This window comes from Musca autumnalis, unplaced genomic scaffold (genome assembly GCF_047663935.1).
Source record: "Musca autumnalis isolate F117 unplaced genomic scaffold, ASM4766393v1 scaffold_2, whole genome shotgun sequence".
NCBI classification, from domain to species: domain Eukaryota; kingdom Metazoa; phylum Arthropoda; class Insecta; order Diptera; family Muscidae; genus Musca; species Musca autumnalis.
This window is the reverse complement of record NW_027411755.1, coordinates 220,782,463-220,854,551: the sequence shown is the minus strand read 5'-3', so window position 1 is coordinate 220,854,551 and position 72,089 is coordinate 220,782,463.

The following is a 72,089-nucleotide window of genomic DNA, read 5'->3' as shown; positions in this document are numbered from 1 at the left end:
CTTTTTTGTTTCGTTTTTCTTTTCAATGCTTTTTACCAATTGTATTTTGCATAAAATCTCTTAAGATGTAAAACAGTATTGTGAAAATGAAAATAGATCGCATATCCCAAAATGTTAACAAAGCTTTACTTTGCTTAAGTTTTATATTATCTAAGGATGAAATTGCTAATGCTATTTTGTTTGGCGAAAAAAAAATCTTAAAATGATACAATCAAGATAAACATTATTAGCTAAAGACATTAGCATAGCAAGACATTTCGCTTCGTGGCCTTATTTCCTTTATGTTTTCACAAAAAAAAAAAACAAGTAAGAAAAGCGTTAAGTTCGGTCGGGCCGAACTTTTTATACCCTCCACCACAAATTTCAGCCATTTCGGTGGATTAATGTGGCCACAACCTTCAAAATACCGAAATTCGGAAGGTACCGTTCTATGGGGGCTATATGATGGCGTGGACCTATACCTACAAATTTCTGGGGGAAAGTTTTATACGCCTAAAGATGACTAAATACCAAATTTCAGCCATCTCGGTGATAATGAGGCTAAAACGTTCAAAATATCGAAAATCGGGAGATATTGTATTATGGGGGCTATATCAACACGGGGACCTATATAAACATTTTATGGTCGAAATGTTTCTTAGCCTCTGGAAACACAAAAAATAATATTACAACCGATTCTTTGGTCAAATGGGTCTGATACATTCACAATATATTAAAATGACGCGTACTTTATAAGGGGCCTTATGTGGGGGCTATACCAAAACGTGGACCTATATAACCCAACTTTGGTAGGAATGTTTTCTGGTCTCTGAAGACACAAAATGCCAAATAACAACCAATTCTGTGGTCAAATGGGTCTAATACATTCAAAATATATTAAAATGACGCGTACTTTATATGGGGCCTTATATGGGGGTTACACCAAAACGTGGACCTATATAACCCAACTTTGGTAGGAATATTTTTTGGCCTCTGGAGACACAAAGTACCAAAGTACAACCAATTCGGTGGTAAAATGGACCAAATATCTTAAAAATTCCTTAAAACGACGACGCGTCACGCGTCATTTTGTATGGGGGCTATACGAAAGCGTGGACCTACATACCCCGCTTTTAATACCAAAAGTCCTACGTAAATGTAACATATTTTCCCAAAATTTCATCAACCTACGTCAATCCGTTCGGACGCTAGAGTGATTTCCACAGACGGACAGACGGACGGACATGGCTATATCGATGTAGAATTGCACGCTGATCAAGAATATATATACTTTGTGGGGTCTACAATGATTATTTCGAGTAGTTACAAACGTAGTGACAAACTTAATATACCCCCATCCTATGGTGGAGGGTATAAAAAAAAAAAAAAAACTAAGGACCTAAAAGGAGGTAAGACCATCTACATACAACACAGCCAATGATTCCACATTACAAATGATGTGGAAATTTGTATGCTCGTTGGATTATTTGTCAAATACATATGTATGTAAATTTCATTGACCTTGTTGTTAAGCTGAGAAAAGAATGCTAATGTTTAAACTATATATTGAAAAGTAACATGAAAGCCTTTTGTGACTAACTAAATTTAATTAAATGTAAAGCTATGACTACTTTCGCATGAATGTTTGGGTTCAAGGAATTTTCTTGGCTTATAAAGTTCAATTTCGGAGCTTTTTAGTTGGCTTAGTGAAAAATAGTAAAGATTTCAGCATTTATTTTATTTTTAACATTACTCAAGTCAATCAAAGATAACTTTAAAGATAAAAGTAAATAATTTCGAAAGAAAGAAATGTTGTTTGTAAAACTCTATAGGGAAATTGATTGTGGATTTGTGGATAACAAAAAATCAATTTATGATGTACGCGGAAGAGATAAGACTTTAGGTGAGTAAAGAAGTCTGCATTTTAGATGGTGATTGGAATATATTAAGCGATTGAAATTAATCAGATGTTTTTGCGAAAAATGTTCACATATTTAAGTTAACACACTACAGTCTTCCCAAACCACTGTACTAAGCTATTTCTCTATTACACGTGCCGCTTAATCAGCATTTACCATACATTGCGCAACTGCAATACGATATGTTCTCATGGACACTGAACCTGCATTTAGCATTTTCAATATATTGCGAAATTGGAATATGATACCTTCCCACAGACACTCAACCTCAACACGAGTGGCACCGTCAACATATTGCATTTACGGGAAACATATTTGGCAGCATAATTACTACGTCGCTGCAAACAACTGGATTCTTGAAGCCAAGAATAGCAAAACACAGAATTCAGTTGGAGTTCGGGAGTGAATCGCGATAGTGTTAATTTTAAATTAGTATCATTAAAGTGAATAAGTGTTAAATTTGTGTCATTAAAATAAACTAGTGCTAAATGAGAAAAACTCTTAAAGTGTTAATTTCTTTCCGTCTCTTGACGGTGTGTTTTTTTATCTTACAAGGACGAGAGTCCTTAACTTTTATTTTATGATCTTATATTGGAAAACACGATCCGTCGAAGTAACATACATGTACCTTAGGCTTATGACTTTTATGCAATCGCGTATGCCTGTATCATATTTTGATAAGTTTTTACCTTATTACATAAAATCTTAATTATTAGTTGATTCGATAAAAAAGCTCACACACAAACTCATTTGAAAATTTTTCTATATGAGTTTTTGCTAAACTTACGACCTAATATGTGCCTAATCGAAATATAGATTTTAAACCCCAAGTATATTTGCAGAAAATTCGTGTCAGACAATTTGGAGTAGATTTAGCTCTGTCCGTATGTCTGGTTGGCAGGTGCGCACGATGACTCTCGAAGGGTTCAACAGATTCGAATAAATTTTGAACTTCGTAATATTTTGCCCAATCTTAGTGTAAGTTTCAGAATGGGCCATATCGGACCATCTATATATATAAAATTGAAATTTGTTTGTCTGTTTGTTTGTTTGTGCCTTATAGACTCGAAAACCGCTGAACAGATATTACTGAAATGTTAAGGGCACATTGCTACATGGCCTGGAATGAAAATAGGCTATATCATTTTTTGAAATTTCGCGTTGATCTGGAGATATAGCATCAAAACCGGAGGTACCTCCAAAAAATTTAGATTTTGTATGCAAATATCTTTAGAACTATTACAGATACAATCTCCAAATTTTGTATGTGTGACGGAATTTGGTGTAGAAATAAATTTACTAAATTTTATTCAAATCGGTTCAGATTTGGATATAGCTCCCACATACATATATTTTCGGCCGATTTCCTTATTTTATGTACCAAACATGCTATTTATGTCCAATTTCAATGAAATTTGAAATGTGTGGCCGAATTTGCTTTAGAAATAAATGTGTCAAATTATATCGAGTTTGGTTCAGATTTGGATATAGCTCCCATCTACATATATTTTCGGCCGATTTCCTTATTTTATGCACCAAACACGCTATATATGTCCAATTTCGCTGAAATTTAGAATGTGTGATGTATATTGGCCTAGAAATATATGTGCAAATTTATTTTGAAATCGGTTCAGATTTGGATATAGCTCCTATATATATTTTTTGCCGATTTCATGTATTTGATGCACCAAACACACTATATATGTCCAAATTCACTGAAATTTGGAATGTGTTACAGAACTTGGTCTAGAAATAAATGTGCCAAATTATATCGAAATCGGTTCAGATATGGATATAGCTTCCACATATATTTTCGGCCGATTTTCCACATTTGATGCACCAAACACGCAATATACATATGTACAATTTCGCTGAAATTTGGAATGTGTTTTAGAACTTGGTCTAGAAATAAATGTGCCAAATTATATCGAAATCGGTTAAGATTTGGATATAGCTCCTTTATATATTTTCGGCCGATTTCCTGTATTTTATGCACCAAACTCGCTATATATGTCCAATTTCGCTGAAATTTGGAATGCGTAACGGGGTTTGGTCTAAACCTAAATGTGCCAAATTATATCGAGATCGGTTCAGATTTGAATATAGCTCCCATATATATTATCGGCCGATTTCCTGTATTTTATGCACCAAACACGCTATTATGTCGTTGAAATTTGGAATATGTGACGGATAATGGCCTAAAAATAGATGTTCCAAATTATATCGAAATCGGTTCAGATTTGGATATAGCGCTCATATATATTTTCGGCCGATTTCATGTATTTGATGCTCCAAACACGCTATATATGTCTGATTTCAATGAAATTTTTAACGTGTGACGGATATTAGCCTAGAAATATATGTGCCAAATGATATCGAAATCGGTTTAGATTTAGGTATAGCTCCCATATATATTTTCGTCCGATTTTATGACGAATATTGGCCTGGAAATAGATGTTCAAAATTATATCGAAATCGGTTCAGATTTGGATATAGCGCCCATATATATTTTCGGCCGATTTCATTTATTTGATGCACCAATCACGCTGTATATGTCCGATTTCAATGACATTCGTAATGTGCGACGGAATTTGGCCTAGAAATAATTGTGCCAAAATATTTCGAAATCGGTTCAGATTTAGATATAGCTCCCATGTATATTTTCGGCCGATTTCATGTATTTGATTTGATATATACGTCCCATTTCAATAAATTTTGTATCATTATTGACATATCTATATCAATATTGGAGTAAAAATTATCAAAACAGAAACAGTTATCCTAAGAGTAATTTAAGATGTCCCAATAGGCTGAATAAATTACAAGTATCCTCAAACTTAAGGTACTCAATTTTAGTGTTGTTCCTAATTTAATTATCTTCTTTAAAGGAGAGAGTGGACTCAGGAGTGTTAGAGTATATAAAATTTGTAAATGTGACCTACGTAGGACTCATTCATTTATTTTTCACTTAATCGGGGTAGCGAAGCGCACCGGGTTAAGCTAGTGTTCTATAAAATGGTGTGAAAGATAACTATCGAATGTAGCGACCAATTTGGTCCCAAATAAACACGTCATATTATTCCTTCTAGATACATATCGAGTCCGAGTATGGACTATATCGATCCACTCCTTCGAGTACCTTCCACACAAAATTTGGAGAAAGTGGCCAGATGCTGATGGTATATATACGTCAATTCGGTAAATAGCGCCTAAAGTTTTTTAAATGCTTTTTCTTTAATTTTTATTTTTCTTAATGTAAATTTTAAAATAACATATAACGTGTCGCAATAAAATAAAATAAATTCCATTAATAACTAAGGTCGGTCCCGTCCGAATATAGCCCTCTTACTTGTTTTTTTCTTTTAATGCTTTGTACATGACCTTTCTCAATACTTAAACCAACATCCTTGAAAACACAAGAAAAAAGGTGTTATCACGGCGTGTTAGCGTTCAGAGCAAAACTCATTACTTGCAAAGGCAGCGCGTTTGTCATGAAAGCCAAACTAAATTGGCAAATACCCATTGTTGTTGTAAAAAAATTGCATTTGAAAAAAGGAAAGTTCGATGGCAGAGAAGCCACTCCACAGCCGATATGTCTGACGAACCGCTCTACCAACGGCGAAACATGCATGCCACATAGTGATGGTTGTGTGGGTTCGAATATTCGTCTTCGCTTTTTTTACTAGCGAAAATAAACGGTCATTAAGCTCGATTCCAGCGAGAAATTATTTAAATAGAATAAATGTTATTTTAGTCATTAACAGGCAAAAGTTCATTCATTCTTGCTACAGAAAATCATTTTTGAGAAAAAATTTAAAAAATTCATAACCCTAATGTACATATTTGGAAACGAAATTATTGGACTTTCTATTAATGCCAAATACGCAGATATAGATTGGCCATATTGGCTATGATCCTATTTTTTTCCTAAAATACCATCGGAAGTAGGAAATACTTCAGGGCAGGGCATAAATAACTCAATACGTGAAGGGATTAGCCTACCTGAAAGTAAAAGCAACTGTCAGAGATAGAATGATGCAACTTCAAGAAGAACCAGGATATACTAAACAAAACGAAGCAACATGATGTTCCTAAGGAGATCAATAACAATCTCTTCCCCTTTCCTTAAGAGGTAGAGGGTAACATATTTCCCGTGAACAGAACTCTGCGAAGCTATCGAAGAAGAAAAAAGCTTAGCAAGACCCATGCAAAGTAGTCTCTTCCAAAAATACTTTGGCAGAGGCCTACCCAGTGATCTCGGGTATGGAGAAGGTGAGCCCGACCACCGAATATACTGAAAATCCATCTTCCAACTTAATCTTAAATTCACAGAAATATTACGACATGCTATGTTTGGGCCAACGCAGTTAAAAAGTTGTCGTGTGCATCAGCAACTACGTTTTGGATATGGCCAAATTGTATCTAAGTTATCTGGAACGGGTTTCTTCCAAACATACTTGGAGTCTAGATCCATTATTTTGATGAGGCCTATTGAAGTCGCATGAAGCCTAACGGATGATAAACCAATTTGTACAAAACGAACAAAACTTCGGGAAGAGTACGAGGAGTAACAGAATGATGGTTCATTGAAAAAATTGTTCGACATCGTCAAGGTAAAGGTGTGTGGAATCCATAGACCCAAGCGTAACAGGACAATAGACTCTATTGTATCCACGCTTACCAGTATAGGTATGCCTGATTGTTACGAAATTAGCACGGACTCCTCCGAAAATGATAGGAGGACTTTAGATGTGTTAGATTCTAAATATATTTGGACGATTTTTGCAAACAAGTTTTTTGTTTCTACTCCCAATAGTTTAGCAGGTGCTGGCCAGAATTCCAGAAATTATGTTACATTTTCTTGGGTGCCACCTTGGTTAAATGGTATGCACACCCGCCTTGCACGATGAAGGTCGTGGGTTCGATTCCCCGCCCAGGCAACATCAAACACTTTTCAACGGTGGCAAAATACCCCTCAGTAACGTTGGCGACATTTCCTGAGCATTGCAGCCACGTAAAACTTTCTACAAGTGGTGTCTTAGACACGCGGTTCGGACTCGGCGATAAACAGTATGTCCCACATCATTCAGCTAAATATGAATCGGAGTGCACTCATTGATATGAGAGAAGTCTCCCTTGTCCCGTATGGTATGTCGTGGAACATTTTTTTTTTTGTTTTTTTATAAGGACTCCAGTAAAGAAATCATCACATCATAAGTCAGTCGTACGACTCACAGCGGATTTGACTTTTGGGGTTCCGTATATTCTAATCAAGGGACCTTGTGCTAAATTCTGTTGCACAGCGTTTAAAAAAATATTTTATTGGTACCAGTCGCACTTTTTTCGTTACTCTCCTCGTATTCATCCTATGCCAATGCACAGTGCACAGTGGTGGCACTTACATGGGAAGGTGTGACAAAAATACTTATAGATGATATATTGATCTGAAATATTTATCAATTGGTCTTCGGGGGCTAAAAACACTTTAAGAAAAATATTGGAGGCCTAGGTCCAAAATTTCGCAACGAATCATTCTGAATTGACGTATTTTATTGTTGCCAACATATTGTTTAACTGAATTCGCTGTAATACGGTACTAGGAGTTGTTATTGCATAGTAAACCTCCTCGCGAGAAACTGTCCACATTGGTCCATGATTTACTATACTTCCATACATGATTTCTATTTTGATTTAATGTATTTTACAGATATTTAACAAATTCTAAACGGAAACGGAACTCAGAGTTTAGAACAGGATTTTATAAATAAATGTGATATTGGTCCACTTTTGGCCACAGTCTCTATATACTCGTATGGTTACCATCTACTTTCTGCACTTTATAGGATTTAACCAAGTTTTTCAACAGAATTGTCTGTAACAATGTGTTTCTGGTTCTCAGTGTAGGAAATCCCTCCTTAAATTGTTCAATGTAGACGAACATTTCGGCGTGGTCTAACATTAGGGTGTCCCGAACAAATCTTTTTTAAAGTGAAAACCCCCAAAATATTCTCAAAGAAACGCCTTCAGCAGAAAACTACTCTACGACAAAACTATAAAATTGTAAAGCATGTTTTAATATAGGCCCACTAAATAGTAATTGTTATTATCAATATGTACTGCCTTGTATTATATTGATTTTTGGTCAATTAAACAATTGTTTGTAACAATGTCTCTTGATACATATATTCAACGTGTAAAATTAAATAATTAATTACGGGAATTTCAATGAATATATGATGAAGAAATATTCTTTGACAAGTCAAATTTATTTTTCGTGGGATCTTCATATACGAAACTTAATCCTATCGATTTCAAATTTGTAGATTGCTTAAGTTAAATCTCTAATAGCATCAATAATAGTCTTATTACAATATATAAGCACAAAAAAACATTTCATTGAACATATCTTCTTTTTTTTTATTATATAAAACTCAAATGACGTTCGTACGTGAATCAAAGACTCGACCAATTTACAACCGATTTGTTTCGCGTTTGTCTTAAAATGTTCGTATTTATCCAATGAAGGATCTGACGTATTTTATTTTTGAGATATCGCGAAGAATCCGCGAAAATTTGCAAAAATATATTTTGAAGAAAGTTAATTGTCGACTTGCTTATTTCCACCTTTTTTTAAATTTTTTAGGGCGAAAAATCCGCTAAAATTTGCAAAAATATATTTTGAAGAAAGTTAATTGTTTCCTCACATTTCGTTGCAGGCTTTTGTTGTCGACTTGCTTATTTCCATCTTTTTTCAAATTTTCAGCGAAAAGTGTATATGACGAAAAGTCAAAAAAATTTAACATTGATTAAGCCAAGATTTGCAGTGTTATAATTCGCGAAATATTACAGTGTACCATGAAATATGACCATACTTGCATCAAGCAAGGTGTTTTTAATCAACGCTCAAAAATGTGGCTAAAAAGTTAATTTTCGCGGAAGCTAGACCGCGTAAATTAATAAAAAACACGTAAAACGTTTAAATAACGGATATCTGTCCAAAGTAAAAGTAGAAGAATAAAAATGAAGATTACACTTCTAATGTATCGCATTTCAAAATTACCACTGCAACCCACTTACGCATAATTTGATATGTATATTGACCATGTAGCCCAGATAGCATCAAAGTAATCCACTGCCAAAGGCCAAAATTTAGTGCGATATTTTTTCGAAAAACCCTATTTTTGGGGTACAGTATTTACAATATCCGTTTGATTGTGCTGGATTGTGCCCAAGATATTTTAGTTTTTAGACGGTCCGGATCATATAAATCATAAATCGTTAAAATTTATCCCAAAAATAATGTGTGATGCTATATCCACGGCTCTTGATGGATTTTATCGAAATAGGTTTAGATCGATGTATTTTTTCTTGGATGATAGTGACATCAGATGCGCATAAAAAGTCTATGCACTTTGTGCAAATTATAAGCGTTATACCGTCGACGCTGCGGTCGATGCTACATCTTAGCGGCTAAAGTAAATACTGGCAAATGTTTACAAATTAAAAGAGAAGAATTTGTGTATCGGTAAACCACATGCGCATCAAGCTATTTTGAGGATTTCGCGATTCACACGCATTTCAAAATGAACAACACCCGATAGAGTTTTATTTCAAGATTATACCCCATTTAAAGGAACCCAAAATCTATTTGAACTTGATCTTCCGTATTGAGAAATCAGGCAAAACCTAATTTCAAGGATGGTTAAATAACTAGAACATCTAAAAAAATGTGCAAAGGTCACTAAAACGACGGGCCAACAATGCACAGTGGTGCCGCTTCTTTGTAAACGTGGACAAAAATAGAGGGAGTTTATCTAGATTGATGAATTTTTGTACAATTACTTTTGACGGCATAGGAATGAAAAATTCCAACTTTGGATTTGGATATAGCCCCCATATATATCTTTTTCCGGTCAATTTTTATTGAATGGCCTTCAAATTTAATATGCGATATTTTCTTAGACCATTCTAACAATTCTACCGATTCTAACAAAAATCGGTTCAGATTTGGATATAGCCGCCATATATATCTTTCCCCGATTTTGCTATAACTCTAACTTTTTATTGAATAGCCTTTAAATTTAGTGTGCGATATTTTCATAGACCACTGATTAGTTTTACCGATTTAAGCAAAAATAATTTTGCATTTTGACTTCCCAGTGGACCAACTACCTCCTTGCAAAAAGTGTTCAATATAGATCCACGTTTAGCTCTAGACCCCATATAAACGTACCGTCCGATTTTCGGTATTTTGAACTATTTAAGCCAAATTTTCGAACCGATTTGTCTGTAATTCTGTATTTTAACTTCTTAGTGAACAAAATACCTCCTTGCAAATAATTTTCGATATAGATCCACACTTTGTTATAGTCCCCCTCTCTATAATGATATATTCAAGTTTTAGACTTTTTGTCGATTAAAGAAAAATATCCATATCAAAAAAATATCTCTTACCGAGATACTAAACTTTTAATTTCAGTTATATAAAAAATAAACGTATGATGTGAAATAAACTAAATCCGTTAATTTAGAATTTTGTTATTTGCTGAGAACAATGTTCGTACTCGTACATTCCATTTTTACATAAAGAGGTGCGTGCTTTTACAGGCGGGGCGTGCGTGTTATAATGGGAATAACTTACAGTGTGGCAGGTAGGGGCAGCTGGATTTCTTTTTATCGTAAACTAGAGACTTTCTCCTGTATTCTTAAAAAAATGCTTGCTTGCCCTTACGGGGCCTTCATTAGTAAAACTCAACATAAATTTATAGTAATGATAATAAAAATAGCACAAAAAGTGATTTACAAAGAATTTATTTTTAAGGAAGTTAGAAAACGAATTATGAATTTGTTTCTTCGTAAGAATATTGTCAATGCCATCAAATATAAGTGTGATTTTGAAAATTGTACATTTACCTCTCCAATTTTTTATAATTTCACTTATAAGCTTCGAATGCTTTGCAGATCTATTTTACATTTTTAAAGTACCACATACAAATCTCAACTTCTTCGACCTAACTTGGCATATTACCGCTGTAAATTGGGAAAAATAATACTGGATATTAACTATTTAATATGTTTAGAGAATATTTATTTCAATTGCAATCAAATTTGACGCCATACGTTTTTCGATTTTTGTCCACGGGCGGAACCACAGTGCAATGCGGTGTATCTATAATCTATCTAAATGTATATAAAGTTTTTTATGAATGACATGATGTTCTAAATTAAACTTTCGAGTCGCTTAGTAAGTGGGACAGCAAAATCGCCATGAACACTGATATCAGTGTTTTTTAATAAAGCAAAGTCTAGATAAATCTAGCATTTTGAAGTCATTTTTTATGAATTACTGATGTTTTCATGTTTAGGAGTGTAAAATAATAACGTGTTCAATGAAACAGGACTTTGTTAACTACAAGTAAAAACGATGTCTATACCCACCGTCCTATTGTAGCTGTATAAGAACGTTGACCTATGCCGATAATTCTCTGCAGAAATGTTTTATACCCCCAAGGGAGACTAAGTACCAATTATAGCCATTTCGTTTGAATAATGTGGCTATAAACTTGAAAATACCGAAGACCAAGAGTTATGAAGACCATTTACAAAACCTGGACCTATAGCGTATGTTCTATGTTGTATACCCTCACTGAAGACTAAATAACAAATTGTAGGCATTTCATGAGAATAATGAGAGTAAAACATCCAAAAAATCGAAACTCGGGAGGTACCGTTCTAGGGTAGCTCTTTCATTTCGGTAGGATAATAACCTTGAAAATACCGAAAATCAGGCGGTCAGTTCTGTGGGGACTATATCAAAATGTAGACTGATACAACCAATTTTCAATACCAAACATTCTACTTTTTAGAAACTTCTGTATGTAACATATCGCGAGCTGTGTCTTGATTTCAACAGATAGACGACATAGTTATATCGACTTATTTATGTTGATCACGAATATATGCTTAATAGGTTCTCCGAAGAATATTCCGATGTGTTACAAACAGAATAATAAAATTGATTATATCCTTGATCCTTAAAGTAATTTTCTATTTTACATCTGGAGGTACCATTGCATGAGGGTTATACAAAAACTTCGATTTATCATCAATTCGGTTCGAAAATCTAGAGGTATCAGTATTAAAAGATAAATTGTAGATAGATTACTAAGGCTTACACGGAAATCCAAAACGACGGGCCAGCAACGCGGAACCGGGTCACCTAGTGTACATATAATAAAGGATAATAAAAATAATTTTAAAAATTCCAAAAATATAAATTCAGCAACTAAAAAGGGAGTTAAACTTTTGGTCATAACCGCCAAAACCGCAAATTTCCGCAAAAAATCTAGGCTTCAATTTGGTACTAGTGGCCATTTTTGCGTATTTTTAGAAAGTGACTAAAACTTTAAGGAAATCTATACATCTATATTAAATAATTTATTTTTTACCAATATTATAACCAAAATATTTGGCAACCCTTGCAAATTTAGAGGAATTTTCATAAGTAGGAAAATGAAGCTAAGGCAATTAACTAAATGATTCAACTTAAGTTAAGCGTTAAAAATAGTCCTTTGTTTCATAAATTCGCTTAGAACATAACCATTTTTTCTCATTTTTAAATACAATTTTTTCTTTAAAATTAGTCATGTTTGTGAGGCTTTTTCTACTTAAGACCCGCGAAAAATGGAATGAAACGATGTCATTAATTTTTTATTTTTCTCGTTGGGAATTTAGTTATTTACTCCTACACACTATACCATACCAGTTTTGCCGATTGATCAATTTCAAGTGCTACAGAATTATAATAATTGTTCCACAAACATCCCATAAGGGACAAGGGAGACTTCTCTCGTATCAATGAGTGCACCCCGATTCACATTAGCTCAATGATATGGGACCTACAGTTTATCGCCGAGTCCGAACGGCGTGTCTAAGACACCACTTTTGTAGAGAAGTTTTACATGGCTGAAATACTCAGGAAATGTCGCCAACATTACTGAGGGATATTTTGCCACCGTTGAAAAGTGTTTGATGTTGCCTGGCCGGGGAATCGAACCCATGTGTGCAAGGCGGTTGTGCATACCATTGCACCACGGTGGCACCCAGTGCTACAGAATTATTTTCTAAAAAGTCGTACATCTTATTTCATTGCTAGCTATTAACGATAACTAAATGTGGAGTGGTACTAATTCCCCAAAATTATTTCGTATCGGTCTTCCTACATGCAAAGTTCAAGCTCAATATAATATTGTACATCATTTGCTCTTTAATGTACTTAACAGGCAGGTCATTACAATATTAATTTAAAATCAACTTCTGGATGTTTCAAAGAAAGTTATCTTCATTTCAAACTATTTATAAATGGCTAATGTACACGTGTACTTCAGTAGATTATTTTATGTGCACATCATGGAGTACTTAAATATTAGTTTTGAAATTTGCTGTTGTTACATTATTCTTGAGATCAAACTTTATTTGATGATGTCAACTTAAATCCCCATACAAGGTTCATCTGAAGACATAGCAAACGACTAATGCCAACATAAATATACACAGGAAGATTTAATAAACACAAGCTGCCATCAAATATGTCATTTCTGTGGTTGGAGGTGTCTGCTTTTATTTATAAATTATTTCTATCTGTGGCTTCGCACGGGATGCTGTGGTATCAGGCAAACCAACAAAAAATTTTTGCTTTCTATTTTCTGTACATTCCATTCATGGCTGCTAACAGTACTCGTAAATGCAGCCAGCAATATAGGAAACTGATATAAGTCAAACTAAGTGTGTTTATTTATTTTCTTCTAAAGCAAAGAAGCAAACGCGTTTATAAAATAAAGAAGAAAAACAAAGTTAAAAGAAATAAAAATGAAACCAAAGTAACCAATCCAACCCTCCCCGAAAAAAACTAAGGACAATGTCCTCTGTACTGTACTCGCATAACAAGTTCATACTTGGCTTTAGTGGCTCCTAGTCATTTTCTGGATGGTGCATTAAAAAACAAAACGACTTATCCTCTGTGCAATGTTCACAGTGCAACAAAAAACACATTTTTTTCATCCAATATAAATCTTTTGCTAATCTATTTAAGGCATCAGACATTTTAAGAGGACTTTCAGTCCTTGATGGTCTGGGTGCTTGATGGTTTGTTACTCCGGTCTGTTCTGTGGCACTGAAATCCAGCATTAAAGAGGACAATGTTTATGCAACATCAGCAACAAAAATATGCACATCGAGAATGACAAAAGTTATGTGTGTATTTTGTCTGGTATGCGTATGTAGTGTTAAGTTTTCCTTATTGCGTTAAACTTATTTCGAAAACAAATTTTTTCCAAAAAAGTTTTTTTTTTCATCCTCTTCGTTTCATTATATTCTCGTTTAGTTAAGAAAGCTGTTTTAATGACACGTTTTGTTTTTCTCTCTGTGTTCGTGTGTGCGTTTCGTTATCCTTTCGTTTTATCCTAAAGATTTGGAATACTTTGGTCGTGGACGGTATTGAAATCAAAACATGCTCTTTCAACAATGCTACGCAAGTTGTGCTCCAACGACTTTTAGTATCAGCACTTGAAACCTAATAAAGAAAGGTTGACAACAAAAATTGAAACATGTGTATGCTGTTGTGCCGATAAAACTTTAAATTTTAACAATTGTGATAACCACAAAAATAATATTTGTATCTTGTTCGTTGTGGGAAATAAGATATTTGAAAGAACTTGCACATAAAGAGTTGGGTTTTGGGACGCTTCATGGTCAGCCGGAAAGTGTATAAGACCCGGTAGTTGAAGAGCAAAATATGGAAAATTATTTTTGTGTAAGCACAAAGCCACATGGGAAGATATGATATGGGTTACTATTTTTTATTTATCATGTCAAAAATTACTCAATTTCAAATTCGCATATCATGGCTTTGTTTGCTTAGTACAATGTTTGTTAGAGAGGTGGATTACGACAGATGACCCATTCATTCCACGCTTTGTCAAAAATGCGCTACTTTGAATCGATGTGTGAAAGCTCGCATTACCATGGTGCCAATGATTCGTCTTCTTTTATTATTTGTTTTTCGAATTTCTCAGGAGACTTCAGGCAAATAAATTGTAGTGTGCCACTCAGACTTAACCGTCCTATGTTCCTCAAGCCTTATAGTAGCATGGTCAGTTTATATTCGAAGTTCTTCTTCCATGAACAACTTTCTTTGGATTTGTTTCGCTTTCGAAGACCCCCATAGTTTAAACACGGTGCTCTTGAAGCAAATTTAAATGGAAGGTGCTTACACCTCGGAAGTTTTTGCGGATTCTGAAACTACAATGTTCAAATATGAGAAAAATCAAGAAAAAAAAAATAAAAAAATCCCCGGAACGCTTTCTAAATAAAACGCGATTCGAGTTGGTATTTTTAAGGCTTGTTTAGGTTTTCATGATGTTGCTTGGAAACCACAGATCTTATTGAAATCGGACTAAAGAAGATGTTGTAGCCAAGAAAATTCTCTACAAGATTGACCTTTTTGGTATTTTCGTAGGTTTAACCGTTAAGTTCAAATTGGGTCAATTTATTGACTCTATCGCTTCCTTATAAAACAATGTCATACATGGTGCGCCTTAACTAACTTTAAGTGAAAACCGCATACACCTGGGAAGTTTTTGCTGATTTTGAAACAGCAATGTTCATAGGTGAGAAAAATCCAAAAACAAAAAAAATCGTTGGAGAGATTTTTAAATATATAGCGATCAAAATTCACATTTTTAGGGTTTCTTAGGTTTTCGCGATTTTGCTTGGAAACCGCAAGTCCTATCGAAATGAGGCTAAAAAAAGTGTTGTAGCAGTGACAATTTGCTACAAGATTGGCTGATTAATATTTTCTAAGTTTTACCATTTTTGAGATATAGAAGTGCAGATCAAACTTTCCGATTTTTTCTTAGGTCTTCAGGATTTAGCTTGAAAACTGCAAATGCTATCAAAATGGAAATATTGTAGCAGAGACAATTTTCTACAAGACTGGCTTTTGTAATTTTTTCCTAGGATGTACCAATTTTGACATATATAAGTTCAATATGAGAATTTGCCGTCATTACATTGTTTTATAAGGAGGCGATACAGTCAATACATTGTCCCAATTTGAACTTATATATCTCAATTAAGGTAAAATCTACGAAAATTCCATAAAGGTCAATCTTGTAGAGAATTTGCATAGCTACAACATCTGTCTTAGTCCGATTTAGATAGGATTTGCGGTTTTCAAGCAAAACCTTTAAAACCTTCTTCTTCTTTTTTTACTCATCCGTTATTCGGATATTGGTGATCGTACAATAATATTTCAATGATACATATATGATACTAAGTATATATTTATAATTATTTGTTGTTACACAATGATGTTCAGCTCCCTGTTCTTAGCAGCTTGTAAAAGTGTGTATTCATCATTATAGCCGGTCCATGTCTGGATATTTTAGAGCCAAGTTGTTTCTTTTCTACCTCTTCCGCGCTTTCCGTCGATTTTTGCCTTAAGGATTGTTTGTAGAATCTTGTATTTGTTATTTCTAAGTATGTGTCCAAGGTATGAGACTTTACGCTTTTTTATTGTTGAGATTAACTGTCGGTTCACATTCATCCTTCTAAGTACTTCGTCATTTGATATTTTTGAAGTCCAGGGTATTTTCAGTACTCGTCGGAATGTCCACATTTCAAAAGCTGCCAATTTTCTTTCATCGGACATTTTAAGTGTCCAGACTTCGGAAGCATATAAGAGGACTGACCAAACATAGCACTTGATAAATCTTATTTTTGTTGTCACATTTATGTCGTGACTTGTTAATACTTTTTTGTGTTTAAAAAGGCATTTAAACCCTAAACAACCCTTAAAAATTCCATCTTGAATCGCGATTCATTTATAAAGCGCTCCAGCGATTTTTTTAGTTTTTTGATTTTTCTCATATATGAACATTGTAGTTTTAGAATCCGCAAAAACCTCCGAGGTGTAAGCACCTTCCATTTAAATTTGCTTCAAGAGCACCGTGTAAAGCGATCGTATTTATTCACAATTTCTTTGCACAAATCCACAACAGCCTTTTTATTGTAATTTTCAAATTGTGCTGGATCTAACGAGAAAACCCCTTTTTGCGGTAAGGGGTTCATGCTAGGGTGTCCAAAACCGAAACCGGTTAACCGGTTAACCGGTTTTGAGTTACAAAACCGAAACCGGTTTTCGCCAAAAACATCATTTTCGGTTAACCGAAAAAACCGGTTATTTGTGTCGGTTAACCGGTTTTAAAAAAGTAGTAATATTTTTAAAATTTCATTACAATTGTATTCTTGAAAGTAAAATAAATTTAACTGACAAAAGGTACGGAAAAATTATACATGTCACATACATTTAAACTTCAAAAATATTTTGTGTAAAATGGCACAACTCCAATATAGTTCAATTGAACGATCTATGAAAAAACTGCGTATACGTAACAAATCACGGTTGTTTGAATGACGTTATTCATACGTTTTTGAATTAGTACAGTAAACTTAGAACTTGTCGAATTTAAGGTTGTAAAGGGTAACGATAACAAAATGCATTTTGATTCTGGCACTATAATTTGAGGTTCTCAACGCAAGAAGGAGAATCCAGACTTAATAAAATGTAAATTTAATTCCTTTGGTACACAATCTTATATTTGTAAGGGCTTTTACTATTCTTAGAGCACAATTTCTGTCTTATCTTTGCTGTCTCCACTTTAAGGTTGAATGTTAAATAACAAGGATATTATCAGATAATTATATAATAACGAATTAGTTATACTTAATTTACCCCTTGCCGTACATTTTTAATCAAATATTTATAAATTATGAGCAATTTTGTACCTATTTTACAAAACCGGTTTAAACCGGTTAACCGGTTTTGAAAATTTTTGAAAACCGAAAACCGGTTTTTGAAAAAACTGAAAATTTCGGTTAACCGAAAACCGTTTTGTTTGGAAAAACCGGTTTTTTGGACACCCTAGTTCATGCAATATCAAAACTTAGTTGGTGCAAGAAATGTCCATGGACTCATCTATCTCACGGTATATAACATGGCGAACTTGCATCGATTACGCACGGCTTAATTTTTTTCGGCAAAAACACCGTTTTTGCACGACCCTCACGACCTTTATTTATATATATATACACTTCCATACGGGCAAAATGTGCCTCATCGACATAATGGCTTTAGACCCCAAGTATGTTTGGACGAAATGTACTCGATTTAGTAATGTCCGTCCGTCTGTCTGGCTGTCGATTTTGCGATTTTGTCCAAATTTAGTTTAAGGAAATTTTTTTGCGCACGATAACTCTTAAAGGGAGTAACCGAATTGGTCCATACTTTGCACATCGTGAAATTCTACCAAACTTAGATGAGGTTCCAATATGGACTTAAGCGGTCCACGCCTTCGGAAACATCCCACACAAAATTTTGGAAGAGTTCAGTTTAGGACCTGCTCTCGAATCATTTTGATTTTTGTTGTAACAACTTGTATTCACGGCCCCCCATACGGCGGTACAAGTTTGATCAGGGGCAAAAGAATACCCTGAGAAAATAGCCTGAAAGGTTCAAAAACCCCTATGATACCATGTGTAGTGGTTGGAGCGCAAGATAACTCTCGAACGGATCTGCCGATTCGATCTAAAATTTGGCCTTGATAATATTTTGACCGAACTTAGTTTAAGTTCGAAGATAAGCCATATCGGTTCACTCCTTCAGGTACCTCCCCCACAAAAGTTCAAAAATGTTCGGAAAAATTGTGCGCACGATAACTCTTGAGAAGGACCGATTTTGTTCATACTTTACGTATACTAATATATCTACCATGTATAGATAAGGTTCGAATATGGACTATATTTGCCCATTCCTTCGGATACCTCCCACACAAAGTTTCGGATAAGTTCACTTTAAGACCTGCCTTTGACTAACTTTGATTTCTGTTGAAGCAAATTGCAATCGCTGTCTCAATTACAATTCTTGGGAAAATAGCCCGAAAGTTGTAAGAAACACCTATGGCACCATATGTAGTAGCTGAAGTGCACTATAACTCTCGAAGTGATAAACCGATTTGGTCTAAAATTTGGCCTTCGTCATATTTTGTCCAAACTTAGTTTAACTTCTAAAATGGCCCATATCGGTCCTCTCCTTAGGATACCTCCCCCACAAAAGTTCAACATTTGTGCCCAAGTGCAGTTTAGGGTCTGTTCGGAGATCCTTTGGAAATTTATACCGATGATGTTCTTAGTGGTCCTGTTTACAGCCATATTATATTTTCCGTGGACAAGTCCATGCTTCCCGGCATACTGGTCCAATAGGTGTCGATAACCCACTGAAATGACTAGTGTGCGCGATACCTATCGAAAAGATATGACTCTTAAAATAAGATCGACTTGTCGGTCCATTCCCTCCTTCGCAAAACTTTTGTACTTTAATCCTAATCCACATTTTTGTCGGCAAGTTCTAATGTCCAAAAAGTACCACAAAATTCAGAAAAGGCCCTAAATACATTCGATCTGTCCGTAGATGAAAATTCACATAGGCTGAGGGTATATCTGATACTTTTTTACTTGTTTTGGCACACTAAGATTTAACTTGATCAATGCACTCTACCCGTGATTATCCACGTCGAAAGTTGTGAAAAATGATCGTACGAAAATGTTCACATGTAAATTAAATTTTTATACCCTCCACCATAGTATGGATTGTATATTAAGTTTGTTTTTCGTTTGTAACGCAATGGAATATACATTTACGACCGTATAAAGTATGTATATATATTCCTAATTAGGATAAAAATCTGAGTCAATATAGGCATGTCCGTCAGTTGTAATCACTCTAGCGGCCGCAATAATTGAGATAGAGCGCTATATTTTTGTACCCGAGTGTATTTTTTCCATAGGCAGGACAAGTTCGAAAATGGGCTATATTGGCCCACGTTTTGGTATAGCTCCCATATAACGGTACCTCCCGATTTTCGGTATTTTGAGGATTTAATCTTTATTTTTTGATCGAACTATCTGTAGTTTAACATTTAGGGTTCCCTGTGATCATAAAACATCTCCACTAAAAATTGTCAACATAGGTCTACCTTGTGGTCATAAAACATCTCCACTAAAAATTGTCAACATAGGTCTAGGTAGCCCCCATATAACGGTACCTCCCGATTTTCGGTATTTTGAGGATTTAACTACATTTGATGACCGAACTATCTGTAATTTGACATTTTAGGTTTTCTGTGCTTACAAAACACCTCCGCTAAAAATTTTCAAAATACATATGTCCATTAGGGATATAACTTTTTGCACTTTTTTGCAAATATCAAAAATACCACCACATAGCCGTGTAGAGCATGAAAAACTATTATGAAATACGGTGTCAATTTTTCTCTACCGCGAAAAAAATTTCCGCACCAAATGCATTGAAGTTCAGTAATGCATTTTTTAATTTTAGCTGTTATGACAACATATTTGCGTTTCATTAAAATTTTTATTTTTTTGTAATCTAATTTAAAATCATTATCAAAGCGTTCTGGACCAATTTGTTGTAAAATCGCGCCATTTCGGACCATATTGGGATTTTTTGACACTATTGCAATTTTTGGTTTTTCTTTATAAACTCGTGAATTTTATGTTTATATTTTTTTAACCTATCGGACAAGAGAATATGGAGTCATTTGCAACTAATTCGCGAAAGTTACAGGCTGTTTTTGTTGATTTTGCCTGTGAGAATTTTATTTTGTTCTACAAATATTTATTCAAACAAAGCAAATTTAACATTTTAAGTAGAAAAAATATCAAAAGGGTTTTAGTAATCACGGCCGGTGCGGGAACTTTTTTCACAGAATCGGTCTTAGAACCCGTTTTCATTATTAGGACAAAATTCCCCACATGGTACTGGTGTTGTATTTTTGTAGAAAACAAATACGATTCTCACAAGCAAAGTCAACAAAAACAGCCTGTAACTTTCGCGAATTCGTTTCAAATGACCCCATATTCCCTGGTCCGATAGGTTAAAAAAATATAAACATAAAATTCAAGAGTTTATAAAGAAAAACCAAAAATTGCAATAGTGTCAAAAAATCCTAATGTGGTCCGAAATGGCGCGATTTGAGAAGAAATTGGTCCAGAACGCTTTGATAATGATTTTAAATTAGATTACAAAAAAATAAAAATTTTAATGAAAAGAAAATATGTTGTTATGACAGATAAAATTAAAAAATGCATTGCAGAACTTCAATGCATTTGGTGCGGAAACTTTTTTCGCGATAGAGAAAAATTGACACCGTGTTTCATAATAGTTTTCCATGCTCTACACGGCTATGTGGTGGTATTTTTTTGGTTATAGCCCTAATGTCCATGTTTTAGTATAGTTCTCATACAACGGTACCTCCAGATTTTCGTATTTTGAAAATTTAAGTACTTTTCTTAACCAAACTACCTGTAATTTAAAATTTGAGGTTGCCTGTGGTCACAAAACATATCCACCTAAAATTGTCAAAATGGATCCATGTTTTGGTATAGCCCCTATAACGGTAACTCCCGGTTTTCAATATTTTGAGGATATTAGCTACATTTTTAAACCAAACTTTCTCTTTTTTGACGTTCATAGGGGCCACAACACCTCTCCAATAAGAATTGTCAATATAGGTCCATGTTTTTGGTATAGCCACCATATAAAGTTATTTCCCGATTTTAGGTTTGTTGAAGAGTTAAGCTACCTTTGTTGACCGAACTATCTGTAATTCGATATTTAAGGTTCCCAGTGTTCACAAAACTTTTCCACCAAAATCTGTCAGCAAATGTCCACACTTTGATATAGCCATATATAAAGGTGCCGCCCGATTAAAGAAATGTTTAGATTCATGTTTTACCTTATTTAGGCATTTCAGGTATACTTGTTCACAAAATGTCTCCACCTAAAATTGTGGACGGGAAAGAAAATAATTATTATATTTTAGTTTAGAATATTTTATGGTGGAGGGTACAAAAAGTTCGGCTCGGCCGAAGTTAACTGTTTTATACTTATTTGTTTTTTTTTTAAGTGGGGTTTTCGAGTCACTGTAAACAACACAACACATGGTAGTATGTCAAACTGTCCTGAGTACGTTTAGGCTTAAAACTGTCAAACTTTCTAAAAAAAATCAAATGGCGCCTGGCAACACGCAGTGTTACATAGGCCAGAAAATTATCGTGCAGCCTTCATATCTTTCATCCCCTTCGTCTCCATTTGTATCATATGCCCCTTAAAATTAAATTTTCTCAACATACTACACCCCAAACTGGCTTAATATATCCTTTTTACAATTGTTGTTAACGTTTGCGCATCTCCTTCTCTTCTTTATCAAAACCAATAAAATATATGCACATAAATCAACTAGAAATTGATCGGAAAAGTTAAATGGGAAAACTATTGCGGTTTTTGCTCTTTCCCAAGAATACACCCCCTTCGGTAAGCACTCAATGAATATGGCCAAGCTACTCTGATTTGGTGGTTTAGTTAAGCCAAACAACCACAACAAGTGCAGCAAAAAATATGCAATCAATTCAATTGGATTAGGTCAAGCACGATATTGAACGGAATGGAAAACTAAAACGGGATAGAAGTCCATAAAATAAAACGAAATTGAGACAGTGAGTGCAGCCACCATAACTTCATTGGGAAAGCCGTTTTTGTTTGGTTTAAAATTCAGTTTTAATTAATTAGTCTACACGAAATTGTTAGGGTTTGTTAGGGGAACGAACTACAACAAATTTATGAATGCATTTCAGTTTTTGCGCCGAGATTTTGTAAGTTATTTGTCTTTGTATTGCATTACTCTAACCCACCTCAGGGTCATGAGCTATCGAGTATGGACCCTGAAGTTTAGATACCTGATCTTTTAAATACTGTAATTAAATATTGTAATAGGTTCAGAGAGGTTTTTATGCAAACGTGAAGTAAATCATAAATTAATAAAAAAGTGAAAGACCTCATTGTGGCTAATAACTTACCTAGTATTCCTCGAAAAAATATAAATATAATATGTACTCAATTCAAATATATAAATATAATATATCTATATACATATGTATATAAAATAGAAAAATGTTTGTGACTTATTGACTCAAAAACCACTGAACGGATGTTCCTGAAAATTTTAGAGTACATTGCACCATGCCCTGAAAGTAAAGTAGGCAACATTTATTTTTGAAATTCCGTGTTGATCTGAAGATATAGCATCAGAATCCAAAATATATATTTTGTATGCGAATATCTATAGAATGGTAACAGATATAATCTACAAATGTTATCACAGTAAGTGGGAAGTATGTTAACGTCATCTCTTACAAAATAAGCGAGATAGAGTCTGGGAAGCAGTCTTCCCCTTTGAACTGATAATATCATTTATTTGAACCATTATGAGCTTAAAAGCCTTTAAACTCATAAGAAGTTATGGTTGAATCAATCTGATGTCTCATTAGTAATATGTGTGGGTAGGTAATGGCGGGGGACCTAACCCCTATGATCAACTTCCAAAATTAATATTTCTTATCGTAGGGAGAATTGTTAACTGTAAGAGCCATCACCATGATATAATTTATAATATCACGAAATGAAAAATAAGTGGGTGGTCACATGGGAAAAGTAACCCATAATGCCCTATAATAATTTTTTAAATTCCACGTTAAGGCTGAGATGTAGCATCAGAAGTAGAGGTACTTCATAAAAAATTTTATTTTCTATGCGAATATCCTTAGAATGATAACAGATACAGCCTCCAAATTTTGTAAAAATAAGTGGGGAGTAAGTACACGCCATGGAATTTAAATTATATCATTTATAGTTTTAAGAGGTTGTGCTTGTAGCAATTGTTAGGAAAAAAATAACTGCGAAAGACATAAGAGAGAAGCATCCCCGATATGGCAATATTAAATAATTGGAGGAAAACGATGATAGTAGAAGTCGTCAATACTAAGCGAGGTTACAGTGTGGGAGTCTTAGACCGTGCTAAATGTGACCATATTTGCGAAAAAAATCGGGTTCAGTAGTATAATGTAAATATAATGAGGAAAAACAAATAAGTCAGCTTTTCCGACAGCTTATTATGTACAAACAAATAAATGCAAAATATAAAAAAAGAAATATATACTGACAGATTCCTAATTAACAAGTAAAAAAGCGTTAAGTTATTCCCCACAAATAAATACTTTGAGATTTAATGGAATAATTAATTTTCTTTCTGTTGCGAAATAACCAATTTCCATAATTTTACGTGGAAAAGTTTTTTTACCACTGGAAACTCCAAATACAAACATAATTTTTGATTTGTTCAACTATTGAAATCTCTGGGAACCCTGAATGCCAAATTATAGCTGGAAAATTTGGCTAAAAACGTCAAAATAGATGAAATAGGGCGGTATGTTATATGGGTGTAATACCAAAACATGGGAACAATAAATGCCAAAGAACATGCAATCTTGTTCAAAAATATGGATTAAAAACAAAAGAAATATGAAATGGTTGAAACCGTTTTATGGGGCCATACCAAAACTGGGCCCTATATGTAAAATTGTTGGTGCAGAAATTTTATGACCACTGGGATCCTCAAATGCCAAATTACAGGTGGTTCGGTCAAAAAATGTACTAAAAGTTCTGAAAGTACGCGATATATTGACAATTTTTGCTGCAAACAAATCGTAATAACTTGCAAAATTCAAAGTAGAAATGTAGCAAACAATACTAAAAATCAGGAGGTACACTTTAATTGGGGGCTATACCAAGATATGTACCTGTATCGACAATTTATGGTGTAGAGGTTTTGCGACCATTGGGAACCTCAAATGTCATATTACAGGTAGTTCAGTATAGGACGATATCTCCCGATTTTCGGTATTTTGAAGGTTTTGGCCTCATTATCACACCGAGATGGCTGAAATTTGGTATTTAGTCTTCGTTGGGGGTATAAAACATCCCCCCTCCCTTTGAAATTTGCAGGTATAGGTCCGCGCCATCATATAGCCCCCATAGAACTGTAACTTCCGATTTTCGGTATTTTGAAGGTTGTGGCCACATTAATCCACCGAAATGGCTGAAATTTGTGGTGGAGGGTATAAAAAGTTCGGCCCGACCGACTCTTTTCCCACTTGTTCCATTTGACGATCTCCTATAACCTTTTAATAAAATATAACTATAATTAGACACAACAGTTTTAAGGTGTCTCAATTTAATTAATTAGCAAATTAGTTGTTTTTCCCAAACTTCTTGGTTAGCTGTAATAATTAATTTGTTGGTAAAACGTTTTCGATTATGACCACATAGCTTTTGTGTCATTAACTTATTGGCCCTTTAACACTTGGATTGTAAGCATCGTCGTCATCACTATCGACACTCCAGTCATATCGTGGCAATTAGTTATGTGAGACTTTTGTGTCATCTGTTGTGTCCTTCATTAATTTCTTCTTGTATTTATATATTTATTAAGGACATCCTTGAGATGTCATAGATAATTATCGTTTTATTTTAGTTGTATTTCGTTTTCTGTTTTTGTACAGATTTTGTTGCTGTTGGCAGGATAATTATCAACCATTAGGTGGTTTGTTCGGCATGTTGGGTCATTGGGTAATGGTTTCCATTCCACCCATTCATCTGTCGCAGACAGACTTTCATGATTTACCCTACATTTTTATCTCCAACATTTACGTTGTGTTTATTTGCCATGGTTGTATCTGTTATAGTGTGATATATTTTTGTTGCTGAGTATGGGAGACATAAATATATGAATGACTGATTATGTAAGCCACGAGCGTGGATTTTTTAAAGAATATTGGTTCAAGGACGGTAAGAGAGAGATGCATTGGGTTAGTAAAGATTTATTTATCGAGAACCATTAGATACAGAGGCGTGGATTTAAAAAAAAAAGTGTTCGAGGACAATTAGGGACACAATCGTGTATTTTTTAAAGAATAATTTATCGAGGACCTTTTGAGACACAATCTTGGATTTTTTAAGGAATAATTTTTCGGGGACTATTAGAGAAAGCGGCGTGGATTTTTAAGGAATATTTTTTGAGGACCATTAGAGAAAGTGGCGTGGATTTAAGGAATAATTTTTCGAGGACTTTTAGAGAGATTAGAGACACATTTGTGGATTTATGAAGAAACATTTTTTTTAGCATCATTAGAGACAGGGGCGTTATTTTTTTTAAATAAAGAAACAATCGTGGATATTTGAATAATAATTTTTCGCGACCTTTAAAGAAAAAATCGCGAATTTTTTCGAGACCATTATAGACACATTCTGGGATTTTTAAAGAATATTTCTTTCAGATTATCATCCTTGTTCTCCTATATTGCTGTCGCTTCTTTTCACAAACACACTTTCATCACATTAAAGTGACATTTTCCATCCTGCTAAAGATTTTTAGGGAAGGCATTACTACTACCACAACCACAAATTTCGTGTCGTTTTAGTTGGAAAATGTTCGAAATCGTCTTACGAGTTCATCCTGCAATTGTCATTGTAACGTGTTCATATTTGAAGGATTGTCCCATTACGTCCATGTTGCTCATTTTTATCTCAATATGTTTGGAAATGTTGGTAAAATCACTGACTTACAACTTTTCGTAGATTATGGAGAACACAATAATGTGGAAAATGGCTTATTGATTTTAAATTAGTTCACAACTATAAAGGCGATTATGTCATTTGAAAGGAAGTATTTAAAACCTGAAAAAACACACTCCACTAATAACAAAGATCTAGAATCAGTTCATAAGATCAAGACTTTAAAAGGAGTTTTAATATTACTTTTAAACATAGATGAGGCAACAATTTGGAAAGTATGAGGAATTAACAACTATAAAGCTCACTATTTTAGAGTGTTTATTTTTTCATGGATTACCAAATATTGGATTTCTACATAATCTTTTTAAGACCAATGTCTGTTAAAAAATTTGTAGTTTTCTGACTTTTATCTGGAAAACTTCACCCATATTTATTCTTTGTTTAAAATGTTTGCTTCTTGTAATCAATAAGTACATAAATGTATGTACGTAAGAAAATTAAATTGGTATTCCAAACTCCAATTCCAATAATCATCCGTAACACTCTCACTGGGGGCGTATGTGTAATGAATCACACATTTATTTAACTCACATAAATCATACGCCAATCATTGTAGAAAAACGCGTTCTGGCAATTACACGAAATATATGTATATTTAAAATAAAAATTTGCAACGAATCCCAAACCTACATACGCAAATAAAACGTGCCTACACAATTCTGTGCATATGTATATGTGATGTTAAAGATTCAAATCCGTAAACATTTTCGAATTTTTCACAACCTTAACAAATGTGAAATGTTAAACATCGCCCAGGGATTTAAGCAACACACATCTACTACAGCAGGCGGAAATAACTCACATCAATAAATTCTGTAGCAACGTAAATAATGGCAAAACAAACATGGAATTTAAATAAATAAAAACAATATAATCCTACCAAACAAATAACCAATTAAATTCAACAGAAAATCCTAATATATGGAGGATAATGGTAAATAACAACATTTTAAATTCAGTGTTGTTGGTATTAGAAACCGGAAATGAATAAAATATGAACCAATAGGATTTTTATACTGATAACTTATAACATGAGAAGGTTATGAATGTTTTCAATTGGTTCACGTCAAAAACATTTTTGGATGTTCAAGTGGACTGGGAAAACCTAATAATATATACAAATAATTTTTGGAGAAAATGAGAGACACAGTCGTGAACTTAAAAAAAATCTAGGGACACAAACTTTAATTTTTTCAAGAATATTTTTCTAATGATCACTGCTAACACACGCTTGGTTTATTTAAAGAATATTTTTTAAGGATCATTACGGACACGTGAGTAATTTATTAAAATCATTTTTGTTTTAAATAGCGAGTGTCATATCAAGTGTGTCAAACGAGCACTTTTTGAAAATAGTTTTTCGAGGACAGGAGAGACACAAGCGTGGATTATTTAAATAATTCTAATAAATAAATTAAATAATACTAATACCATCGGATCACAATTTATTAATATCTAAATTACGAATTAAACTTTCTGCACATGCTAAGCGGGCCAACCACAAGATAAAGATTGATGTACAGAAATTACAGAAGCCAACAGTTCCAGCAAATGTAAAACAACTTTTAAGCCACGAACTCACCTCAGTAAACAGTGAAGATGTAGAAAGTATTTGGGAATCCATAAAATGTGTCATTAAAACAATTGCTGACAACAATCTTTCCAACACTGGAAAACCACAAAAAAATTGGATGACAAAACAGATACTGGACTTAATGGAAGAACTGCGGAAATATAAAAACACGAATTACGAATTGTACTACGAAATAGACAGAGAAATACAAATTAATATACGTCATGCCAAAAATGAATACCTTAATGACCAATGCAGGGAAATAGAGCGACTGCAACAATTACCCGACGGCTTCAATCTTCACAAAAAAATAAGGAAGCTGCTGGAATCTACTACAGAGAAATACCAAAAGTATTATATAATGAAAATAATCAAGCCGTCTTGGATACTACTGAATAGAAAAATATATGAAGCAATTACATAAAAACCATTTTTACTGACGAAAATCGGTTAATCTATGAAAGACGGGTAGATCAACAATTATCCGGGATACCTATCACAAGAACAGAGATTGACACAACCATAAAGGCATTAAAAGATAAACAAGTAGAAAAGTATCAGTCGACTTTGCCGACAGCCTGTGTGTATTGAAACAATTTTTTCCCAAAATACGTATGTATTTAGGGGGTTTTAACAATTTTGGGCGTTTGAACCGACAAAAATGTTGATTAGGATTAAACATGAAAAGCTTTGCGGAGGAGATACTAAAAGGAACGGATCGACATACACCGTTATGGAAGTGGATCTCCAGCCACAACATATGGTGCCACAGGGGGTTTTTATACTCTTCGGGCTGTTTGCTCAAGAAGTATGGACTTGCCCCTTAAAAAACTTTTACCATCGTAATTGAGGCAGCGAATGCAAGTTGTTTCAACAAAAATCAAAGTGATTACATATCAGGTCTTAAAGTGAACTTATCCGAAAATTTGTGTGGGAGGTACCGGATGGAGTGGACAAATATAGTCCATATTTGAACCTGATCTATATCTGGTAGATATATTAGGATGTGTAAACTATAGACCAATTCGGTACTCCCTTCAAGAGTTACCGTACGAAAATTTTTTCCGAACATTTTTGAACTTTTGTGGGGGAGGTACCTGAAGGAGTTAACCGATATGGCTTATCTTCAAACCTAAACTAAGTTTGGAGAAAAAATATTACTAAGGCCAAATTTTGGACCGAATCGGCAGATCCGTTCGAGAGTTATCTTGCGCTCCAACCACCTCACACGGTGTCATAAGGTTTTTTTTACAACTTTCAGGCTACTTTCTCGGGAAGTATGGACTTGCCCCTGATGAAACTTGTACCGTCAAAGCGATTCAAGAGGTGGCCCTAAACTGAACTTTTCCGAAATTTTGTGTGGGAGGTACCCGAAGGAGTGGACCGATGGAGTCCATATTGAAACCTTACTTAAGTCTGGTGCATATATTATGATGGGCAAAGTATGGACCAAATCGGTTACTCCCTTCAAGAGTTATCGAGCGCACAAATTTTCCGAACATTTTCGAACTTTTGTGGGGGAGTTACCGGAAGGAGTGGACCGATATAGCCATCTTCGAACTTAAACTAAGTCTGGGTAAAATATTACGAAAGCCAAATTTGAACCGAATAGGTTTATCCGTTCGAGAGTTATCGTGCGCTCCCACCAGCCAGACAGACAGACGGATGGGCGGACATTGCTCAGTCGACTCCAAGTTGTCTGAAACACTTTTCGTCCAAACATACTTGGGGTCTAAAACCATTATTTCGATGAGACACATTTTGCCCCTATGAAAGTGTATATACCCTTTCTAGCCTAAAGACTGAGGGTATAAAAAGCATGCGGTCCGGACGAGAGTCCTTCAGAATTGTTAAAATTAAGTGATGGTGATATCGTTAACCTTCTAACGAACCTTTTTAACTAGGTTTACGAAACTAGTAAATATCCCAAACATTGGCTCACATCAACTTTTGTAACCACCCCTAAAAAAGTGGTCCAAAATTCTGTAATGACTATCGACTAATTAGTCTAATGAGCCATGTACTCAAAATATTTCTTAAGATTATTCACTCCAGAATCTACATGAAATGTGAAAAGGCAATGGGGACCAGCCAGTTTGGGTTTAAAGATGGGATGGCAACCCGCGAAGCTCTATTCGCCTTACAAGCGTTAGTTCAAAAATGCCGAAATTAGCTTTATTGATTATGAAAAAGCATTTGACACGGTCTAACATGACAAAATGATAGAGATTTTATTGCCCATTGGAGTAGAAGAGAAGGAGGTTAAATGCATAAAAAGTTTGTACTGGCACCAAACGGCGCAAGTCAACGTCAATGGCGAACTGACGAAAATATTAATATTTCCAGAGGTATTAGACAAGGTAGTGTCCTGTGACCTCTATTATTCAATATATATGCTGAACGAATATTCCAAGAATCAATAAATGGTGTCCGGAAAGTAATATATGTAAATGGAGCGTTCATTAGCAACATAAGGTATGCCGATGACACCACTCTCATAGCCGATTTTATGACAGCACTTCAAGAACTGGTTAACAGTTTGACCACTTGCAGCGAAAAATACGGTCTTAAAATTAATATCAAAAAAACGTAATACATGGTCATCAGTAAACATCATACATATGCTAATGCGGCCCCATTAAAATTAATGAAATAAATGTGAGAAGAGTCCAAAGCTTTAAATATCTTGGAGCAATAGTCAACGACAAATGGGACATTTCTAAAGAAATAGCCTGCAGGATTGAAATGGCCAGCGACACATTCTTTAAATATAAAACAGTTTTTACAAGCCATAATGTAAACTTAAAATCCAAAATAAGATTTATGAAAACATACGTTTTGTCTGTCCTATTGTATGGCATGGAAATATGGACCTTAAAATCCGTAGATATGAAAAAACTGGATGCGTTTGAGATGTGGACATATCGTCGAATCTTAAAGATATCATGGACACAATTCATATCAAATAATGAGGTTCTATGAAGATTATATAAAGAAAACGAACTGCTGAAAAACACAAAGAGACGGAAAACGGTCCATTATCAGAAATCCGAAATACAAACTGCTGCAAAGTATTATCCGTGTAAACCTTGAATGAAGGCCTACTAGAGGGAGGAAACAATTGCTATGGATCAACCACATCCAAGAATGGACCGGCATACGTGATGTCATAAATCTGCTAAGCGAAACCAGGACAAGAGAGACGTTTGCCGATATTATAAACAATATTTAATAATTTAATTTATCATACTATAAAACTATTGTAATAATATTCTTATATTTTCATTTTGGTCGCTAACATTCGAAAATCGAATAGGCAAATAAAGAAAAAGAAGAATACTTAATAAAAATCATTGCTGCCACATGCGTGTTTTATTTAAAGAATATTTTTTAAAGATCATGAAGGACACAAGCGTGTTTCATTTAAAAAATGTTTTGTTTTTTAGATTTTTTAAAGAATAGTTTTCATGGACCATTAGAGACACAAGCGTGGATCTTTTAAAGACTATTTAAGAATCATTGTGGATACAAGCGATGTTTTTTTAAAAAATAATTTTCAAGGACCATTAGGGACACAATCGTGCACTTTTTAAAGATAATTTTTTCAAGAACCATTAGGGACACAAGCTTGGATTTTTTAAAGAATATTTTTCAAGGACCATTGGGACACAATTGTGAACTTCTGAAAGAATATTTTTTCAAAGACCACTAGGTACACAGCCATGGACATTTTTGAACGAGTGTTTCCAATGAATTTTAGAAGACAACAAATTTTCTAGTACAACAAAATGCAGTGTGTTTTATCTTGTATTGCCCTACAGCAAATACCCTAAATTACATCCACTCAATCTCAAATTAATACTTTGTAACACATTTTTGAGTTACAGCTTATTTTTTTCATCCAGATTTCACAGAGATACTCTAGTACAAACAAATTGATCCTTATTATGCCTCACAACCCAGTTACTATTTGTTTTAGCTCATTCATCTCTGTAATTTATTTGAAGCTACGTTGTCATGTTTGCATTTATTCTCTCTTCTTCTTCTATACTTCATTATGAAAGATATTTATTTGCTTCCTTTAACAGGCATTGATTAACAGTATAAAATTGTCTGTTTGAGTTCACGGTTTGCGTGAGGTCAGAGAACCTACGTCAATGTCTTTTGCACATTTTTCTTCAATGTATTTTATTCTATCGACACATTTTATTTATGATACCATTAAGGCGCTAAATAAACTTCTAGCTTTATACTTCAGTCAGATACAATTGTGATTATAGTGTTAAGTTTAAAACATTGAGGGTGGAGTTGGTGGTGCTGAATATGCTCTTTAAGCAAGCTCTCAAAACATGTTAAATAAAAAGCAGATCAATAAAATGTAAACTTTACCATGACCATTTGGTAACGAATGACAGTGTCTCTCCTTATCGGAGTAAATTTACGACCCTCACTCTATTTTTTTGATATCAGAGAAATAAAATCTCAATTTAATGTTGGAACGAAATGTTATCAAGTTAAATTTATTGATTGTAGATAAATTTCACATAATTGAATTGAAAGTAAATTCAAATGAGAATTTTGTTTGTTTCTTGCCTGGTGAATGTGTGGTAAAATTTAAAAGCTGTATTTGGTGCTTGGAGATATTTTCCGCACCGCTGTCATCAATTGTCAATTGAAAAATGGTCCATGAAAAATATTCTTTAAAAATCCACCAACAATCCTTGGAAAATGTTTAAAAAAATCAAAGCTGCTGATCTAATGGACCTTGAAAAAATATTCTATCAAAAACCCATGCATTTGTCTCCATTTTTCTTGGCAATTAAGTTCGAAATACTTGTTTCTCAAGAAGCCTTAAAATTGTTAGAATTTATACAAGATACATGCAATTAAAGGTGTCAAAATACAAGTGATAAGCATTTATATATTCTGGCTCCCTCTTTATCTTTGTTATGTGTGTATGTAGATACACACATGCACTTGCCCAAGAATATTTTCACACATAAAACACTTCAAAAAGTTAATTCCCTTTGTAAAACTTTTGATTTTATATAAATAATTTTATTTTAAATTTTAATTATAGTCATAGTCATCTTAAGCTCTCCACAGGATCCCAAGTGCCTAAAAAAATAAAATGACAAAGAGCTTAACCGCACAACACTCTGGAGAGATGATAAAGATATGCAATGTTCAGAATTCTAACACAACAAAAATAAAACACAAGAGGTAGGTATGATGGTAATGGGAAAATTTTGTTCTTGGCATTTTGGGATAAACAATAATAAGCTTAGACCTGTGCTACTACTTCTTCATCGTCGGCGTTGTCCGGACTTTTGGTGCCAAAAAGAAAAAAAATGTGCAAACTAATCTCGTTTATTATTAATAGTAATTTACAAATGGCAGCACCAGGAGCACGAGCAATACCAGTATCAAAATACAGAGAGGCAAAATCGTAAAAAAGAGCACCATAACAATTATCAAATTGTCCTATGGAAGTTTTCCAAAACCACAACAAAGACGAAATGAAACCCAAAAAGAATCATTTAGCTACTGAATCTACGGGAAAACTATATGAAGACGAAACAAAATACCAAAAAAAGAAAACAACATTTCAACCCAAATTAATTCTTTGAAAGTTTGTTCGTTTTTGTGTTTTTGTGTTTTTTTTTTTTTTTTTTTTTTGCAAAACCGACAAATTTGGACACCAGTTTGGTGTTTCTTGTAACTTCACCTCAATGAGCATAAGGGAAGGAACCAAAGTAGAAAGAAACAAGTAACAAGTAAAAAAGTATCAATCGGCTTTGCCGACAGAGATATACCCTCAGCATGTGTGGATTGAAATACTTTTTTCCCAAAAAAAACTTATGTATTTAGGGAGGTTTTCAAAATTTTAGGCGTATGAACCGACAAAAGTATGGATAGGATTAAAGCTCAAAAAATTGCGGGGATGTCGATAGATAGAGCTTTTTTATCACACAAGCCTACGAAAAACATAATATGGCTGTAAACAGGGCCACTAGGAAAACTTTCTGTAAAAATGTCCAAAGGATCCTCGATCCTTTGTGTTGGGGTACACAAGGATTGGACAGATAGGGCCCAAATTTGAACATAAACTAAGTTTCGACAATATTTAGAGATCCAAAGTTTGGACCAAATTGGTTGCTACGTCTATGAGAAATCGCGCGTACCATTTTAGCGAATATTTTCGAACTTTTGTGGGGGAGATACCGGAAGGAGTGGACCTATAAGCACCACCTTCGAATTTCATCTAATATACGAAGAAATATTACAATATCCAAAGTGTGGACGAACGCAGCATTCGGTTCGAGCTCTCCAGCCACTACATATGGTACCATATGGTTTTTTTACAACTTTCGGGCTTTTTTCTCAAGAAGTATGGACTTGCCCCTCAAAAAACTTTTACTGTCGTAATTGAGGCAGCGAATGCAAGTTGCTTTAACAAAAATCAAAGTGATCCGAGAGCAGGTCTTAAAGTGAATTTATCCAAAATGTGCGTGGGACGTACCCGACGGTGTGGACAAATATAGTCCATATTCGAACCTGACCTATACCTGGTACATATATTAGGATGTGTAAAGTATGGACCAATTCTGTGACTCACACAATTTTGGACCGAATTGGCAGATATGTTAGAGAATTATCTTGCGCTCCAATCACCTCACACGGTGTCATAGGGATTTTTTTTTCAAACTTTCAGGCTTTTTTCTAAGGAAGTATGGACTTGCCCCTGATGAAACTTAATAATTAGTTTTCATTCCTGTCCACCACTTTAGGTGGATACCTAAAAATGTCAGATAATGTACCTGTCTATGGTTTACATGGTGCCTATTTTTGAGGAGCCTATGGTGGAAGAACTTTGTGAATTACATCTGGTTCAGCTAAAAATTTTAGCTAAAACCCTCAAAACACCAAAAATCTGGAGGTACCGTTACGTAGGGGTTATAAAAAAACATGGACCTATGTTGACAGTTTTTGATGGAAACATTTTGTGACCACTGGGAATCTCGAATGTCAAATTACTCGTAGTTTGGTTGAAAAATGTAGGACAGATTCTATTTAGTTCGGTTAACAATTTTAGCTAAAATCCTCAAAATACGAAATTTGGAAGGTATAGTTATATGGGGGCTATACCAAAACACGGACCTACATATGTTAAACATTTTCAGTGGAGATGTTTTGTGAACACTGGGAACCTTAAATGTCAAATAACTCCTAGTTCGGTTACAAGTTGTAGCTAAAATCTTCAAAATACCGAAAATCGGTACGTAACATTATAGGGAGGCTATAGGAAAATTTAGACCTATGACGAAATCAAATAACAGCTAGTTCGCTTAAAAATTGTGTCTAGAATCCTCACAATTCCGAAAATCGGAAGGTACCGCTATATGTGGGCTATACGAAAATATGGACCTAAACTAACAATTCTTGATGTAGATCTTTTGTTAGCTCTCAAATTTCAAAAGACAGACAGTTCGACCAACAAATGAAGATAAAATCCTCAAAATACTGAAAATCGGTAGGTTTGTATGGGGGCTATACCAAAACATGGGCCAACGTTGAAAATTTTTGGTGTAGAAGTTTTGGGATCACTGGGAACCTCAAATATCGAATTACCGCTATTTAGGTAAAAAATTTAAATACAATTCTCAAAATACCGAAAATAGGGAGGTATCGTTTTATTGGGGCTATACCGAGACATGGACCTATGTCGAAAATTTTTGGTAAAGAAGTTTCAGTCAAAAAATTTAGCTAAAACCATTAAAATACCGAAAATCGGGAGGTACCGTTATATGGGGGCCAAACCTAAATGTGGACCTATGTTGACAATTTGTGAAGAAATTTCAGGACTCAAATGTCTAATTACGGGTATTTCAGTTAAATGATGTAGCCAGAACCCTCAAAATACCGAATATCGGTAGGCACCGTTATATGAGGGATATACTTATCAAAACATGGACCTTGGTTTATTATTTTTCTCAATTGTCAAGTTAGGGTACTTCAGACAAAAAAAAATTAGCTAAAAATCATCATCAACATCAGGAGGTACCGTTATATGGAGCTATATTCAAACGTGGACCTATGTTGACAATTTTCGATGAATAGGTGTGGCGACCACTAAGAACTTCAAATGTCAAATTACAGCTATTCCGATTAGACATTGTAGCTAAAATCCTCAAATTACTGAAAATCGCAGGTACCGTTATATGGAGGCTATATTCAAACATGGACCTATATTGACAATTTTTGGTGAAGAGGTATGGTGACCACTGGGTACTTTTAATGTCAAATTGCTGCTAGTTCGGTTAAAAAATTTAGGTAAAATCCTCAAAATATCGAAAATCGGGAGGTACCGTTATATGTGGGATATATCCAAACATGGACTTGTATTGACAATTTTTGGTGAAGAGGTGTTGTGACCACTAAAAACTTCAAATGTCAAATTACGGCTAGTTCGGTTAAAAATTGTAGGTAAAATTCTCAAAATCCGAAAATCGGGAGGTAGCGTTATATGGGGGCTATACCAAAACATGGACCTATGTCTATAATTTTTTGAATATAAATTTTGTGGTCACTAGGAACCCTAAATGTCAAATTATTGCTACAGTCGAAATCGCTTATAACGTCGGTCAAGGGACCCACTAAATTCGGGCGCTATAAGCGATAGTAGCTATAAACGCTATTTATAAAAGAGGTGAAATTATATTATATATAGCGACTTTTGGGTATAAATACGTTGTTTTATTAAATAAATCAGTTAATTTAATTACATTTTTAGTTTTTCATCTATATATGTACATTAGGCCGGGTCGATTTGTGTGGAAGGAAAAAACCTTAATGGGCCCTTCGCGTTTCTGATTCCTGGGATTGAACTGAGTAAAAAAGTCTACTGGACCATATGTCTACGATGAAAATCGAGCCTCCCGATTTTGACTTTAAGTTTTTTATCTACACTTTTTTGACATTTATCTTTTCAAAATAAATATTGAACAAAACAAAAAAACATTATATTTTTGAAAATTATGAGAAATTCAGTTATAGGTTGGGCTTTTCAGATTTAAACCACTATAACTTAGCGATTTGTTAACCAATTTAAAACAATTATAGCTTTTTCAAAAGATATTATTAACCCCTTTAAAAGAAAGAAGGTTCAAAAGAAATCCATTGTGGAAAAAATAAGATATGCCCGTTTCAATTTGAAAATATAAGAAACCCAAATTTTGACTACTTTTACCGTTATAAAAAAATAAGACGAAGTGACCCAAACGAAATAAAGGCATTGTCGTTCTTCATGGATCCCAACACGATGGAATTTTGCATCAGAACGCTTGAATATTTTTCTGGTCAACTTTTGTAGCACAGTGCCATTTATCGACATTTTCCGAAAAGTATGCACCTTCTCAAGACCAAAACTGCCTGGAAAAGCGTTCCAATGCTTTTGCGATGTATTAGAGAGTTCTGAACTATTGCCTTGGCAACAATTTTTGTCTTTGTATTGGGTCCAAAATCTCAATGGTTTGGCTGTTATATGCCAAGATGTCAATAAAACGTAGATAAAAAACTTCAAGTCAAAATCGAAGCTCGATTTTCATCGTAGACATATGGTCCAGTAGACTTTTTTGCTCAGTTCAATCACAGGAATCAGAAACGCGAAGGGCCCATTAAGGTTTTCAAATCGCCCCGGCCTAATGTACATACATATTTATAAATGACTTAAAAACAAAATATAAATAAAATAAATAAAAAATAACTTTATTAAATTCATTCTCCAGTAGATATATTACGTTAATAAAGAATATGGTTCTATTCGAAATAGTCTGTTATTTTAGTTCGGGATTTTGAATTCCAACATAAGTTTTAAATTTAAATCAGATCTGAGTTTTGAAATGGTTTTCGAAACACATTCTTTGCTTGTAATATCTTCTGAGTAACTCAATTTTTCTACAACATCTGGCACTGACTGTAGTCACGCCTCTGACACTGTAGTAGTTGAAGTTCTGGTTCTGTAGTATCCTCAATTTCTTCGTTAGAATTGCCTTCATCTCTTCCAATATTATGTCGACATTATACATGTCAGATGTGAAAACAAACAAATGAGAATGAAGATAAATGTCTTCAGAATCGTTCAAATGACCATTAACAATCCCACATGATGAAAACAATGAGCAATGACAGCAGTAGTTCCATTTTTCCACTTTTCGTCTAACAATAACACGGTATCCAACACATTTAATTTCGTACTTTAATCCAGGGTTTCGGAGTCGAGGTATTTTTGGCTCGACTCCGACTCCGACTCCAGACTAGTTTTTTTTCACGACTCCGGCTCCGACTCCGACTCCGGGTCGACTCCGAGAGTGAATTCCTATACCACTTAAAATGAATAAAATATGCAAAAATTTTTAAATTTTCCTATATTTTGGCCTACATAGGCTTACGTGTTAGTCTTACCTTACATATTCATTATAAAGGCCAAAAAATAGCAAAGTTAGGAAGTTTTTGTCGGTTTTCCTTTTTTTGCACGAGTATATTCTGGACGGAATTGTTCCGAGTGAAAAAATCTTTAAGCTTTCAAAATTTGTGAAAATGAAGGGGCAGTACAAATCAGAAGGACTACATGCAATAAAAAATATGATGTAAGCCAAAATTTTAGCGTGGTTAGCCTTAAAAGGAGACCCCCAGTTGTAAAGCTCAGTAAAAGCCATTTTTCATGATTTTTTTCCGAGAAAACTACATAACTTTAAAGCAGATTTTTTTTATTCATCTGAAATAGAAAAATTTTACGAAGTTTTGAGGCCGTCTACAAAACTCTAGCTCGAAAACTAATAAACCAATTGTAATATATTTTTGCATACAAAATAAAAGAAAATTTTCCCATCCAACGCTCATCACGGTGTGCCTTAACCAAATTTAAATGGAAGGTGCTAACACCTGGGAAGTTTTTGCAGATTCTGAAACTACAATGCTCATAGATGAGAAATATCAAGAAACAAAAAAATCGCCGGAGGGATTTTCAAATAAATCGCGATTTAAGTTCACTTTTTTAGGGATTCTTTAGGTTTTCACGATGTTGCTTGGAAACCGCGAGTCCTATGTAAATGGGCCTAAAGAAAATGTTGTAGATGTGAAAATTCTCCACAAGATTGACCCTTCTGATATTTTCGTAGGTTTTACCGTTTTTGAGATATAGAAGTTCAAATTGAGACAATGCACTGACTGTATCGCCCCTTTATAAAACAATGTCATGAAGGGTGTGCCTTAACTAACTTTTAATGAAAAACGCTTACAAGGGGACGTTTTTGTGAATTCTGAAACAGCAATGTTCATAGATGAGAAAAATCCCAAAATTAGAAAAAAATTTTGTAGGGATTTTTAATGAAATGGTGAAAATTCACATTTTTAGGTGTTTTTTATGTTTTCACGATTTTGCTTGGAAACCGCAAGTCCTATCGGAATTGGACTAAAGCAAATGTTGTAGCTGTGAAAACTCTTTATAAGACTGAAATGTGAAAATTCTCTACAAGATTGGCTGATTTATTTTTTCTTAGGTTGTACCATTTTTGAGATATATGCGTTTAAGATGGGAAATTACAGTCATAACATTGTTTTATAAAAAGACTTGTCCCAATTTAAATTGTCCCAATTTGAACTTCTATATCCCAAAAACGGTAAATCCTACGAAAATATCATAAAGGTCAATCTTGTGGAGAATTTTCACAGCTAAAATATTTTCTTTAGGCCCATTTACATGCGACTCGTGGTTTCCAAGCAAAATCGTGAAAACCTAAAGAACCCCTATTATTTGAAAATCCCTCCGGCGATTTTTTTGTTTCTTGATATTTCTCATCTATGAGCATTATAGTTTCAGAATCTGCAAAAATTTCCCAGGTGTAAGCACCTTCCATTTAAAATTAGTTAAGGAGCACCGTGTCATAATAAGGCATCATTGTTCCGATCGACTGAAAACTATTTTACTTATACTATTTATACTTTCCACTTTTTTCTGAGATTTATAAGTAGGGATCACCCCTTAAACTAAAATTCAGCGCTCGCATTTGACTGATAAAGGACAATGAAAACGTGACAATATCGATTTCTTGTATATGGGAAACCTACAGTGGAACATTTTTGTACAAAATTTCATCTTGTTTTACTTTTTCAGTTCATGAACAAAAAGGACATGGAAGGAACTAAGCTAGAAGGACAGCATATTCGACAGAAAGGTTCCTCATTCTATTTATCTGAAAACATGTCATCTAAAAATAATGAAACAATATCTCCAAACAGAGATATAAAGCTTTTTTCTCAATGCTTGATGGGGATCAATCAAAAAATTCATTATGTCATAACTCAGAAATTTCAGCTACGGGATCCGTTGGGGTTCTCAATTGGGGCTTTCATTCCGAAAAGAAAATTTTCCAGTCCCAGATCTTGACTTCCATTTTGTGTCACAGGGTATTCAGTAAGATTTCCCATAGGGACCACAATGTATTTAATAGAATACAAAGATGACTTCTCATAAAAAAATATGAGAATACCAATAGACCTTTGTGAGAAGAACAGTAAGACTTCTGACGAAAGAAGAGGTTAAATGTCCAATTTTAATTCGATTCCCATAGAACTTTACTTTTGCTTGCAAAAATATGAAGAATCAATTGGATCAACTAAATAGTGATGAATGGACTACACTTCAGAAGATAGTAAATATCCTGTGAATTGTCTTTTATTTTTTTTAAATAAATAATGATTTTTAAAAAGATATTCATGTTCCAAATTTAATGTTATATTTCTATAACGTGGAAAAAAATTTTCCCGGAGTCGGAGTCGAGTTATTTTTTTCGACTCAGACTCCGACTCCGACTCCAGCAAAATTGCTCGACTCCGACTCGTAGACTCCGACTCCGACTCCGAAACCCTGCTTTAATCCTTTTCTATTTTTGCCAGGATAGTGATTGTTTGCCTATTCCGGCAATGCTATTTTAATGATAGGTCCATTGCCTGTAAACCAGATGTGACTTTGGGTGGCAAAAAGTCAAGCTTAATTGACTTGATACCGCCTACGTGTGAGTCGTAATTCAGTTGTCCAACCCCATCTTTGAACATGTTGTGCATATGTTTGGTGTTTTGTTGTTGTTTGAGTTTGAAAAAAATATACATACAACAAAATATTGAGAGATATTTTTCTTCTTCGTAAGGTTCGGCGTTATAACCGATTGCAAAATTCAAATATTTCACAAAAACGGACGTTATAAGCGATATTTATTTGTGTGGAATATAAATGACAGAAATTCGGGACTTTTGGATTTCGTCGTTATAAGCGATATGACGTTATAAACGATGACGTTAGAAGCGATTTCGACTGTAATTCGGTCTAAAAATGTGTGTAAAAACGTCGAAATGCCTGAAATCGGGCGGTACCGTTATATGGGGGCTATACCAAAACGTCGATCGATATCCCATCATCGAACCTGTCCTGTCTGCAAACAGAAGACGAATTTTTCTAAAATTTCAGCGTCATATCTCCATTTTTGTGGATGCTAGAGTGATTACCACAGACGAACGGACGGACATGCAAATATCGACACAGGATTTTACCCTGATCAAGAATATATATGGGGATTTCTGAGTGAAATCGGACACTTTTTTAAAATGAGGTTTTTGATTTCCTTTATTTTTTGCTGTGGTGTTGCTGCTCATCAGCTAAATATTTCCGTGGTTTTTTTAGATTTTTTTGACCAACGGCTCCAGAGATATCGCGCCTTGAAAATTTCAAATTCTGTAAAAACTACATATGTGCAAAAAAAAAAAATAATAACTTCTTTAATAATGGTCCAAATAATGGCCTTCGCCCCTAAAAAGGCAAAAACTTAAAAATAGAAAAATTCTTATTTTGCATTTTGTGCTATTTTATCAGCTATCTAATAAAAATATAAAAATATTTGCAAAGTGGGTTTTGAAAGAATTTTCGCGATTTAAAATTTAAAATCAATTTTTATCAATGATTGTTCTCTTCGATTTTCTTATATTTATACCCTACACCCCCAATGTGGTATACCAATCTTTATATCTCGAAGAGATAAAGTGATTTTGAGATGTGTGTCCGCCCGTCCGTCCGTCCGCCTGTCCATTTTAAATTGTAATCAAACTCCAGGCCGCAATTATGGACCGATCGTCACGAAATTTTGCATGGAGGTCGGGTTCAGACCAGAATAGACACCTATTGTTATTGGTGATGATCGTGAAATATTTAGCGGGTGAAATGGACCAAATACATACTTTTTATCCGATTTTGTAGCTGCTCTGTAGGCCGCCAAAATGGTCCGATCGCCTCTTAGCTAAGGTAAGAGTATATGGCAAAGAGGAAGCTTGCAATTTGATATAGTGATCAGATAATATTTAGCGGGTTAAATGGACCACAACTTTTGTGTGAAAATTGTGAAAATTTTTAATATACAGCTTATATATGTATTCCTGTAAGTATATTCCGCCCACGTAAATACAATTTGGAAGGCCATTTCTTGACCTTTCCATAGATGCCAATTATGTTGATATACGTGCTCAGATAACAGAGTTACAGCCTAATAAATCCAGTTATTTGTTTGTAGTGTAATCAGAAGCACGCTAGAGGTCGCAGTTATATATCAATAGTCACGAGATTTTGCACGATGTAAGAGTTTAGGTCGAAGAACATGCCTACAATTTTGGATGATGATCGCATATTATCTAGTGGGTTAAATGGACCATTACGTTTGCATGAAAATTATAAAAATTTAAAATTTGGTCCATATTTTACTTCCTGGTGGGCATATAGCAGCAAAGTAGCCTACATATGGAAAATTACCTACTGACTTTCCCCTGATGCAAATTGCAATAATGTGTCTCCTGGGTAACTAACGGGCCTACTGCCTAACATATAATAGGTTTTGTGTAGAATACATTTTCTTCCCATGCTACAATTTGTCTCTACCATGATAGATAAATAATTCCCAGCATTATTTCAAATTACGTGGAAGCCTATCCATTAGAGTGGGGCGATTTGAACACCATCACGGGCGCCTGGAGTTTCTGATTCTTGGGATTGTACTGAGCAAAAAAGTCAACTAGACCATATGTCTACGGTGAAAATCGAGCCCCCGGATCTTGACTTGAAGTTTTTTTCAAGGATTTTTGGATATTTTGGCATAGAGCAACCAAACCACTGAGATTTTCGATCCAACACAAAGACAACAATTGTAGCCAAGACAATAATAAAGAACTCTCTAGTACATCGCAAAAGCATTGGAACTCTCCTTCAGGTAGTTATGGCCTCGAGAAGGTGCACATTTTTCGGAAAATATCGATAAGCGACACTGTGCTACAAAATGGAACTCAAAGTCAGTGGGTGGAAAATTTTTTTGGGAGATGAAAGCCCTTGGTGAGTGTGCTGAGAACCCAAAAGGAAATTTTCACCATAGGTCAAGTTTCCGAGATATTGCGCGATTAATGGTTTAATTTTGGCCCCTTAATTTGTGATCAAATAGCTTTATATCTCTCTAAAGCGTTATTGTAGCTTCATTTTGACATTACATGTCTGCAGTAAAATCGAATGGTGAATCTTTTTGTAGAATATTTCATCCCTCTAACTCAATTCCTTTCATGTCCTTTTCGTCCTTTATTTTTTGAACCGTAGTAAAAGTACCACAAGGCGAGATTTTACAGCTCCAAATATTCTACAAAAATGTTGTTCAGAAGATTTTAGGTACGGTTCTCATTGATGACCAATCGATATTTCCCCGTTTTCATGGTCCTTTTTGACATTTTACCGGTTTTTGTTTAGAAAACTATGTTTTGTTTTTATGTATATTCGTTATTGGTCTGTGGTGCTTCTGAAATACTTACCATAAATAGCTCTTGTAATGACGAACACGTTAATAACAAATTTTATTGGAGGAAAGATCCGGAGGAAACCCGATTTTGGAACCGGTTTTAAGTAACCGATTAACCGAATATGTATATCATTAGAAAGCTAATAAAATGGTCAATCAAATGACAGCAAGAAGCTGATTACAATTTTTGTCTTGGCTACAATTGTTGTCTTTGTGTTGGATCGAAAATCTCAGTGGTTTGGTTGTTATATGCCAAAATATCCAAAAATCCTTGAAAAAAAACTTCAAGTCAAAATCCGGGAGCTCGATTTTCACCGTAGACATATGGTCTAGTTGACTTTTTTGCTCAGTACAATCCCAAAAATCAGAATCTCCAGGCGCCCGATAACACTTTTTTCCTTCCATACAAATCGCCCCGGCCTACTATCCATAAATGTGTTTGCATGAAAATTATTTGAATTTCTACTCATTATTAGTTGTTTTTACCGGTTAAAATATATTTTTGATATCACTATATATCCACAATGAACTATTTTCGAAATACCCTAAAAAGCACAAAATCGCGTGTATTTCCACACAGTATGTATGGACACAAGTGCACTTTTTTGAACGATAGATCTTCAATAAACTCGCAATGTTCCCTTTGAAAATTTGTATATAGCATTTGCAGTGTTCAATAAAATTGGAGCAATCTCCGTCTGTCGAAATTCTCACGGCCAGATATGGCAAATTATATTGTAATTGGGTATATTTGCAGCGGCTTATATATTTATATATATTAGGTGTACTCCATAAAGGAACCTGATATTCAAAGAAAATTTATGGATGTATCAGAACAGGCTACTAATGTCAATTTTCCAATTTTGGAACTTTTATTAGAAATGTATAATGATATATACATAATTGTTCCACAAACATCCCAGTAGGGACAAGGGAGGCTTCTCTAATATGAATAAGATCACCTCGATTCATACTAGCTCAATGATTAGAGACCTACTGCTTATCGCCGAGTCCAAACGACGTGTCTTAAGACACCGCATGTAGAGAAGTTTTTCATGGCTGAAATACTCAGAAAATGTCACCATCATTACTGAGAGGTATTTTTTCACAGTTGAAACTTTCATGTGGCCTGGCCTAGGAACTGAAACCGGGCATTCGGCGTGAAAGCGGGTGTGTATACCATTGCACCATGGTGGCACCCTATTAGATATGTCAAAACATTTTTTGATTATTCCAGAATAGACTTCGGAGACATTTAATATGCTCAACGCAAAAAAATCATTACGAATCTTCGTTTCTAATATTATTCCATAGAGTGGAGCTATATTTCAATCTGTGTACAACACAGATTGTCGTCTGTTCGATTCCTCGGCGAGGTAACATCAAACTTTCAACGGTGACAAAATACACCTCAGAAATGTTGGCGACATTTTCTGAGTATTTCAGTCATATAAAACTTCTCTAAAAGTGGTGTCTTAGGACACGCCCTTCGGACTCGACGATAAACTGTAGGTGCCAAGCTTAATGTGATAAGGTGGCAGAATCCAAAAAAAGTATTTCTTACAATAAGCTTATTTGTTCCATAAAGGAATTTTTATTTGCTGAAAGCTAATTCCCAGGGACAGTGGTGTAGGGTATCACATGGTCGGCACCGTCCGACTATAACCTTTGCTTACTTGTTTTTTTAAGATAAATTCCCAAATAAAAGAAAAAAAATTTGAAAATTTTAATTTTTTACTTTTTTTGGTTTCTCACTGGTATAAAGGAAAATTTGTATTGACAAATTTTAAAAAATTAAGAAAAAATAGTTATCATTAGAATCCCACTACCAAATAGGTCTTAAAATTTTTGTAATTAATCGTAGTTTAATAAAAAAAAAAAATTCAAGATAATCGAACAGTACAACCATAGATAAAAATGATTTTAAATTTTTTTAAAAATTTTTTATATTTTTTATTTGATAGCTGATAAAACAACAAAAAGTGCAAAAAAAGATTTTTTTCTATTTGGACCAATATTAAAGAAGTTATGAGTATTTCTTTGCACATAGCTTTTAAAGAATTTTACATTTTTAAGGCGCGATATCTCTGAAACAGTTAGTCAAAAAAATTTTGAAAATATACTAAAATGTTTTGTTGATGTGCAGCATCACTACAGCAAAAAATAAGGGAAATCAAAAACCTCATCTTGAAAAATGTTCCGATTTCACTCAGAAATCCCCATATATTTAAATTTGTATAAGGGTACAACTACTCATTGTTTATACATTTTAGTTGAGTATTGAATGAAGAAGGCTGTTTGGTATTTCCTTTTCTCTTAAATAAAATATGTCATTGATTTTTTTGTAAGACAAAAAAGGAAGCATTTTTAGGGTGCCCATTATTTGTTTTGTTGTACATTTAAAATCATGCGGCTACATGCAACATAAACAACAGTAACGGAAATTCTATTTACATAATACAGAACAAGAAATGAAAAAAGGAAACAAATTCTAGCATTATGGTCAGTCAATAATAATTTGTTATGAATGCCGCATTGGGGAAAGAATTATTAAGTGCTGCGGATGCGTATGATGGAAATCTTAGTAAATATACTTAGAAGGTCCGAAGGTCAAACCAATTACTTTATGGGTGGAGATAGTTTCGTAGAAAATTCCCTAGTTCTAACAATGCCTAGCTTGACGTGGATAATCCTTGGCACTCCTTGAATATCCAATGCCACGTTCACCTAAGAGAATGTTAACTCGTTGTAATAAATGAATTAAAAATAAAAGAAAAACAATATTTATTTATTTTTTAATTAATTTTTCATTGGAGTCGAGCTTAATGACTTTTTCATTTGCAAATATTATCGGTCATTATCTTCGCCCTAATAGGCAAAATTTTCAAATAATTTTTTTTAATTACACTTTCACATCGCTCGCTTGAGATTAATTTGATAAGCTCTCTTTGGAAAATTCATTTTTATTTTAGAATTGCTTAACGTAACTTCTAATGAAATCGCTCATCACCCGCTACAAAATTTTCAGTGAAGTAAATGATTATAATAATATGAACGAAAGTCCCAAATTAACATAGAAGTTTTCTATTCCTTTCCAAGATTGATGAGAAAAATAATTGCTTGGTTTGTTTAAATGAATTTTAATAAGCTTAGCGAGAACAAGCATGCACTTAAAACTGCATTTTAAAAGATATTAATTTTAATTATGAACCACGTCAAATTAAGATAAGATTTTATTATGATGTCATTTCATTGTGTCATAGCAAACTTTTGTCATAGAGGATTTTGTGAATAGCAAGCAGTCAGTCTAACACTTGGAAATGTCAGCATTATGAATACAGTTTTGAAGGGTACAGAACATTGTAAAGGTGATTGTAAAGAAGAACTATTTTCCTTCAGCACTCTAGCAGTCAAATCGGTGTCTTCAAATGAAGTATTTAATTTGATATGATACTAATAATAATGTGATGATATCGCATGTCTTGTGGAACAAGTTTTCGATTTAAATTTTAAAGCATTTATTACTTTAAGTACTAATAAAGAAATTGAACGTATTACGTTCGTCTTAGAGAAGCAGACCATTACGTTGTTAAACTATTACAATTTCCCAATTATTTTAAGATATTTTTTAAAAAACAGAATGGTTTCTACATTGATTGTGCTTTTCAACATTATTTCTTGGGCCATCAAGTCTTCACAACAAAAAAGTAATTTCATAACAAATTACATAAGGCGATGTCTGTTGATGTACGAAACGGAAGCCTAAATGTCGCGGAACTGGATGTTGTTAAATTAAGAAAACAACTCAAAAAATTGTTTGTGACGTTAGTGATTGCCCACGCTACTGATAACCTCGCCTATGATGGCAAAAGAAAATATTAATATCAATAAATAGGAAACCAACCATGACAATTGTGAAGCCATACACCACGAGTGCAAAGCCACACAAAAATTTTAACCGCAATGTAAAGTTTTGTATAACAAAAAAAAAAAAAAAAAAAAAACAGGAAACAACGATTACAACTAAATTACATCATAAACTAATTGAGTGGAAAAGGAACAAAACAAGAAAATGCGATGTTAAATAACAATGGAAGTAAATATTTCACTATTAAGAATTAAAAAATATATATATTAGGGTTAGTCATTTTTTCATTTTTTTTTCGAATATCAAAAATCTGTGGAAATGGCATGTAGGGCAGGCAAAAATAATAAGAATTGCGTTTTTACTTTTTCGAAATTGTAGAAAACCTTCCGCACAAAATGCAATTACTTTAGCTAAAAACAAACTTTTTTAGTTTACTTTTTTTTAATTTTTAAATTTGAGAAATTTTTTTCTGCAATAGTTGTTCTTGGAAATAATTTTTTTTAGTTGGTTTTAGTGCATCTATTTCAAATATGCAATTTGATCAAAAATCTGTCATATAGTTTTTGAGCTACATCGATTTTAAAATTTGCAACTCGGTTTCATTTCCCAGTTTTAAAAATTTTAAACGAGTTGCTCTAATAAAAGTTTGACAATACAGAAGTAATGTCATAATACATAATTTATATCGTTTTGCTTTCAAAGACATTGGGTTCAGGAAGAATCAGCAATTTTAATTTTAATTTTTTAAAAAAATATATTATCAAATTTTAAAAATCACAAAAAAATTCAAATAAAAAAGTTGGTTTTGAGCTAAAGTAATTGCATTTTGTGCGGAACGTTTTTTCACAATTTCGAAAAAGTAAAAACGCAATTGTGCTTGTTTTTGCCTGCCCTATATGCTATTTCCACAGATTTTGAATCTAAAAAAATGACTAACCCTAATATATATCCAAACAATAAAAACAAGTAAAAAAGCGTTAAGTTCGGCCGAATGTTTTATACCCTATTATTTAATTTTCATTCCTGTCCGCAATTTAAAATAGACATATTTTATGACCACAGAAACTCAAAATGTATCAACAAATTTCTTCAATCGGGCGCCACTTTTATACGGAAGCTATAGCAAAGTGTGGACCTCTGTTGACAATTTTTGGTGGAGAAATTTTGTGACAACTGGAAGCCTCTAACATCAAAAAGGTAGGTGAAATATCGGAAGGTATCGTTATACGCGGGCTATAGCAAAACATGGAGCTATGTTAACCATTTTTGGTGGAGATGTTATGTGATCTCTGAGAACCTTAAACGCCAAATTACAGGTAGTTCAGCCAAAAAACGTAGCTAAAACCCTCAAAATACAGAAAATAGGGAGGTATAGGGACTATACCGGGACATGGACCTATGTTGAAAATTTTTGATGGAAATATTTTGTAACCGCTGGGAACCTTAAGCGTCAAATAACAGGTAGTTGAGTCAAAAAATTTAGCTAAAATCCTCAAAATAAAGAAAGTCGGGTGGTACCTTTATATTGGGGCTATACCGAAACGTAGACCTATATCAACGACTTTTGGTGGAAATGTTTTGTGACCACTGGAACCTCAAAAATCTAGCTAAAATCCTCAAAATACCGATAATAGGGAGGTACCGTTATATGGGGCTATACCCAGACATGGACCAATGTTGACTATTTTTGGTGGAGATATTTTGTGACCTCTGGAAAGCTCAAGCGTCAAATTACAGGTAGTTCGGTAAAATAACGAAAATTTGGAGGTGCCGTTATATGGGGGCAAAACATTAACCTATGTTAACGATTTTTTGTGGAAATGTTTTATGACCACTGGGAACCTTAAATGCTAAATTACAAGTAGTTCGGTGAAAATTTTTTACAAAAACCCTCAAAATACCGAAATGGGACTTTACCGAGAAATTAACCTACGATGACAATTTTGGTGAAGACATTGTGTGACCTCTGTGAACTTCAAACTTCAAATTACAGGTATTTCGGTAAAAAATCCTCAAAATACCGAAAATCGGGATGTACCGTTTTATAGGGGCTATACCGAGACATGGACCTACGAGTATATTGAAAATTTTTAATGGAGATATTTTGTTACCGAGACCCCAAGTATGTTTGGACGAAATGTGTTTCGGACAATTTGGAGTCGATTGAGCAATGTCCGTCCGTCTGTCTGTCTGTCTGGCTGGCTGGAGCGCACGATAACTCTCGAACGGATGAACCGATTCGGTTCAAATTTTGGCTTTCGTAATATTTTGCCCAAACTTAGTTTAAGTTCGAAGATGAGCTATATCGGTCCACTCCTTCCGATACCTCCCCCACAAAATTTCGAAACTGTTCGGAAAATTTGTGCGCACGATAACTCTTGCAGGGAGTAACCGATTTGGTCCATACTTTGCTTGTCGTGGAGCATGTACCAGACTTAGATCAGGTTTTAATATGGACTCAATCGGTCCACTCCGTCGTGTACCTCCCACACAAAAATTTGGAAAAGTTCAGTTTAGGACCATCTCTCGAATCGCTTTGATTTTTGCTTTAGCATCTTGTATTCACTGCCCTCCATACGACGGTATAACACGGTGCTCTTGAAACAATTTTAAATGGAAGGTGCGTACACCTCGGAAGTTTTTGCGGATTCTGAAACTACGATGTTTATAGATGAGAAAAATCAAAAAACCAAAAAAATCGCCGAAGCGCTTTTTAAATAAATCGCGATTTAAGTTGACATTTTTAGAGGTAGTTTAGGTTTTCACGATTTTGCTTAGAAACCGCAAGCCATATCAAAATGGGACTAAAGAAAATGTTGTAGCTATGAAAATTCTCTACAAGATTGGCATTTATGGTATTCTCGTCGGTTTTACCGTTTTTGAGATATAGAAGTTCAAATTGAGACAATTCAAATTCAATTCAATTCTGTATAGCCCCTTATAAAACAATGTCATGACTGCAAATTCCCAACTTAAACTTATATATCTAAAAAAATGTTACAACTAAGGATAAGTTACTTAAGCCAGTCTTGTAGAGAATTTTCACATCTTTAAGATTTTCTCAGATCCCATATCTATAAGACTTACCGTATTCAAGCAAAATCGCGAAACCCTAACAAAAAAACCTAAAAATGTAAACTGAGCTTCTTTATCTCAAAAATGGTACAGGCTGGGAACAAATGATAAACGTCAATCCTCTAGAGAATTTTTACAGCTACAACATTTTCTTTAGCTCCATGTAGATTGGACTTGCGGTTTCCAAGTAAAATCGTGAAAACCTAAAAAACACCTAAAAATGTGAATTTTGACCGCGATGTATTTAAAAATCCCTACAGCGATTTTTTCTTGTTTTTGGATTTTTCTCATCTATGAACACTGCGGTTTCAGAATTCATAAAAACTTTTCCTGTGTAAGCGGTTTTCATCAAAAGTTAGTTAAGGCGCACCCTTCATGACATTGTTTTATAAGGGGACGATACAGTCAGTGCATTGTCCCAGTTTGAACTTCTATATCTCAAAAATGGTAAAAACTACGAAAATGTCATAAAGGTCGATCTTGTAGAGAATTTCCATAGCAACAAAATTTTCTTTAGTCCCATTATGATAGGGCTTGCAATTTCTAAGCAAAATCGTGAAAACCTAAACAACCCCTAAAAATTTTAACTTAAATCGCGATTTATTTAAAAAACGCTCCGGCGATTTTTTTTGTTTTTTGATTTTTCTCATCTATTAACATTGTAGTTTCAGAATCCGTAAAAAATTCCAAGGTGTAAGCACCTTCCATTTAAAATTGTTTCAAGAGCACCGTGATAAGTTTCATCAGGGGCAAGTCCATACTTCCTGAGAAAATAGCGTGAAAGTTGCAACAAAACCCCTATGACACCGTGTGAGGAGGTTGGAGGGCAAAATAACTCTAGAACAGGTCTGCCGATTCGGCCCAAAGTTTGGCCTTAGTAATATTTTGTCCAACATAGTTTAAGTTCGAAGATAAGCCATATCGGTCCACTCCTTCAGGTACCTCCCCCACAAAAGTTCAAAAATGTTCGGAAAAATTGTGCGTACGATAACTCTTGAACAGAGTGACCGAATTGGTCCATACTTTACACATCCTAATATATCAGATATAGATCAGGTTCAAATATGTACTACATTTGTCCACTCTATCCGGTACCTCCCACACAAAATTTCGGATACCTGTTTACTTTAAGACCAGCTTTCGAATCACTTTGATTTTTGTTGAAGCAACTTGCATTCGCTGCCTCAATTGCGATGGTAAACGTTGTTTCAGGGGCAAGTCCATACTTCTTGAGCAAACATCCCTAAAGTTGTAAAAAACCCCTATGGTAGCATATGTAGTGGCTGGAGATTTTTAGTATCTCCTCCGCAAAACTTTTGATCTTTAATCCTAATCAACATTTTTGTCAGTTCAGACGCCCAAAATTTTTAAAACTACCTAAATACATGCGTTTTTTGGAAAAAAAAATTGTTTCAACATACACAGGCTGAGGGTATATCTCTGTCGGCAAAGCCGACTGATACTTTTTTACTTGTTTTTACTGTTTTCTTATAATTTTCTTCGTCCACAAGTCGGGGCAGTCGGCAAGATCTTTCGGCTAAACCATTAGACCTATGAAGATAAGGACTTGACGTTATGTTATGAATTCCCCAATCAGAACAGTATATTGAAAAATCTTTGGAGTTGAAAGGTGGACCATTGTCCGAAATAAATATTTGTGGTATGGCATGTCTGGCAAATATAGCTTTAAGTTTAGTTATAGAATAAGCACTATGTCAAAGGCGCAATTTCAATATATTTTGAATAATAATCTACCACTAGAAGTTATGTCAGATCCAACTTTGAACCATGGCACATCATAAATTTCATGAGAAATCATCTCATGCTTTGGCTTGGAATTACCATACTTTAAACAAATCTCACACGTTGAGACCATATTTGTAATGTCATTATACATATTCGGCCAAAATATGGATTTTCGTGCTAAGCTTTGACATCTTTGCATTCCCATATGTCCCTCGTGTATACCTTCCAATATATTTGAACATAAAGATTTTGGAATTAAAATTTGTATCCCTTTCAAAACTAAATCACCTTGAATTTTGAGTTCACCCTTAATTTTAAAATACGTACAAATTTCTGAGTTTAGACAATCTTTAAACTTTGGCCATCCATTCATAATGTAATATTTGATTTTTTTGAATCACTAAATCTAATTTAATATGTTCTTTTATTTCGTCCACATTTAAAAACGGAATTTCCATATGGAATCTTAAAAAATTACAATTATGAGCTACATCGTCATCAAAATCAACTAATGTTTTTCTTGCAAGGGACATCTAGATAAAGTGTCAGCAATGTACATATACATCCCTGGTTTGTATACCACATTCAGATCCACATTCAGATCGTAGCATTGTAATCTTATCATAAGTCTGCAATCTTGGAGGAATTTCATAGAGAGGCTTTTTAAACAAAGACACTAACGGTTTATGATCTGTCTCAACAAGCACCATACAGCCATATTTATACTGATGGAATTTTTTACATCCAAACAGTATCGCAAATAATTCCTTCCCTATTTGAGCATAATTTATCTGGGCATCTGTGAGTGATGCTGGATTTTTTCCATGCAGAATTGCAGCTCCTACAGCGTGTTGTGAGGCATCAACAGTGAGGATCAATTGCTTTTTTGGGTCAAAATATGTTAAAAATGGTGTTTTAGTAATTATTTTTTTTATTTTTAGACTATTATATTCTTTTCCTCACGTTTCATTCCAGTGCCACGCAATATCCTTTCTCAAAAGCTGTCCTAAGATTTGGTTTTTAGGGACAAATTCTCAATGAATGATCCAACATAATTTATCATTCTTAAGAATCTCTGTAGTTCAGTAATATTTGTTGGCCTAGACATCTCCATTTTTGATTCAATTTTGCAGGTATCAACTTTAACTCCCTCACTATTAAAAACATGTCCAATGAACTTAATTTGCTTCATAAAAAATTTATATTTTTCTCTTCTGAATTCGCAACCAACCTGTATCGCCCTTTCTACGACCTTTTTCAATATTTGTTCATGTTCTTCTAAAGTTTTCGAATATATTAAAAAATCGTCAATATAAATCAATAACCCTTCAATATCCCCAAACAATTTCATCATCTCTGCGTGAAATATTTCCGATGCTGCGTTTATTCCAAACGGCAAACGTAAAAATTTGTATCGCCCAAATGGCGTATTAAATGTACATAAATAGGTAGAATCTTTCTCTAGTGGAACAATCCAAAATCCGTTTTTGGCATCAATGCTGCTGAAAAATTTAGATCCAGTCAATTTTGCTTTGCAATCATCTATATTAGGAAATGGAAAGTGTGGTCGAAGTATCGCCGTGATTAAATTTCTTGGGTCAAGACAAAGTCTAATTTTACCATTAGGTTTGGATACTATCACCATGGAACTAATCCAAGGTGTTGGTTTTTCAACTTTAGATATTACATTCAACTTGACCATCCTATCCAGTTCCAATTTAAGAACACCGTGTAACGAAAATGGAATTTTTCTTGGGGGATCCGCTTCAGGCTCTATTTCTGGATTTAATATCAATTTACATTCATTTTTTAACAGGCCTAAACCGTCAAAAACATCTGAAAAAATTTTAAATATGTCTTCCTGACTCAATTTGTTTACGATTCTAACCAAATTCATCGGTTTTGCTGTAGATTTTACTCTCAAAATTAAAACATATTCTAACTTTACCAGTTATCGGCAAGGCTTCACCACTGAATGTGTATATCTTCGTCTTCGTTGTTTAAATATCACAACCCAAATTGTTTGATATTTTCTCAGACAATATATTGGCATCAGCTTCAGTATCCACTTGACATTTCACTTTGTTGTTATTTATCATCACTTCCACAATCCACGCATTAGTCTCCATACTAGTTGTTTTCAAAATGTGTGCGAAAGGCGAAAGAAGGTACAATTCTTTCGCCTTTCGCACACATGTTAAACTTCCAACCACAAAATCATTTCCTTCACTGCGCTCCTCGTCATCATTTGGTTGATTTACATTTTTTACATATCTTGCCGTACGTTGTTGTTGATTTTGTTGTTTGGTATAACACAATCTTGCATAGTGGCCTCTTCTTTTGCAGTTATAACAAATGCTGTTTTCGGCTGGATTTTGACGAGAGAGCCCACATTTGCGACAGAGCTTCTTTTGAGCATTATTTCCCTTTAATAAATCTACACTCATATCGTAAGTGTTGTTGTTGTTGCTGTTTTGTGACAGTTGTGATGTATTCTCGCGTGCAGCTTCTATGTTTCTAGCAATATCAATAGCTTTTTCGACTGTTATTTCACCTTCACTCAATAATCGTTCTTTTATATGCTGAAAACTAACGGACATTCCACATATGAATATACCGTTTACCAAACTGTCTCTCAAATTTCCAAAATCACAAGATAGACTCAGATTATTTAAATCTGTCACAAAACTTTCCAAATTTTCATCCTCTTGTTGCTTCCTTTTGAACAATTTGTGCCGCTCCATAGCCAAATTAACCTTTGGTACGAAAAATGTGTCAAATTTGGCGATCAAATCATTGTTTTTACATCATCTAGATTCACATCAAACGAGCTGGTAATTTGCAGTGCATCCGGTCCCATGTGATGCAATAACAATGCCACTTTTCTTTTGTCTTCCTTCTCTTCTAAGCCTGTGGTTCTTAAAAACATTCTGAACACATCTTTCCATTTGTTCCATTCCTCAGCCAAATTTTTTGCTTTGGAGTTAATTTTATTTATTTTTGATGATTCCATTTTAATAATTTCACGATTTGCACTTTTTGTCTTATTGTCTCTCTTGGTTCATCCACCTGACACCATGTAGTTTATCGGAATGAATCCATTTATTCTATTTCATGTACTATACAATAGTTACAACTAACATGATACACCGTGGTAAGTAATATTAACAGGGTAATTGATATTTAATAATATTATACAACATGAACTACGGCTATTTCGACTTATAATTTTATCCTGGTCAAAAATATATATACTTCATATGATTATTTCAATTGTTATATTTGTGTTTCTCTCAAAATCAAACAATAAATATCGTCTGCTTGTTTTTTACGCGTTGATGGTATTTGTGTTAACACAACTGCCCTAAAGAAATCATAGACAAACCCCAATAACACAATAAACTCCATAAAACGAAAACTTGAGAAACGCGATTATGTAATTTATAATTGTCATTTACCGCTTCTAATCTTTATTATTCAGGAAAGTTATTATAAATATAAAAAGTTATGACCACATCAAGGGCTTTGACACTTAAAATTAAGATTTTTCAAAAAGTGGAGTTAATCGATGTGTGCACTGAGCGGCTCATATAAAAGTTCACTTAACTCTTTTAGGATCTACATGGTTGAATTCAGTTTATTCTCTGTCAGTTATTGTAGCGTATGATAAATTCATTCATAGCTGTGTGTTGTGTTATTCATACATCACCCAGGAGATTTAATCAAGTTTCCATATCAACAATCTTCTTCTTCTCTACTTCATAAAAGTACTTACTTATTTATTCCATGTTACTTTTAAATTCCTTTTTGGATTTGTTTTTGACTTTTTCATCTCTTCCATCCTTTAAATGTTTGTTTATTTAAGGAAATTTAAAAAGTTGAAGTAAGTAACCGGCTGTCTAACAAGTTTTGATACTTAAGTTGTCAAATGTTATGGCCAACAAGGATGATATATAAATTTGTCTTGTACATACATCTGAGGCATGGTTTCGCATTTACAAACCCAAGCGTGTAGTTTTGTTGCTGTTATTTTTGGAGAACTGCTAACTAATGTCCAGTCGAAACCAAAAAGGCCATCAATCATTTTTATTGTCTCCCAGTTAATTGTTTTGGGGTAAACGAAATAAGTACACGTGTTTTAATATGTTTAAGGTGGGTTATATTTGAGCAAAATAAATCAGTAACCAAATTAGACAAGTTTACCTGATGCTAAATAAACTTATTGTGATAAAATTATAATGAAAGTTTTTTGAGGAGTCCTAAATATTTGTAAGGTAGAAAGTAATATGATAAAAGAATCCGTACCATAATGTTTGCCGTTTTTAATGATCGTTTTTTACATTGCTGACAAATGGTTACTGTAGTATGTAAATGTTTGCATGCTTCCCTAATGGATATATTATTAATTAATACATATATATGTACTTTGTTGTTGCAAAATATATTTAGGCAGGATGGCAAAAAGATGCAATGGATTTGATTTCCATGCTAGACAACATCAAACATTTTCAATGGTGGCAAAAACATCTCAGATTTATGTAGGCTTACATTTCCTGAGTATTTTAAGGCCATGTAAAACTTCTCTATAAGCGGTTAGACCCAGAGTACGAACTCGGAGGTAAAAAGATAAGATTTAGTCGTTAGCATGCGAGAAGAAAGTTTAGAACAATTTAAAAATGCAGCACTGGTGTTGTGCGAACGGGCTGAACATGAATTCGGAAATAACATATTTTGGGAATTCGGAAATGTCATACTGTGTAGGTGCAAGATGGGAAGCGTTTTTGGAAGTACTGATTTCCATCGAAAAGTTCTAAATATTTTAAAGAAATCAGATACTGTTGAGGTTTTTTTTTAAAAATCTAAGAGAACGAGAAATACCAAATAAATTGAGATATTTTTCAATAAAAGCAGCTGTTGAACTGGTCTAGTATTACAATGAAATGTAAAAAGAAATAAGAAAAGACTATAGTCGGACGGGGCCGACCATCTGATACCCTACTCCACTACTTTTGCATGATCTTTTGGCGGATAAGAATACATTTTTTAAACAAGGATACTTTTTCAAAAGACGTGAAATTATATTGGAAGAACAGTAGATCCTCATAAGATCCCGAAATCCAAATTTTTGACGATTGGTATATGATTGCGTTCTGAAGATTCATAACAATTTATAATGAAAAAGATGGACCGACAAACATATAAAGCCAGGTTTGTTTTCATTGAACTATAATTACGACATTTTAGTGATTATAATAACTACGCACTGTGATATCCTTTTATATATTAGGCTGTAACTCTGCCATCTGACCACCTACGTCAACATAATTGACATTAATGGAAAGGTCAAGAGCTCCTCTTCCAAATATCACTTACTTGAGCGAAATGCGTCTTCCAAGAATATAGATACAGGCTGTACATAAAATTTTTTTTACAATTTTCACACAAAAGTTTTGATCCATTTAGCCTGCTAAATATTATCTGATCATCTTCTAAGATTGCAAGCTTCTTCTTTGTCATGAACTCAAACCTAATTTAAAATTTGCCGTTTATTGGACTATTATTGCGACCTACAGAGCAGCTACAAAATCGGGTGACATTTTTGTTTTTGGTCAATTTCACCCGCTAAATATTTCACGATCATCACAAATTAAAATAGCGATATATTCTGATGTGAAACCGACCTCCATACCAAATTTCGAGACGATCGGGCCATAATTGCGGCCTGGAATTTGATTACAATTTATAATGGACAGACGGACACAAATCGCTTTATCTAGTCGAGATATGAAAACTGGTGTATCACATTGGGGGTCTACGACGAATATTTCGCGGTGTTACATGAATCTTTAGCAAAACAAACTTATAATACCCTTCCCACATTGTGGAGTAGGGTATAATAACTTTGGGGATATTGTCGAAGAAAATAGAGATTAACAAGTAAAAAAGTACAGCCTTTCCCAACAAAAATATAGCCTCATCATTGGTGAATTGAAACATTCATCCATTGAAAGTATCAACTCGAATACCACCTACGCAACCAAAATCATTTTCCCCAATCCTTTTGTATTAGGGGAGTTTTAGATTTTGTGGGCCTTTTGGACGTATGAACTTGCCGAACGAATATCACAGCTTTAGCCAGGATATTTCAACAACATTCTGAGCTGTAATACATTTAATAAATATTTTTCGCGAACCTGTGTTTTTAATACAATCAGCCTTTAGGCTAGAAAGGGTACGAAAAATACGACCAAAAATGCGCCTCATCCAAATATCGATTTTAGACCCCAAGTATGTTTGGACGAAATTCGTTTCAGACAATTTGGAGTCGATTTAGCCATGCCCATCCGTCCGTCTGTCTGGCTGGTGCGTACGATTACTCCCGAACGGATCAACCGATTCGAACCCAATTTTAGATATCGTAATATTTTGTCCAAACTTAGTTTAAGTTCGAAGATGGACCATGTCGATCCACTTCTTCGGGTATCTCCCCCACAAAAGTTCAACGATTTTCTGTAAAATCGTGTGAACGATAACTCTCGAAGGGACAATCGATTTAGTCCAAACTTTGCTCGTTGTATTATTTCTTGCAGATATAGATCCGGTTCGAATATGGACTATATCGGTCCACCCTTTAGGGTACCTTCCAAACAAAATTCGGATAAAGTGAAGTTTAAGAATTCCTCTCGGATAGTTTTGAAATTTGTTTCAGTAAATTGTTCTTGCGGCTTACTTTACAATGGTACAATTTTTATCTTGTGAAGTCCATACTTTCTGAGATATTGGCCTAAAAGTTCCAAAAACTCCTAACGGCACTAACCAAAATGGAAAGCCGCAAGATAATTCTCGCAGGGAGTTTCTGATTGGTGCAGACTTTGCACATCGTATTATTTCATCCAGTCATGTATCAGGTTTGAATAAAGCCCCACATTAAGGTACCAACAGATTTTAAAGAAAACGAAATAAATATATTTTTTTTTTATTCCGCATAATTATTGCGATTGGTTTGGTTGTGCATTTTTTTTGGACAGTAGCTGAGATAATATCTCCGTCACCACACTGACCGATACTTTTTACTTGTTTTTTTATACCCTGCACCATAGTATGGAGGGTCCACTCTTTGGTATAGCACCCATATAAAGGTACCTCCGGATTTGAGGTATTTTGACGTTATTCGCCACATTTGCAGACCGGATTAGCTATAATTTGGCACTTAGGGTTCCTAGTGATCAACAAACTTATATCCTAAAGGATATGGGCATAGGTCCATGTTTTGGTATAGTCCCCATATAACGGTACCTCCCGATTTTCGGTATTTTGAGCATTTTAGTTACACTTTTTAACCGAACTAGCTGTAATTTGACATTTGAGGTTCTCAGTGGTCATGAAATATCTTTACGAAACATCGTCAATATAGGTCCATGTTTTGGTATAGCCCCTATATATCGGTACCTCCCGATTTTCGGTATTTTGAGAATTTTAGCTACAATTTTAACCGAACTAGATGTAATTTGCCATTTGAGGTTCTCAGTGGGCATGAAACATCTCCACCAAACAACGCCAACATAGGTCCATGTTTTGGTATAGCCCCCCATATAACGGTACCTCCCGATTTTCGGTATTTTGAGAATTAAAGCCACAATTTGTAACCGAACTATCTGCAATTTGACATTTGAGGTTCTCAGTGCTCATGAAACATCTCTACCAAACATCGTCAACATGGGTTCATGTTTTGGTATGGCCCCCTATATATCGATACCTCCCGATTTTCGGTATTTTGAGCATTTTAGCTGCAATTTTAAACCGAACTAGCTGTAATGATCGGTATTTTGAGAGTTTTAGCTACAATTTTATCTATTCAAAAATAATCGTCAATATACATAGGTCCATGTTTTGGTATATCCCCCCATGTAACTGTACCTCCCGATTTTCTGGAATTTTCAAGGGTCACGAAATTTCTTCACTAAAATTCGTCAACATGGGTCCATTTTTAAGGGTCTACATTGTTTTGATGAAACTACCCTCAATTTGACTCTTGAAGTTCGCTGCAGCTATAAAACTTTTCCGCCAAAAAATTAAAGATAGGTTGACTATTTGATATAGCCCCGTAGGTGGTACCTTTCACCTAGCTGAACACATTTTTTAGATTAGATTAGATAACACTGTGCAACAAAATGGAGGTGAAGGTCTGGTGCATGGAAAATTCCTCTTGGGGAAGAAAGGCCTTGCTGAGTATATTATGGACCCCGAAGGACAGATCCGCCGTGAGTCGAACTTCCGCGTTATGGCGTAATGAAATTTTTGTTAGAGACCCTGTGGGCCATCAGGAATTAGCTTTATATCTTTGTTCACTGTTGCTTAAGTGCTCTACAAAAACAACAAACAAAGATATAATGCTAATTCATGATGGCTTACAGGGTCTCTTGCTAAAACTTCATCACGCTATAACGCGGAAGTTCGACTCACGGCGCATCTGTCCTTCGCGGTTTTTAATATACACACACCAAGGGCTTTCATCTCCAAAAGGAATTATCTCTGCCCCAACATTTGTGTTCACAGTGTAATTTAAGCAATAGTGGGAGGCAGTAGGAGTCTATCCATTGTCGAAAAGTTGTACCACCTAAAATTGTAAAAGGACCCTAATTATTCCATTTTAATTAAGACTATTTTATGGTGGAGGGTATAAAAAGTTCGGCCTGACCGAACTTAACGACTTTTTACTTGTTTTTTTTTAATTAGCGTTGATTTGACATTTCGAAGTTTTAATGTTATATTGCGTTTTTTGAACAAGACCCAAATCTGAAATTATTTTCATCATTATTTTAAATGTGCGTCCCGGGGCTTAAAATTTTCCCTATTTCCGTTCTTAGTAGAAGTGTGAGTTTTTTATTTCTTTTATTAAGAAACTTATAATAAATAAGACAAAAATATTTCAACAACAAAAAAATAACATCATATTTTAAAATTTTTTATTTTTTTTGTGTAGTCCCTCATGATATATAAAACGATACTTGACATTAAAATGTATCTCTCCATCTTCATTGTTATTCATATTTAGCACTGCAATGTTCATCCCATTATCAGTTTCATTTTACAGTGTTTTATTTAACTTCTTTTGTTTGAAACTAAAAACTTTAGCAATGCTATTAAATAAATTACTAAAAGTCAAAGGGTACTTGCTGATGGAAACGACACAAAAACCATAACGGACACCGCTACCATCAGCCACTACTAATGCAAAGATTAATTGTGTTTCATTCCACTTAACAACAGACAACGTGACTTATTGACCGACTGACTAACTGCCCAACTACAGGGACAGTACGAGAAACATTTAGGGTTTCGCAGTCATTAAAGTGGCTGGGTATTTTACAAAATTGTCGCCATGAATTCATATTTGTCCTGGATGAATAAACATTCATCCATAAGAGGCTGCACTGATGTTTACTCAACTTATGCTTATTAACATACACATAAAAAATGAGGTACACACCTTTATTTACCTACATTTACAGTTTATTTTGTTGTTGGTTGTTTTATTGCACAGCTTGGTGAGCTTTCTAAGGTTCCTTTACTTTTCATTTGCAGAACATTGACGGAAGCGAAAGCTTTGATAAAACGTCTCTTCATTAACGAATAGGGGAATGAAGCAAGTAAATATGTATGTATCTCATATACAGTTACCCAAAGAGCACCCAACATCCTTGCCGTGTATTTATAAAGACTTCTTTGCCTAATAAACTAATATTACATTTAGTAAAGGGCCCTATATTATTGCTTATATGAAGTGTTATGGTAGTGCCAATACTTTAGCAGCAAAAACGAAAGAAATAAAATGAACACAGAAAAATATATCTCTAAGATAGTAGCCAGTAGTTCCTTGTTTGCTAACCTTAAGGCAAAACATTGTTATATTAGTTGGTCTAACTTAAATGAAAAAGTATACTAAGAAAAACGCCAAGTTAAGTGCGCAAAATAAACGACGACACGAAATAGATCGTCTAGGCAAAGTTGAGTATGAATAGAGTCTATTAAGGTAAAAATTTAGTGAAACGCTTAATGTAGGTGCTGGAGTATTAGTTTCAGTATAATGAAAAGGGCAATTGAAAATGCTTCGTGGTTAAAGAATATACATAGTTAGCTATACAAAATGGAATGGAAAACATTTCATTATAAATATATTAGGAAAATAGGTACATTACATGTACATACATATAAAAATTGCACTTTAATGCAATAACTTAAAATAACAAGTAAACAAGTAAGAGAAGGCTAAAGTCGGAGGGGCCGACCGTGTAATACCCTCCACCACTTCCTCTGGGCACTAGTTTTCCATGAAATTCATTTTCCGTGTTTGCGACGCGTTATGTGTTATTTTGTTTATTTTATAATATTATGGAGCGACCGTTTTCTTCAAAAAATTAAAATTTGTGTTAGGAAAATAAAAAATTACCAAAATCGTTTAACTTGATTTCGACTGATTTTTACTGAAGACGGTGCCCCTGATCTAACTTTATATGAAACGTGCTTAAATCTAGGAGGTTTTTGTGGATTCCGAAACTACAATGTTCATGAATGAGAAAAATCAAAAAACAAAAAAAAAATTGTCGTAGTGCTTTTTAATGTTCCCATTTTTAGGGGTTTTACAATTTAACTTGGAAACCACAAGCCGTATGGAAATGGGATTAAAGAAAATGTTTTAGCAGTGAAAATTCTCTACAAAAATTACGTTTGTGATATTTTCGTAAGTTCTACCAGTTTTGAGATACAGAAGTTCAAATTGGCACAATCACTGACTGCTTCCATATAAAACAATGCTATGCACGGAGCGCCTTAACTAACTTCAAATGAAACCCGCTTACACCTGGGAAGTTTTTCCGGATTCTGAAACACTAGTGTTCATAGATGAGAAAAATCCAAAAACAAGAAAAAATTGCTGAAGAAATTTTAAAATAAAATGCGGTCAAAAATCGTGAAAACCTAAAAAATCTCAAATATGTGAGCTTTGACCGCGATTTATTCCAAAAAGCTTTCCAGGGTTTTTTTTTATTTTTATAGTACCGGAATCCGCAAAAACTTCCCAGGTGTAAGCACATTTCATTTAATGTTAGTTAACTGCGACATCTAGCTTGATTATGTTTGCACTTCCCACAATTAAAGCTGTGGGATGTCGGTATATATTAGGCAGTAACTCTGTTATCTGACCATGCACATCAACATAATTGGCTTCAATGGAAAGGTCAAGAGTTTCTCTTCTGAATGTAACTTAGGTGTGCGGAACATATTTTCTAGGAGTAAAGTTATAGTGATTATACTAAAAATTTTACCAATTTTCACACAAAAGCTCTGGTCAATGTAACCCGCTAAATATTATCTGATCATCACGTTAAATTGCAAGCTACTTCTCTGTCTAAAACTCAAACCTTACGTAAAATTTCGGCCATCAGACAACCAATGCGACATACAGAGCCGCTACAAAATTGGATAAAATTTTTGTTTTTGGTCCATGTCACCCCCTAAATATTTTGCGATCATCGACAAAATCTATAGGGGTCTATTCTGGTCTGAACCCGACCTCCGTACAAAATTTAGTGAAGAGTGGTCCATAATTGCGGCCTGTAGCGTGATTACAATTTTGAATGGACGGACGGACACACATCCTCAAATCGTTTTATCTAGTCGAGATATGAATTTCGGTATACCACATGGGGGGTCTATAGGTGATAATAAATTTTTCGAAAAACAAAGTTATAGCCTGTTTATATTATAGGTTTTTGTCGGGTCAACCTTCCTTATGAGGATTTGTTTGACGTACATATATGCAATTGAATTTACATTTAAAGCCCAGTGGGTTATATATAAACCTTCTATTGTAATACCCTTTCCACATTTTGATGATGGGTATAAAAAACCACTTCCAAAATTAATCTCTTCACTTGCAATAATTTATGAGTATTAAAATCCTTTCGGTTCATATTTTATTAATTTCCGGTTTCTTATACCAACAGTATTGAATTCAAATTTTGTTATTTATAATTATCGCCCATGTGTTAAGACTTTCTGTTAAATTTAATTTGTAATTTGTTGGTAGGATTTTATTTTTCCAAATCTGTACCATGTTTGTTTTGCTTATTTACGTCGAAACAGTTTTTTTTATTTGAAGATATGCGCTATTTCACATTTGTTAAGGTTGTGAAAAATCGGAAAATGTTTACGGATTTGTATATTTAACATAGCATATTCCCACACGATTATGTAAACACGTTTTATTTCAGTATTTATGTTTGGAATTCATTGCAAATTTTTATTTCAAATGTATATTTCGTGTAATTGTCAGAGGTTGTTTTTGAGCCATGATAGGCGTATGATTTATGTGTGTAGCGGCTACGCCACCTGTGGGAGTGTTATGAATGATTGTTGGAATTCAGGTTTCGAGTACCACTTTAATTTACATATCGCACATTTTCAACAAAAGGGTAGTAACTCAAAATTTCTTATTTACCAGTAGAGAAAAACTGCTGATACATTACGAGTAACTCTGAAGACATGAAGAGTTGCATAACGGTATTTAGTGGACGAAAGGGTAGGCAATATAATGGTAGACTGTAACAGTGGGTGGATTAAAGCATTACTTATGTTTTTCCTTTTTTTAATAAAAAATTAAACATTTCAAAGTTTTGAGTTATTACCCCTTTATTGAATAGGTGCGATATGTATTTATATGTATAAGTATTTAAAAATAACTACTAATTACAAGAAGAAAACATTTTGAACAGAGAATAAAAAAGACCGAAGTTTTTCAGACAAAAACGAGTAAAAGTGGACTATAGTCGGGCGGAGCCGACCATGTGATACCCTACACCACTTCCCCTGGGTACTAGTTTTCCGCGGAATTTATTTTTATGGTTGCGAAGTCTCCCTTTTTCCCTCGGGGATGTTGTGGGATTATATCGCACCTATTCAACAAAAGGGTAATTACTGAAAATTTTGACAATTTAACTTTTTATTAAAAAACGATATATAGTTATCAACTTAACATGTTTAACTTTTTATTAAAAAACGATACATAGTGATCAACTTCATCTCTAAAAATTTCCCGTTATTTTGTGTACTCTTTCGTCAAAAAATACCGTTATGTCATTCTTAATTTCTCCAGCTACAACATTTTTTCTAATCCCATTTCAATACGACTTGCGCACAGTGGAAAAAAGTACCGATTTAGCGCGCCAAAAATAAAAATCAATATTTTATCGTATGTTTATCCATGATTTGGATAATTTTAGTTCAAAAAGGATCATTTTAATTCATTTATTAATATATATGGCCAATTTTATTATATAATAGATGAAATATACGAAAGTTTATCTTATTTCTGAAATTATGGTCAGTAGCAGCTAAATTATTGGGACTTCAAACAAGTAACCTTTAACAAAAATTTTTAAAATAATGTGCTCAGTAATTCTATAGAACATTCTGAAACTCTGAAATATTTATTTTATGTTGTTTAGGCGGTATTTCATATCATAGTTTATGCAAAACATATTTCAAGCAATGTTCAGAGGCTGTTTATTTGCATATTTGGGATACCAATGCATTGTTGATATTTTTATCAAATTGTCTTTGAAAAATGTGCCAACAACAGCGTGATATAGGCATTTACAAGAATTGAATGTTCTGAAGAGTTATGAATTACAGTAAAGCGGATATTTTTTCTAAAGGAAATTCAACGAAAAATGTAACAGTTTTGGAGATATGGTGCCAAACTATGTGTAGGTACTAAAAATAAAATAAAAAACTAGGCGCCATCCTGCGACAAAGTACTCAAGTTGAAAAAAAATCGGATATCACATTTTTTACGTGTAAAATCCAAGTTAAAATAAATAACATCTTATATCCAATATATTTTAATTCACCTGTCTTCAAGTAATATTTAATACAATAAAGCTTTAAAGTTAATTTGTAGGAAGACTGCAAGTGACGATCGCCAATTTAATACTAAAATATATTATGAAAACCAGTTCATAAATTTTCAACGAAAAATGAACCGTTATTTCGCTCTGACTGATGGAAAACAAATTACACTGTGCAACATTTTTAAGGTGATCATGTGCAAACAATTCGAACTGAGGATTTTTTGAAAGTACAGACCCAAACGACAAGAAACCCTAGTTGGGTTTTGTTGTGTCAGATCTAGCTCGGATTTTATGGCCTTATCTAAATATGGTTAAATATTGAGTTTTCAGAGAAATTCTGGGCTATATCTCTGAAACCAATGCGAATCTTCTTCTGACCTCTGAAGCAAATTTGTAGATAAGGACAAGAATACAATATTTGGAGAAATAATGAACTCGAAAAACTACATTTACTGCCTCAAATTTCAAAATATATGCAAAAATACCACAATTTTTATACATTTCGCACCGTATCTCCAAAACCCTTATTTTTTTCTGAATATTTTCTTTTGGAAAACTATTCCTTGGAATGTAATACACAACTCTTCAGAACATGTCATTGTTGTAAAATGCCTCCATCCCGTTGTTTTTAGTACACTTTTCAACGACAATTTAATAAAAATGTCAATAATGTAGTGAAATCCGAAATGGGAGAATAAACTGTTGGTGTGAACTGTGTTTAAAATACGTGTTGTAAAAGATATGATGCAAAATACCGCTGAAACAACATGAAGTAAGCATTTTAGAGTTTCAGAATATTCTAAAGAATTGTTGAGAACTTTATTTTGAAGATTTTTTCAAAAGGTTACTTGGTTCAACTCCCAATAGTTTAGCCGATACTGACCAGAATTTCAGCAATTATGTAAAATTTTCTATATTTTATAGATTTTGATGCCCTAGATGGAGTGTTTCTTATGTGGTTTCTTCAAAAGATAAGTTCTACTAGTTTGGGGCTACAATATTGCTAAAGACAGACAAATTCCTATTCGTTTCTGAGATAAATGCCTGATAAATGCAAAAAAGTGTAGATTTAGCCCGGTTTAGATGAGGCCATAAAATCCGAACTGGATCTGACAGGACAAAACTCAACTAGGGTTTTTGTAGTCTAAATATGTACTTTCAAAAAATCCATACTAGAAGTTGTTTGCATTTTCAGTGTTGCATAGTGCTATATTAATGTCTGTTAGATTCTGTGGACACCTTAGATCAATACTTCACTAATAATTTTTAAATTGGCGTATGTGATTTTTTTCACTTTTGGCGCGCTAGATCGGTATTTTTTTCCACTGTGTTGCGTTTTTTTTTTAGTTTTCTAATCTATCTATGAACATTGTAGTTTCAGGATCCGCAAAAACTTCCCAGGTGTAAACACCTTCTATGTAAAGTTTGTTCAATCGCACCGTTGTTTTAGAGTTTAGTTTTCATATAATGTCCGAATATGCCCCAAGAAGTTAAAATACAGACAAAAAATTAAATTGGAATATTTTTCCCATAAAAGTTATGGTCAATTTCACACGCTAAGTACTATCCACTAAATTATTTGCCACCATAACCAATAACAATAGGGGTCCTTTATGGTCCTCCATACAAAATTTCAAGACAATCGATCCATAGTTGCGGCCTTGCGTTTTAATGGACGGACGGAAGGACACACATCTCAAAAATGCTTTATCTCGTCGATATATGCTAAATGGTATACCACATTTGGGGGTCTACGACGAATATTTCGCGGTGCGTTACATGAGTTTTTCGAAAAACATACTTCTAATACCCTTTCTATATAATTAGAAAAACAATAAGAATATTAATAATCCCAGCAAAATTTTATGGAAGTGGTTCCATGAAATGCCTTGATTTCACTGGATCTTTTGCATTAGATCAAATGAAGTCGTGAAAGATCCGATCTTTTCATTGACATTTGAACCTATTCCATCGATCCAATAGAGATGCATTTTGTGTTTTTATTTATACATATGTAAATTTTCTTTTATTTGTCTATATATGTTTAAAGCTATATAAGATTTGTTATGCCCAATCATTGAGCTAAGAATAGAGTCGGACTGCACTCTTTGGTATAATAAAAGTGTCCTTGTCTGTTCTAGAGAACCCTGGCCTACAGAACCTTAAAAGCACGTCAATTGGTAGATCCCTACAAAATAAAAAAGTATACACTTCCAAAATGTTGTAAAATAAAATTACATACTAAAACTCACGAAATAGTAATTTGCAGTTGGATTAAATGTCGAAAACTGCACTGGGAAGTAAAAAACGTTTTGTAAGATGTATTAAAATCAGTTGCGGGGGAAGTAAATTCTGTTGCGAGCAGCGGCGGTGCTTAAACTGCAACAGCTGGATGGCTGGAAGTGGTGTACCTCACTAAAGTTCTCAAACCCTCGCTAGCCACATCGTTCCCGAAGTCTGGAAAATAGTCCAGCCTTACAAGGATGCCAGCAAAAGTGAATCGTACAGGCCCATTTCACTTTTATCGCCAGTAGAAAAGCCAATTGAGAACTTAGTTCTCCCCAGCGTCAGAAATAGCTATCTAGTTGCCGATCATAAGCATGGTTTCCGTAAGCAGCACAGCACAACAAGTGCGCTGCACGCCATCTCCACACATATTAGCCGAGGACTCAATCAGAGCATGCCGTGCGATAGAACAGTGATAGTGGCGCTTGATTTATAAAAACCCTTTGATACCGTCAAGCACTTCACGCTGATTGAGGACATCGAGCAGACTACGCTCCGGCCAAGTTTGAAACGTTGAATATTGTGAACGCAGTCGTACGTAGAATTCAGGATGAAGAAGTTCAAGATCTGTAGAGTGAAACAGGGAGTTGTCCAAGGTGGGGAAATATTGCCGGAACTGTCTAACCTCTACCTCTCCTGTATTCCAACCCCTACAGACGGCATTGAGATCGTGACGTGTGCGGATGATTGTACGATCTTGGCGTCATTTACCTTCCCTGATGACATTTGTGAAAGGCTGAACTATTATTTGTCTGATCTTACCACTTTGTTCCACGCGAGGAATACACTGTGCAACATTTTTAAGGTGATCTTGTGCAAACAATTCGAACTGAAGATTTTTTGAAAGTACAGACCCATACGACCCATACGACTTGCTTATGCTGATGATATAGACATCATGGGTCGATCAGTAAAAGAAGTAACTGATACCTTTATAAAAGTCGAAGGAGAATCTGCTAAAGTGGGTCTGGCGGTAAACGGTGAGAAGACCAAGTTGATGGTGTCGACGCGCAATGCGTCCATTGAGCTCGGACCGACTGTGGAAGTTGGTTCCTATAATATTGAGGTAGTAAAAGACTTCGTCTACCTCGGCACCTCCGTCAACACAACAAACGACATCAGTTGTGAAATAAAAAGAAGAATTGTATTGGCCAACAGATGCTACTTTGGATTAAGTAAGCAGTTTAAAAACAAAGCCACATCTCGTCAAACAAAAATAACGCTCTACAAAACACTGATACTACCCGTGCTGATGTATGGCTCCGAAGCCTGGGTACTTGCGCAAGCAGACATGGCAGTGCTTGGTGTGTTTGAGAGAAAAATTCTTCGAAAGATCTACGGACCAATCTGCGTTGACGGTGAATATCGACGTCGCATGAACCACGAGCTGTATCTGCTATACAACGACATCAATATTGTTAAACGTATCGAGATGCAGCGATTGCGTTGGCTAGGCCATATCAAAAGAATGAGCGATGATGAACCCACTAAAAAGGCGTATGAATACATGCCACATGGCGGTGCACGCAGAATTGGCAGGCCAAGGAATAGATGGCGCAAACAAGTGGATGATGAGATGACAAGGCGCGGTATTCCAGAGTGCAAAGCAACAAATAGAGAGGAATGGAGATCTCTTCTTAGTTCGGCCTATAGAACAAATGTTCTGTAATGGGCCAGCTAAGTAAGTAAGTAAGTAGACCCATACGACAAGAAACCCTAGTTGGGTTTTGTTGTGTCAGATCTAGCTCGGATTTTATGGCCCCATCTAAACATGGTTAAATATTGAGTTTTTAATGAAATTCTGGACTATATCTCTGAAACCAATACGAATCTTCTTCTTACCTCTGAAGCAAATTTGTAGATATGGACAAGAATAAAATATTTGGAGACATAATGAACTCGAAAAACTACATTTATTGCCTCAAATTTCAAAATATATGCAAAATTTCCACAATTTTTATACATTTCGCACCGTATCTCCAAAACCTTCAATTTTTTTGAATATTTTCTTTTGGAAAAATATTCCCTGGAATGTAAGAAGATGTCATTGTTGTAGAATGCCTCTATGCCGTTGTTTTCGGTACATTTTTCAACGACGATTTAATAAAAATTTCAATAATGTAGTGAAATCCGAAATGCGAGAATAAACTGTTGGTGTGAACTGTGTTTGAAAGTAAGCATTTTAGAGTTTCAGAATGTTCTAAAAAATTGTTGACAACTTTATTTGGAAGATTTTAGCAACTGGTTGCTTTGTTCAACTCCCAATAGTGTAGATTTAGCCCGGTTTAGATGAGGCCATAAAATCCGAACTGGATCTGACAGGACAAAACCCTACTAGGGTTTTTATAGTCTAAATATGTACTTTCAAAAAATGCATACTAGAAGTTGTTTGCATTTTCAGTGTTGCATAGTGATATACTAATATCCGCCAATAAACTCTGTTCACCACCTGGGCGGCAGAGTTGAGAACAATAGAGTTGAATGTCATGGTGGATGGTAGCACAATTCAGACCACCACCACCAGAGACGGCCAACTTTACAAGAGAGAACACCTAGATCAACAAGACTACCAAGCAAGGTTTAAATAGCATTCACACAAGTGTAATCGAAGATACCATAAACAACTATCGTGTGAATGCGGGAAAGCGTCAGATGTCAGGACAAAGCAGAGTAGTTTTGGCTCAATACGCTTGGGATGGTGCATCCGTCTAAATTCCTATAGGACAAGGATTGATGACACCGTGCAAAACATCTGTCCAGCATGCAGCATAGACCCGCACGACACACTGCACCTAAGGATTGGCATACATACCATTCCAAAGAATTGTTGAAGATGCCATTCCACCGAGTTAGTGAAGATGACATGCTTAGAATCTGAAAATAAATTGCATCTTTTGGGGGGTCACGCTCTTGTAAAAAGAATGAGTGAAGATGCTAAAAAAATTGCATTCAATTTCACTTGCACCCATTCTTGAATAGCATCTTTGACATTGAACATTTTGCTGGGAATTGTTTACAGTTTTTTTTTAACAACAGCTAGTGCAGCGTAATTCTATGTTAAATCTCCATATCATCGAATAAAATATTAATGAATTGTTTTCTATGTAATTTGTTTCTGTTTTATTTTTTCCTCAAAATTTTTTTGTTAATTTCACAGTCAATTTATCTTAATTTCACTTTAATCGATGACATTTAACATTTTTGTGGTTTGCCTCTTTGATAGTGTGAATTCCGTTAGCTGTAATTTA